Source organism: Ananas comosus, linkage group 7, assembly GCF_001540865.1.
Source record: "Ananas comosus cultivar F153 linkage group 7, ASM154086v1, whole genome shotgun sequence".
Taxonomy (NCBI): Eukaryota; Viridiplantae; Streptophyta; class Magnoliopsida; order Poales; family Bromeliaceae; genus Ananas; species Ananas comosus.
Window position 1 is genome coordinate 3,785,298 of NC_033627.1, and position 56,455 is coordinate 3,841,752.

At 32.0% G+C, this 56,455-nt stretch overlaps 3 protein-coding genes and 1 long non-coding RNA gene across 5 annotated transcripts; all 4 read right to left on the reverse strand.

Moving 5' to 3' along the window:
• LOC109712836 (protein NRT1/ PTR FAMILY 2.11-like) lies at nucleotides 1,029–7,315 on the reverse strand. Its single transcript, XM_020236609.1, has 3 exons — nucleotides 6,850–7,315; nucleotides 2,379–2,932; nucleotides 1,029–2,024 (listed from the first exon to the last, which is right to left on the reverse strand). Exons 1-3 carry the CDS (start codon nucleotides 7,213–7,215, stop codon nucleotides 1,178–1,180), a joined length of 1,767 nt encoding a protein of 588 aa, XP_020092198.1. The 5' UTR covers nucleotides 7,216–7,315; the 3' UTR covers nucleotides 1,029–1,177.
• On the reverse strand, nucleotides 14,375–25,848 carry LOC109713052 (protein NRT1/ PTR FAMILY 2.11-like). The gene is made up of 5 exons (XM_020237004.1): nucleotides 25,592–25,848; nucleotides 25,104–25,321; nucleotides 20,610–21,056; nucleotides 20,369–20,514; nucleotides 14,375–15,483 (listed from the first exon to the last, which is right to left on the reverse strand). Exons 1-5 carry the CDS (start codon nucleotides 25,695–25,697, stop codon nucleotides 14,586–14,588), a joined length of 1,815 nt encoding a protein of 604 aa, XP_020092593.1. The 5' UTR covers nucleotides 25,698–25,848; the 3' UTR covers nucleotides 14,375–14,585.
• On the reverse strand, nucleotides 41,665–46,677 carry LOC109713215. 2 transcript variants are annotated; one of them, XR_002217067.1, is made up of 4 exons: nucleotides 46,494–46,677; nucleotides 45,735–45,767; nucleotides 43,157–43,570; nucleotides 41,665–43,034 (listed from the first exon to the last, which is right to left on the reverse strand). It is a non-coding gene; the product is annotated as an uncharacterized LOC109713215 (long non-coding RNA). The 2 variants fall into 2 exon arrangements; XR_002217066.1 differs by lacking the exon at nucleotides 46,494–46,677 and having other exon boundaries at nucleotides 45,735–45,965.
• Nucleotides 47,686–52,774, reverse strand: LOC109713222. Its single transcript, XM_020237219.1, has 3 exons — nucleotides 51,464–52,774; nucleotides 50,247–50,299; nucleotides 47,686–48,331 (listed from the first exon to the last, which is right to left on the reverse strand). The coding sequence occupies exons 1-3, from the start codon at nucleotides 52,623–52,625 to the stop codon at nucleotides 48,098–48,100; spliced, it is 1,449 nt and encodes a 482-aa protein (XP_020092808.1). The 5' UTR covers nucleotides 52,626–52,774; the 3' UTR covers nucleotides 47,686–48,097.

The window sequence follows — 56,455 nt, forward strand, 5'->3', positions numbered from 1 at the left end:
AAGATAAAGAGCCGACAAGGGAGAGAAACTCAAGATATCTTTTTGGAACAAATATGATCACTCCAAAAAGTATACATCAATAGAATCAAGATTGAAATGATTTGTTATCTTGGAGCATTGTGGTGTCACCATCTGGTAATTTGTGTAAATCTTTTTGATGGTATATATAGTTTTTATTTTTAATGAGAGAAAAATAATATGTTACTTATTTTGTTCAGGCTTTTTAGAAATGAACTTTGATAGAGATATGAAGAAATTAGACTATATCAACCACTAAGTTTTTAGCCAACTAGCTTGATTGGGAGTGAAAAAAGTCGTGCTTTCAAATAGCATCAATTTTACTACTATCTACACTTGAGAGCGAGCATATCGCAGTTACAAATTTTTTTAAATCCTTCACTCTCTTCTTAAGTCTTTGCTCTAAACCATTCATTCGAGCACATACTCAGACGGATAAAATAACTATATCTACTTAAATTCATACGATCCAAAAGCTTAAATCAGTAAATTTAAAAATAAAATAATGTACTTAACTCTTTTCGTTTTGTAATAATTATTCATGTCTATTTGTTTGTAATAAGAGAACAACTACCATTGACCTTTATAAACAAAATTTACCCATCAAAACTAAGGACCTTTACAAAACAAGTGGTGGGTCATGTGAATTATAAGGAACGTTGTTATTTTTAAGTTGACTAATAATGACTCCCTGTTAGCTGTCAACTCGATTAGACATTTGATGCTTCGGTGTGAGAAGAATATATAGCTTGTTTCAACAAGCGTATCTTAGCCCTTAAATTTAATTTTTTTTTTTTTGGGTCTGGCTTGGAAGTTCATCACCTCACTTCTATAGCTTAATTTATTTCTTTAATGAATGAAACAGATAGCATGCTATATTTTTTCTTTTTTTTTTAAAAAAAGTTACCCATATGAGAGAGAGAGAGAGAGAGAGAGAGAGAGAGATAGAGAATGTAAGATCTCTCCTTTTTTTTTTTTTCTTATTCATTTCATGTGCAAATTCCAACATTAAAAAAAAAAAAAAAAACAATACTAATAACTGCCAATCAAAATACACCCCTTCCTTTTCACTATAAAGGTGCTTCTTTAAGCAACTACATAACCTTAATAACAGCATCAGAAATTTGCTAGACAAGCTCAGATCCCACAGTCAGGTCATCTAACTAGCCCCTTTGTATCTGTACCACTTTGCGCAGATCACAAAATAAACCAAGTTTAAGACCCCGATCGCCGCGATTAACAAGTAAAAGAAGTCCAATCTCCCCTCATTAAGATCCTGGGCCAACCAATTCCTCCCCCCCTTCACTCCTGTGGTCTTGTGAACAATTGTCACCAGAAACCCACTCAAGTAGTTCCCCCCTGCCAGGTTCAAAAAGGCCAGAGACCCAGCCACACTCCTCATGTGCTCAGGGAACTCCTTGTAGTAGAACTCTATCTGGCTGATCAAGTTAAATGCCTCAGACACCCCCAGAATCATCAATTGTGGCACCATCCAAAGGCTGTGCATTGAGGAGATTGCTCCCCCGCCGGCCGACAGGCCGAGAGTCGGGTGGTGCAGCGCCACGCTCCTCCGCTTCGCCTCGATCGCCGCCGACATGATCATCGCGATGATCGAGAGGAATATCCCGATCCCCATCCGGTGGAGGAGCGAGATTCCGTCCTCTCTCTTCGTCATCCTCCGGAGCCAGGGCACCAGCAGGCGGTCGTAGATCGGTATCCATATCGTCTGCGCCAGCATGGAGAACACGGTGAACGAGGCGGCGGGGATCTCGAAGTGGTCGTCGCCGAGGTGCCTGTCGGACTGGAGGGCCGACAGGACGACGTAGGTCGACTGCTGCACGACCGCGACGTAGTAGATTATGCCGGTCGACCAGACGGGGATGATTCGGAGCAAGCATTTCACCTCTTCGACTTGCTGCAAGCTGCATAGCTTCCACGGGTTCGCGGCGAAGCCGTTCGGTTTTATTTCGTCGGCGGGAGTTATGATCGCAGCTTTGTCGAGAAATCTGGATCAATTAAAGCGTAGCAGAAGAGATATAATCAGATGTTTAATAGAACAAAAATAGAAACGTATTCTGCCAATGACAATTTAAGCCGGTTGGCTTAATTTGAAAATGATGTGTGTACGTAAAACCCTTGAATTAGGGCTTAGAGCATATCCGGGCCAATTTAAAAGCCCATTTCTAAATACGTTGCCGCGTTTTATATTACTCCATTGCATCCCCCTCTGCGTTTGAGTGGTGGGCAACGAAATCTTGTAGTTTAAGAGGTACAATTTTCAAGGGGGTAAATTGAAAATATTGATAACTTGAGGGGGTTTCGTGCAATTTAGCCCGCAAAAACTGGTTTGCATTCTGTACCTGAACTGGTCAGTGTGTTGAAGCTTGGTCACTAGTAAGCTAAGATGTGGTGGATCAAAGAGGGCCTGTTTTGGATCCTTGGGCTGCTTCAGTTTTCGCTTGCTAATGCACGCCGCGACTACCTGCACGATGCTCGTGAACGGGCTCCCCTCAGGCCGGACCTTCACGTAGATCCTCGAGCCCATGAAGAAGATCACGCAGGCAATGAACATGAGGATGGTGGGGATGCCGAGGCCGATGGACCAGCTGACGGCGCTCTGAACGTAGATGATCACGGTCGCGGAGATCATTATCGCGAAGGTGAACGTGAAGTAGTACCAGTTGAAGAAGCTGTTGATGCCCCGCTTGCCCGACTCCGTGTGCGGGTCGAACTGGTCTGCACCGAACGGCATGCTGCAGGGCCGGATGCCGCCCGCGCCCACCACCAAGAAGGCGAAGGCCGCGAAGAGGACCGACGTTTGATACGGAGTTGCACGAAGGCACGTCGCACCTGGGGCGCAGCTCGGGGGATGCAAGCCGGCAACGGCGGCCGTGAGGGTGAGTATGAACATGCCCTGCAACAACATAGAGTCTTTTCTTGTAAGAACCAAATTTATAACTCTCAATTGCGACTCAAACTTACAATAATACCCTAAATGCTTCTGCCCAGTTATTAATTCTAATGTGTTCATCGTTTATAAATCTCTCACATTTCATATACTTTCTCTATTTTAGATTCGAATATTCTCGTCAATTTGATCATACACATAGCCTAATATTATCGGACAATATGACGCGTAGCTCACATTTTCGATTGGTGAATCTCTTTTGATACTAATTATAATGACCTAGCCCATTAGTGCTAATAACTCGTTGGGTATAAACTACTATTCCAAACTATGTTAAATTCAGTTATTAATTCTGATGTGTCCGTCATATATGTAAGCTCCTTGCACTCCATATTTTAGTGCTAGTCATTAAACATGATTACTAACATGCATTTATATTAGGTTAAACTTAAATTTATATTGCTATTCTCTTTTTCCCTTTTGAAATTTATATAGATATTCCTTTTTTTTATTTCTCTTTTATTTGTCACAAGAATTAGCTCTTAAGCTCTAGAACTCAAATTTTTACTGATCTTAGTATAAGTACATTTCATAGAACGTTTTTGGAAACATTTATTATAGTAATCTGCAAATTAAAATCTAATTTGTTAAATATATTTTATGATACTCAAAATATCTATATATTAAAAAATTATAAATATTAAAGAACGATTCTTAGATATCAAACAATGATTTTTTTTATAACGTTAATTTTGACAACTACAGGCATTACTTGATGCCAAGGTAATAAATTTTTATTTTTTTTTTGTTTATATATATATATATATATCTTATAAAATGAACCGCTGAAAATAAAAATTTTATAAAAAATGGAAGGCTAAAAACAAAAATTTTATAAAAAATGGACGGCTAAAATATGGACGAGTAGCCTCAAAATGAATGGCTAAAAATAAAAACTTTATAAACCATAATGATAAAAGACTTAAATTTTAAATCAGAAATATTGATTTTACTATTGGTGTTAAGTAAAATTTTCTATTAGAGTTTCATGTAATTTATATTATTTTACATCACTGAACTTAAAAATGTGCCATTTTGATCGTTAAAATAGTTATTTTTAAGATCTCTTGATCACTTGGTAAATAATATCGAAAAATTATAAAATTTGGTTTTTAGATAGCTTCTACAGCGTAGATTATGGCTAATAGAGCAGATTGTCGAATTGGATATTCGATCATCAAAAATAAATTACAAGTATGGAGACCTCCGTGCTTTCGGAAGCACAGGAGACATACTTTCTCTCTCTCTCTCTCTATATATATATATAAACTTTTCAAATATTGTACATTATATTTATGCAATTAAATTTTAATTTGAAATATTAATCATCCATATTAAGTATAATAGTTTCCTAAAAGCCAGAAAGACAACAGGATTTATAATTCTTCACTGCAATCAGAATCTAACAGAGATTTACGGCTCTAAAATGAGATGTCTTTTTTGTCACAATTATTATATAAAAATAATAATATTTAATCAAATATTTTCACACTATATAAAAGCGTAACATAAAGTTGCTTAAAAATATAACTTTAGATTAAAATTATTATTATTATATCATCTCTAATTAGATTCTTTATTATATTATTTTCGCAAAAAATAGCCAAGGGAGGGATATACCCTTGGACAAAATCCTCCTCTTTTAAAGCCTTTTCCATTACAACCAAAACCCATTGAATTGTGGGTGTTCACTGTTAAAATCCCCAAATTGCCCTTGGGAATAATATATGTGGCCCATGTACCTTGGGTGCATGTGAGGTTGGTAGCAAAGTGAGGTTTTGATCCATCACTTTCTTAGCTGTCCTAGCACAAACTTCAATATCATAATGTTTCAATTATTATATATTCAAACATATGATTTTATCTAATAAGACAGTAGAACTTAATCCTACCCAATTATTTTCGATGATAAAGAGGAGTTCACATTAGCGATCGACACCGTCAAATATGATCTAACATTTTAAAGGATCTTAAAATCGAATTTCATAATCTTTAAAATTTTCTCTTTAAGACATCAAAAGATCATAGTATGGACGCTTAATGATAAAGAATATTGTAAAAACAAAGGTTCAAATTTCTCAATACAAAATTGAACCTGTCATGTATGTTTAAGATAGTGAAAATATTTTTTCTTTCAGAAATTCAAGGCGCGTCGATCATGAAATAAGTAACTTTTAAAATGAATCAAATTCGATTTTCAGACATTGCATATGCTGTAGATTATTTTTAACAGTATCGGTCGCTACTAAATGGACTTTTAAAAGGAATCAAATATTAGCTTAATAGGAATCAAATTCGACTTTTTTGTCACTACCAAATGGACAAACCACCAACCTTAGCTTAATAGGAAAACGTGGGCATTAGAATGAATTGCCACCAAATATTAACATTATATTAAGTAAAAATTGAAATTTTTATTTTTTATATAATATATAGAAGGTGTTTTTAACCCATCAACTTAAACTTTTGAGTTATTGTTTTTAGTTCTTTAATTCTTAATTAATTCTTTGTGTGTGGAGCTAGTCAAAGTTGAGGGCTTTTTTTTATTTATTTAATCACAAATTGCCACAAAACAACAAGCTACGACTAATAAACCAAAATCTCGTGTACTACACTTCACTGAGTGGGAGAAAAATATATTATTTTATTACATTAAATTAAAAGTGAAAAAATTAATAAATAAAAGAAAACGTAGAGCCGTGTATTGACACGATTGACTCAATCCACAAGCCACGTGCCACGTGCCACGTTGTAGGCTAAGTATTATCTTAAGACCCATTAATATTGCTTTTATCTTCTAATTAAAACCTAGATTATTTATTTATTTTCCTCTCTTTTTTGGGGACATCAATATATAGATATGCAAGATTTAGTAGCTTAATTATGAGCGTATAGATTTTGATGCATGAATATGTTAAAAGGCTCTAATCTAATCCAAAAGTTTAAGTTAGATGTTAATTCCCTACAAATTACATACACGTTAAAATTTCAAAAAAAATTAATGGGCTCTAATTAATTCGATCCAAAAAATTAACTTACTAAGCAAAACACTATCCACATTTTATATATATACATATATATGTTAAAATTTCATCTTATGTACACTCTATGACTCTATGAAACAGTGCAAATTAATCATGCATGTAACAACAATGATTCAATGATTAATGTGATTTTTATCTTTTTTTTTTTTTTAAAGGGAACGAATCCGATTAAAAATTTGTATCTGCGAGTCATAATACAAGCCTTAAATGGGTGACAAAAAATTAATTAATCAAAGACACGAAAAATAATGGCAAGAATTTAATTAATACATACCTATAAAAGGAATCAATAATTAAGGAGTACAATCAAACAAACGGCAATAAATCAGGTATTAAATGAAAAGAAATCATTTTAAAATTAATTTTGATTGTTTCCAAATTAATTAATAATGATTTGCTAATAATCAACCTGAGGTTCTTCTTTCTCTTTTTTTTTTCTTTTTTATTTTTTCCAATCAAAGAAGCTTTAATTAATAATTAGTTGTTCATCAACTTTAGTAGGTGTGAATTAAAAAAAGAGACAAGTACTGGTGATCCATTACCTCATTGTAGGCCACTCCAAGGATTCCCATCCCAAGATCTAAATTATTTACATACCTCATTAAAACTCTTTTTTATTTTTTTTTTCTGAGAAAAGGAATAGCATTAATAATGCTATGCTTACAAAAACAAATTTATAAAAAATTAATCTTATAAATTTATAATAAAATTGAGAAAGAATTAAAAATATATATATATAAATTTTAAAAATTAAATAATAGAACACACATTAGCAGGTGGAGAGATAGGGGGGACGGACGGAGGGACGGAGGGACATACCAGGAGGGAGGCGATGGAGGCGAAGGCGAGGGTGGAGTAGCGGCCGAGGAAGGCGTCGGAGAGGAAGGCGCCGGCGATGGGGGCGAGGCTGGTGGTGCCGTTGAAGGCGTTGAGGAGTGCGGCGGCGTCGACGCTGGGCATGTGGAAGACTGCCGTCAGGTAGACCAGCAGGTTCGACGACGTCCCCAGCGTCCCCAGCTTCTCGAACGTCTCGTTCCCGATGATATACGGCATCGCCCCCCACCCCCTGTACTTCACCCCACCTCCTGCCGCCGCCACTGCCGCAGTCGCATCCCCCACATCGGCTGCGGCACCGCCGCTCTCCAGCTTCTCGACCGCCTTTCCCTCGTCCCCTGCCGCAGCCATCGACGTAATTTGGTGTCTAGGATGATGCCTCTCTGGGGCCGAGAGGAGTAATTTAATTTATAAGAGCAATGCTAGATATACATCTCAAAAAAAGTATATAAGAGGGGGGTGTCACATGCAGTATATAGCCGTACTACGCGCCCACCTCTGAGTTAGTTAGTTGATGCCCATCGATTTGACTTTGCAGGTGGAGAAAGAGAGGAAAAGGATTGGAGTAGTCGTAGGTTAATTTTAGCACGTAAATTCCCTGCGAATGTGTGAAATTTGTATTAATATTTTAAGCAGTGTTACATGATTACATATATAGGCCTAAAAGGGTTTATTTGGTTCATCTATTATATACGCTGAAATAAAAGTGTGATTTACTAATAATTTTGATGGATAAAATATATATAAAAAAAGATTCTGTGAATAATTGTTTTTACTCTTTTTTTTTTCTTATTTTTAGAAACTTATATTTCTGTCCAAATTTCAGAAATATAGAACGTTGATAAAGATGGCGAAATAACTAAATTTTCTTTACTTGTTCTATAAAATAAATTATTATACTTCTTTCAATTTATTTTAAAAATTCAATGTAAATTATTAGAAATTAATGAAATAGTGACGAAACCTTGACGGAGGAGACTAAATACATCGATTTGAAATTTTGGATGAGTAAAATATAGGTTTTGAAAGTCAGAAAAGAAAAAAAAAAAAAAAAGGTATTCGCCACGCCAGTTATGATAAAACATGCCCTAATTTGGATGTAAAGTTTACATCCTATTCTTCTTGTGATTTATATTTGCTCACTTGTGTTATTAACTTCTTTTTTTTTTTCCCTTCTACTATTACTAAAATTCAAACGGAAAGAAATTTTGTGAATCCTTGAATCTAAGGCGTAAAATTTACGCTCTATATGGAGTCTTTATATAGCAATTTTCGACCTTTTCCAAAATCTTACTTATTTTATGCATGTGTTGGTAAAAAGCCCGAGTTAAAATCAAATTTGATAAAAAATTTTGCGCATATTTTAACCCTAACGCAGGCACAAAAAGATCTAGATTAGACTCTGATTTAATTACTATAAAATTTTAAATTTGGAACAACAACTTAGGCTGAATTACATTTATGGGATTGGATCAGACAGAATTGAATAAAAAATCGAACAGAATCGACAAAGAAAGAAAAAAAATCAGTACATGTTTTTTTTCTCAATTCTTAAGTTTGGTAGCTAAATCCAACCTAACAAGCCAAACCAGCTAGTCAAAAAGCTGGCTCTTTTTAGAAGGACATACATACATGAATACTAAATTTACAAAAAAAAAAAAAAAAGAGTTTTAAAATAATTTTCATATTTTTTGATGGAATTAATGCCAAAAAAAAAAAAAACAAGACTCAATCATATTAAAACAAAAAAAAAAAGAAATCATTTTCAAAGAAATAAAGAGAGAAATGGACTTAAACCGCACTCAAGCGGAAAGGGTCAGCTTAAGTGGATCGATATCGCTTTCACGGACGTGTTATCCACTACCAATAACCTTTTCTTTTATTTATTTATTTATTTAATTATTTAATTTATTTAATCAAATCGGTGGTTATCCTAACTACATGCGACGGCGATTGATTGATTGATTGATTGGGTGATGGACGGTGGATGATCGTCCCTCTCGCACGCCACCTCGGTTGTTAGCATAGCCACATCTAATTTAATATATAATAATAATAAATATAAATATAATAATTGACTCATAATTAATGGCTATATTGCACTTTTAAACTTTGTATTGTAACCCATATTTTAATTGACCCTTCCCAGAGTTTGTAGGGTTTCAATTTTTTTAAAATTCAAATATGAAATTTAAATTTTAAATTTTAAATTTAATAAGAGGAGTAATATTATCATTTTTCATTTATTACTATCTATAATTCTTACCGACCGTCCCTAGCACAAGTGGCAAAAAGGCTTGATGGCTGGTACGCGAGATCTAAATTTGAATCCTAGTTGATTCATATTTCCAGCTACGTTTATTTCTAAATGAAATAAACAAAGCAGGTAGCCTGCTACCTTTCTCTCCCAAAAAAACAAAAAAAACTATCTATAATTCTTTTTATTCTATTTTATCTATTCAAACGCTATATTTTTTCCTATAAAAAATAATTCAATTTTTATCCAAACGTAAAATTAGTCTGCTTCTTGCTTATATCTGAACTTGCATCTAACTCTGAAATAAGTTATTTGTTACAGTTTACACCACAAATCCAATTAACCTTTTATACATTTCAAATTTTAAGTCCAGTACATAATTTAAAAGCTGCAACTCAATGAATAGCAAAATTATATAAACTGTTGATAAATGTTTAGTATGAGAATGTAGAAACAATTAAACCTGCTATAGCAATTATTTTTTCTCCCAGGTAAAATTAAAATAAAAATATGTTTAAAATTTAAAATATTAAATTTAAAAGTTTATTTATCAAAATGAGAGTTGGGCCAAAAGTTCAATCATTAATGATGACTCGACGAAGTCACATGCGCACACGCAAGTGATGTGGGGGCAGGAACGCAAACGGGCCGGTCAGACGCTGGAACCCGACCCGACCCGCTCCGCTTCCCGCCCCGCATCCGGCTACGTCACGGAATAAAATATAATTTTAATTTTTTTATTTAAATTTAAATTAAATGTAATTAGTTTTTTATTATTATTATAAAAGTAAGCATTTTTTTAAAATCACATTCATTTTGAAATAAAAAAAAATATTTAGAACTCAAATAACATTCTAAAGAAAATGAAAAATTATCTTATGATTTAAGTATTTATTGTGACGAATTTGAAACAAATCAATTTTTTCATCGATCACCTCCTGTTCCGTATCGATTTACGATCATCAAAATACTCCTATTTTCTGTTCTGAATTCGTTTATTATTTTTTACTGTTTGTAGGGATGTCAATGGGTACGGATACCAGAAATTTTATTCAAACCCGAATCCGAACGGAAAGGATTTATTCGATGCTAAACGGATATGATTTCATATATGGATATCAAAAATAAAACCCGACGAATATGAATTCGGATATGAATTTTGACTGCACCCGACCCGAACCCGACGCAAACCCGAATTTATTTTACATTATATATAATATGTATATATAAAAATTTGATATTATATTTGAATTTGTATTTTAAAATTTTCAATTTAATGTAATATATTTTGAAATAGTGAAAAGAGAAATAATTATTTCAGCTTCGGATTTTCGGGTTTCGGTTCGGATTTGAATTTCGGGTTTGTGTCGGGTTCGGATTTGAATATGAATTTTTAAGATCCGTTGGATTCGGATTCGGGTTTTAAAAAATGCGTCTCGAATCCGATCCGTTGACATTCCTAACTGGTTGTTCCATTTAGGACGGATCGGGGCACGAGCTCCGCCAACGGGGATCAATTTGCATCCCCTGTGTGGGGGTTGGTGTAACAACCCTTTCAATGTCATTGTTTTGTTTAAAGAAACATTTGCTCCCCCTTGGATCCAGGGTGTAGCCTTTGCATGGGAAAAAAATGGGGAATTAAATAAAGCTCCATCAACATGTGCATATCCTTATCCTTTGCCACTTTGCTACGGTTACCACAAACTCTCCCCCCACAGTAAACCCCAAAAAAAATATATATAATTTAGGATTGTTTGTGTTAAATAATGCAAAATAACTATTTGTTCTAAAAATTTAAGTTAGGAGAGAATGAGTGTTTTTATATTTTTATATTTAATATTTTTTTTTATGCTTGAACTCGAAACTTTTTCGTAGGTTTATAATGTGAATTTAAATTAAATAGAAAAAAAATTAATTATGGTAGAAATCTGGTGTGACTTAAACTCAGAATTTTCTGTTTTAATACCATACTAAATAATCGCTGTACTACAAAAACTTAAACAGGTAAATATAAAAATATGTATGTTTAGTTCAGTTAATGCAAAACTTTATTTTATGTGCAATAATTATTTCCCTCTAAAATAAATAATATTTTGATGTTTTATGTTCAATAGTATTCGATAAGACAAATTAACATTGGTATCTTTGAATTTTAAAGGGAGTAGTTTTCAAAGTCCCCTTGAACTTTAGCTTTTCTATTAAAAAGTGTCTGGAGTTAGACTTTCTAAAATTTGTCAAATAGCTCAATAAATCCACTCTATTTATTTAACATTATTAATTATATAATTATTTTGGTCATATGTATTGCAAATACTTTTATGAAACATCAAAACAGAAAATATTTATTTTCATATTCTAACACGTAAAGAGAAAAGAATAAAAATTAGAATTCAGTTATACCCATTCTTTAATTATCATGCTTAATTGTTAAAATTGGGAGAGAAAAAAATTATTTTTTTTATATTTTGAAGTCGTAGCGTGGCATCCACTCAAAATATCTGCGTAATTAGTAAGTTCACTTGAGGAGAAAAACCTATTGAACTGTTGATAAAGTTTAGGAGACGTAATTGCAAAACTAATCGCTCAAATGCCTCTTTGTAAGACATCTTTTTAAAGAGTAATATTACTGATATATCTTAAAATATGGTGCATATGTTACACCCACTCTATCCAATGACCATTAATTTTCTACTTATCATATTAATTTTTATTTATTTTTATTAAAAATTATTTAAATATTTAATGAGATGTAAAATGTATATTCTTTTTTAGAGTGTACAACTAGAATATCTCATTTTAAATGGACACTCAACAGTTATGGGGCCAAAACAGGCTACATTGTCCTCAACCATTAATAGCTGCTTCTTTGTTTGTTTTGTTTTGTTTTTGTTTTTATTTTTGTTGTTTTTCAACTGCTCATTTATTTGATTTGTACTTTAACTACGATAAAATCAAGTGATTAGAAAAAAAAAAAATCCCAAATGAAATAAAGGAATTCATATCCTCCGCACATATAACTCATAAAACGATTTGGCAATCTATCCCTTTAGCCCGCTCTGTCATTTCTCCTAACTCCAGAGTCACAAAAATATTTTATATTTATGTGACTCGTGAAATAAAGATTGGGTAAAAATTCACCTACGCTCTTTTTATTACATTTATAACTTTTAACATATTTTATAAATTCTCTAAGTTAAAATTAAACCAAAGGAGAGATGAAGCAAAATCTACTGATGAAATTCTAAAAGAAAATGAATAGTATCAACATATGGATTGTTTGTATTTAGTTGAAATGCATACTATTTAAGAGAATTTTCAAATGGTGTGTTGGATTTTTAAATTTGACCTGTAATTAGATATGGGCATGGCCCAAACATTAAAAAAGTGAGGGGCTTTCCAACTGTGTATTTGGGTGAGGTTTCTCTTTCTTAATTAGTTTCGTTACTTACCTGATTTTTTATCCTATTGACAGGGACTTTCCAACCAATTTCTTTTAGATTTTTAGAAAAATTTTTTTTTTAAAAGAAAACAAGCTCATAGGCCGGATAAAATCACACACTAGGTTTTCGGATTCGCCAACAGATCCGCTGCATATGCAGATAGCCCTATATATATAAAGCGATACAAATATCTGCATAAGAACAACTACTATAGAATAACAAAGCTATTGCAATAGAAATAGCTGGTCATATGTACATACATATAATTTAAGTTGTGCAAATGAACCAAAATCTTATCATCATCTTTCAACTCTAAAAAGATGAAATAAAGTACAATTGCATGTATATGAGTAACAAATTGAACTACGGGGCGTGAATTTAACGCTAACAATGTCTCGTTGGGGAGCCCCTAATCTGCCGCCGCCACGTATTAGTTTTACTTGCATCCAACGATTCGTCTGGTGTTTTTGAACACTAAAACTCAAAAAGAATTGATAAAATTCTACTGAATCTGAACTATAGACTATTTTAAATCTGCTATCCGAATTTTCAAAATTTTGATCTTACTATGCAACTTTTCAATTTATTAGATTTGAGCCGGTCAACGGCACCTTGACTTCTAAATTGAGTGCATTGCTTATCTTTATAAGTTTATTTATTATACTTTATATAATTCTCACAAATCACAGGTATAAATTTATTAAAATAAATAATTAACTTAAATTTTGAAATCAAAATTTTGTTGACTGACTCAAATAAAACAAATTCAAAAGTCGGATAGTAAAATTAAAATTTTGAAAGTTTGGATAGCAAATTCAAAAGAATTTTAGACATTAAAGGCAAAGACTATACTATATTGAATAGTGGCAAAACTGATACGTGATAATAGATCTATGCTTCTCAATGAGACGTCATTGGAGAGTTCATGACTAAATTTTTTTTTTTATTTTTTATTTTTTATTTTTCTCCACAGGGATTGTCTCAAAAATATCCTACTAAATTAGTCACATATTTATTTTCCAAAGAGGTCAGAGACTTAATTATTTTAAATATTAAACGGGCATGCAGAAAATCAAACTCGTGATCTCTCGACCTGGCAATTTAAAATATCAACTAACTGTGCTAGACAGTGATGTTTCGTAATTTTGAAAGCTATGTTTGGTCCAGAGACAAATCAAAGAAAGCGAGAAGGGAACTAATTATGTAGGTAGCTTTAAATAAAGTGTCATAATAATTAGAAGAACAACTTTAATTAATGTTGAATGACAAGTTAATTAATTCTTTGGTGGGAAAAAAAAAAAGGGAATAAAGTGTTTCTAATAAATTAAGTTGTTTGTGTACTGAAAATAGTTATATGCGGAATATTTATTAATAGTAAATAAATAGTATTTATTATTAATTGTTTAGCTGTTGAATATATAATAGTATTATCACCTAATGGTAAAGTCCTATAAATATTTAAGGACCGAAAAATTAATTGTAAATATTTTTTATTTTTTACTATAAAAAGCTTTTTAGGCTCAGTTGCTTTGTTTGATCATAATTTCTACACTGGTTTTCACATCGATCCTCACTTTTTAATTTTTGCAATTGCATTTTTAATCTTTACTAATACATTCTATTAAAAATTTACTAATATGGACGGAAAATAGTAATATTCATCTAAGTTCTACTGATTAAATTGACTTGATTAAAACAACTAATAAGTGTTAGCGAACCAAATACAACAAAATTGAAAAAATAATAAAAAGTCATATTTAACTTGCCCGGAATAGAAAAGTACTACGAATTAAGACTATCCTGCAATATATTATAGTAGAAGATTGTGAGTTCGAATCACTGAAACAGCATGTTTGGAAAATCGAGAAAAATAAAACTAATTTAATGTTGATTTATTTCTCATTTTCCCTATGTCATGAGAAAGTGGAAATTACATATTGCCAATACATTTTGATTAAAAAAAAAAAAAAGAAAAGAGAAAAAGTAACACTTCCATACAAATTTTTTATTTTACTACTTTAAGTTTAAACTAAAGGAACCTTTGAATCCTTTCCCTCCAAAGCAATTTCACCTGCACTGAGTGAGCCCTTGTATCTATACCACTTTGCGCAAACAAGAAAATAGAACATGTTAAACACCCCTAAAATCGCGATCATTAGGTAGAAATAATCTAACCTCCCCTTGTTCAGATCTTGCGCTAACCAATTGTTATCTTCGCCGTCGGTCCCGGTCGTTAGATGGACGATCGTCACCATTAAACTGCTCAGGTAGTTCGAAAGCGCGAACCCGAGGAACAGCAGAGCCCCTGCTACACTCCTCATGTGCTCCGGAAACTGCTTGTAGTTGAACTCTACCTGGCTTATCACCGTGAAAGCCTCGGCGAGGCCGAGGATCGTGAGCTGGAACGCGAGCCACAGGCTCGACATAGACGAAACGCCGCCCCCGCTCGACGTGACCCCGAGAAGCGGCCTGTGGACCGCGTAGCTCCGCCTCCGGTCTTCGACGAGCGCCGCGACGACCATCGCGACGACCGCGAGGACCATTCCGATCCCCATCCTTTGGAGCAGCGTAAGGCCCTCGTCCTTTCCGGTCAGTCTCCGGAGCAGGGGCACTAAAATGCGGTCGTAGATGGGGATCCATACCGTAAGTGCGAGCATAGAGAACACCACGAAAGAAGCAGCGGGGATCTCAAATTTGCCTATGAGGCGTCGGTCCGACTGGAGGGCCTGATACACGGTGTAGGTCGATTGCTGAACTGTCGCGATGTAGAAGACGATTGCGGTCGACCACACCGGGATGATTCGCGCGATGCACTTCACCTCCTCGACTTGCTGTAGTGTGCATAGTCTCCACCGGTTTGCGGCCTCGCCGGTCGGTTTTAGTTCGTCGGACGGAGTCACGATTGCAGCTTTGTCGAGAAACCTAATCATTTCATGAAAAAAGAAGAAACATAATTTGAATGTTGCACACAAAAATGCACCTTGCACAAGTATACTACTTAATTAGGCATATAATCAATAAGTCTATTACAAACCAAATAGAAGTTAATAAGCTATTTATCTTATTACCAGGATATTTAGACAACATTTAGACATATAATCAATAAGTTGAATTAAATCAGATGGAGGTGAGAAAATCTAAGAATTTAAAAATTCTTGTTGAATTTTTAGTAATAAAAATATTGATAAAACTAGTAAAAAAATAGTTGTTATTTGTATAAATAAGATACAAAATTTACATAATTTTGTTATTGATTGAAGCGAAAAAGTTTAGATAATTTTATTATTTATTGCAGTGGAATGCATTCGAGTAGCGTGAGCGATAGAATCGAATCACATGCAAAATTTTTAGTAAAAAACTTTTAGTGTTCCCAAATGGGGCTTAAGAGGAGAGTTATAACCCATCAGGGGATGAACTTGGAGAAGATCATATTAACATTCATTCTCAAAAAACAAAATAAAACAAAACAAAACCAAACCAAACCAAAAAGGTTAATCTAATATTGTGACTTCATCCTAGTATATAGTTGTAGGTTTGGTTAAAAAATCACGATATATTTAGAGATCTGACCCTTCTACGTGGCATGTTTGTTTCACCGAAAGTAAATTTTTGATTAAAATAGAATTCAAAAAAAAATTATTTTTTCTCCTGTTATTTATTTTCATTACTCTGGAAGTACAATTTCTCCAATTCTGTTATTTGTTTGGAAGAATATGAATGAAAAATAATAAATAACTTGATAAATAATAAATTATAACACAAAAAATAAAAAAAATAACATAATGGTATACTTATATAATTAAAATTATAATTTAAAATAACCAAATTAATTTTTTATATATAAATTACAAAAATACAATAATAGAATTACAGAGTAAAAGAATATTAATACTCAACTAACGAAATTTCAACATATGTTAAATGTGCAAACTAAATAAAAGTGATACTAAGGTTTTATTTTGAATTGCGGGGAGATTGTGCTACGTGCGGTGAGAAAGTATGATGGAAAAATACTGTACGTAATATTGTAGTCGGTTACGATACATTTTCTGGAGTCCTACCGAAGAACGCAGGAGCATATCCCAATATGCTTTTACCCAAACTCTATTTTATATAATAGCGTTAGATAAACCGCAATACCAAACTAAGCCTAAGTTTAACTATCCAATTTTCATCATATGTAAAATATGTAAACTAAATAAAAATAATAATTAGTACTATAATTAAATATAGTTAAATATAACTAGCATTATTTATTATATTATTTTATTATTTTTTTCAATTCGCTTTACAGTAATTGAATTCAGTTCAGGACGGGCCGAAATCAATTATACTATTATGCATTACTTTTTTTTCAATTCTCAAGTACAACATATTATGAAAAGTATTAATTAGTATGTTAATCATTGTACTATTCTAACTTCACCAAAATGTCTTCTTTAGATAATTTATTTTAAGTTACAAGTGAACATTTTCTCTTTGCTAAAAAAAAAGGGTTAAAAGCATAAGTTAATTCGTAAGATACGTGTACAAATCAATTTCTCCAAAAACTTTAGCTGTTTGGGAATAGTGGGGTTCGGGTCTCTGATGACATATAAAATAGGGAAAATTTTCTCTATACCCTTCTAAAAGCATCTAATTTCATAAATGCCCCTTTAAAAATTGAAATATCATATATACCCCCTCAAATTTAACAAACTTTCAAAAATACCCCTGCCATCAAATCTCCATCCATATTAAAATTAATAATATTTATATTCCAACTTTACCCCTCTTAATTATTCATTGGTCAATTAATAATTCTATTTCATAAATACCCTCTTTTATATTTCAAAATTAATTAAATTCTATCTAGACTAAAAATTTAGTAAAATTCAATTGATTTTAGTTTAAAAAATTATTCATTTTAATTAAATAAATATTTCTATTTGGAATAAATTATAGTTAAATTAAATTTCATTTTGCTTTATTGTCAGAATGAGAAATAGTTTATTTTAGTTATATCTTCTTTTTTACTACACCGATTGTAAAGTAATAATTTTTTTTTATTTGACTACTTAATATAGAGAAAATTTGTTATTATGAATACATTACAACTAAGAGCATTAGTATAAAATCCGACCTCAAATAAAAAAAATAGTTATATTATGAAAGGACAAACTAAATTCTTGTAATCAACGGACTTTACATAAACCAATAATTGTTTTGAATAATAAATTGAAAAAATTTTAGATAATGAAAATTTTTCACAAATTAAGATAATTATTCCATTAAATTTAATACCTTTGACTAATTTTCAGTTGAAACTAGCATAAATTTATTTAATAGTTAATTATTATTAGCTAATTAACCTATTAATTGAATTTCTCTATTAATTGATTATAATATTTGAAATCTGAATGGATAAAGAAAATTTTAAAAAAAATGGATCACGTACATTTATATGCCCCTTAACAGTTTAGAGGCAAAATGACCAATTTTATTCTTAACCTTTATTATATTATGGTATAACTAAAATTAAAATGAGTTGAGGGTATTTTTGAAACAAAGTAAATATTTGTAGGGGCAATTTTGATATTTCAAATTACGTAAGGGCATCTACGATAATTTTGAACTTTTCAGGGGTACGAATGAAATTGCCCCTATAAAATAACTATTTGTCTTTAAAAACTTAAACTACAAAATTATAGCATTTTACTTAATTATTTATATTTAACAACCTATTCCTTTATCTAATTAGATGTGTTCAATCCATATACAAATACTAAGTCAACCTAAGACCTTTTCAGATCCTAATGAATATGTTGAATCACTTCAGGGGTGTAACTAAACATGTGCTTAGATTCTTCTGAATCTCTAAGTACCAAATAGTTTTAAATTACTTAATGTAGTGGATTAACTCTTCTGTTATAAAACTAAAAATTAAACTAAATCTCCCTTTTAGCTAGGCCCTTTAAATTATGTTGGTAGTTATTAATAATAATGGTGCAATATAAAAATGACATTACAATTATATTAATAGCATTTTTCTAGGGTTGTTGGGATTAAGTAGTTGATTGATATCCTTCTCATAAGGTTATAAGACTTAGACTTGGTGTCGATGTCCACATTGTGGGAGAATGGATATGGGCTAAAACAAAAAAGAAAGATATAATATATTTTTTGAGAGAAAATAATGTTGATGTCTACTTAATAGTAGGGGTTGTTAACGAGCCGAACACAAACGAGCTGGGACGGCTCGTGTTCGGCTCATTTCATAAACGTACGAGCTGAGCATGAGCCGGATCGTTAAAGTATCGAGGCGAAAAATTTAGCTCGTGTTCGACTCGTTATGTCTCACAAACAACAAGATAGAAAATTAGAAAGGATAAATGTAGAAAATAAATTTATGAAATTATCCATTAGACTCTGACTTAATAGTGGAAACTTTATATATAAATGAATCTGTTTATAATTAAGTTGGGCTTTATGTTTAGGTTGGACTAAAAATCAAATAATAAAATATGTATTATATATATAATTATTTATTTATTTATACATATAAATATAAAATATATAAATTATAAATATAAAGTATATGTATTCGAGCTGTTATCGAGCAGAACATGAGCAAGCTGACCCCAGCTCGTGCTCGACTCATTTATTGAACGACCTCAAAAATTTTGCTCGTGTTTGGCTCGTTTACTAAACGAGCGATTCAGTCTCGAGCTCAATTTGAGCTGAATACAAGCTGGTTTGCGAACAGAGAGCTCGAATTCGATTGGCACCCCTTAGCATACTGTACATCACCAATTTGTTGATCATGTTTTGGACCTAAGGGTGCGTTTGGTTCGCATTATAAAAGATTACTAGGAATAAAAGATATCCGAGAATCTTATTACTATTCATCCTATTACTAAGAATGTGGAATTCCTGTGTTTGGTTCACACAGTAATATTAATTAGCCATGTTATTTAATAGTACAAAAATTATACAATTAATTAATTTATTTATTTAATTAATTTTAAATAATGTTACCAAAAGTTTCAATATCTTTTTAGAAAAAAGGGAGAGAAAGTATAAGTTAGAGAGAGAGAGAGTATAATTAAAAAAATAGAAAGAAAAATATAGTCGAAATTAGAGGGAGTGAGAGAGTTGAAATTTTAGAAAGAGAGAGAGAGAGAGAAAGCTTAGTTTAGAGAGAGAAAAAAAAGTTGAATTTTAGAGAGAAAAATAAGTTTAGAGAGAGATATAAGGTTAGAGTGTAAAGAAAAATAATATCAATTAGCCGGCGGGTAGGAAAAAAGAAAGAGATTAGACATATTATGATTACCCCAATCTATTAATATGAGGATACCCACCCTCCCTCAAGGGAATGAGATTAGTACTTTGGGATGAATCTTATTCCCAAGTGAATCCAATATTACCAATTAGATTACTTAGTACGTTTAGCCAAACACCGTCATATTTTTTTATTCCCATTGGATTACTAGGAATCTTTAAAAGATAGCGCGAACCAAACGCACCCTAAAAGTTTTGGGCTTTGTTGTTTAAGGCACAACAGGCCCATATTACTTAAACCATACCCCATGAAAAAATTTAAGGGACCGGTTAAGATTAATCTCGACGCCAATTCTAAGCACACTCCAGACTCAAAAGGTTGCGGATTCGATTCCCCATATTTATTTTTTATAATTAATAATTCTTTTCATCAGTTAGTTAATAGATCCTGTTTTTTTTGGATAACAAGTTGATCGAGACCCCTCAGCAAATTAATTACGCGAATAAATTTAAAAATTGTTTGGCGCGCAAATCAAATATTCCTCACCTGAACTGATCCGTGTAGGGGAGCTTGGTGACAAGGGCACTCCGGTGCGGCGGATCGAACAAATCCCGCCCGCCGGCCCCCTCCTCCTCTCCCTCCTTTGTCGGCGGCTTTTGCACCCTCCGCTTCCGTATCGCGGCCACCACAACCTATTGAATACAAGAAAATAAAAAAAAAAAAATATCAAAATATCGTTCTCTGATAGCTTAAGTTTTTAGAGTAATGATCGGCTGTTTCGCATGACCTGCGCGAAGCTGGTGAAGGGGCTCCCCTCGGGTGGGATGCGGACGTAGATCGGCGTCCCCACGAAAAAGAAGGCGCAGGACAGGAACATGAGCGCGGCCGGGATCGCGAGGCCGATGGACCAGCTGATGTTGCTCTGGACGTAGATGATGACCGTCGCGGACACCATCATCGCGACCGTAAAGGTGAAGTAGTACCAGTTGAAGAAGCTGTTGATGCCGCGCCGGCCCGATTCGGTCCGCGGGTCGAATTGGTCCGCCCCGAACGCCAAATTGCACGGCCGAATGCCCCCCGCGCCGACGACGAGGAAGAAAAAGCCCGAGAGGAGGACGAGTAATTGCAATGTTGTCGGGCCACGACAGTGGTGGTCGGAGGCGGTGTCGGAGCTGTCGCAGTGGGGTGGGTGCAGAGTCCGAATCGTGGCGGTGAGGGTGAGGATCAGCATTCCCTTTTGTGATAAAAAAAAAAAAGAACAAATCATTTTTTTTTCGAAAATAACAAATTGACATGAATGAACAGTAATATTGACAGAGCAGATCAAATTTAACTGTTGGTATTACATGCATTAAATTTAGTAATGCTAGATAAATAATGAGCTTTCCATACCAAATCAAACTTTATACTATGAGTCTTTCACGGTGAAACAGGAATCATTACTGTTGATGAATCCACTGACTTAGACTGTTAAAATAATACCGTTTGATTGTATATAATTATAATTGTATTGTAATTATTTCCGCATGCAGATTCAAATAAGATGCTTGGTTCGATGCTTTTGATATCAATTGCTGCAGTTGGAAGTGCGTGAGCAGTTCCAACTACAACAATTGGAATTATATCCAAATTAGCTACAGTTTCAACTGCAGCAGTTGGGAAGAGTAATTTTAAACAAAAGATAAATTTACGTCCTTCATCAATTGTTAAACATAATTTTTTTTTTCTATATTAAAGGTATTCTCACCCCTCCATATTTAAATTGGTAAGATTTTGAAGATGTGTTTTTCAATTATAAGCAACCAAATAAATTATTTATAATTACAGTATTTTATACTGTATTTAACCAAACAAGATATATGCAGTTATAGTTATTATGTTTTCAACTGCATACATTTCTATTTATACTAAATTTTTAATTACATCTAATTAAAACGACCCCTTATTTTTATTTTATTTTGTTCCCTCTCCAAGCTATAAATTAAGCTAGTGGGTGAAACTACAGCTTTAGTTGGTTTTTGTAATTTTAGGCAAAATATTTTCTGACATCCTAGTTATTACTAGTGCAAACAAAAAATTGCAGTTAATATTTTTTAATATTTTTAATCTCTGGAGTAAATGGCAAAGGGCTTAGTGGTTGGTACCTGAGGTCTCAAGTTCGAATCCTAGTTGATTCATATTTTTAGCTAAGTTTATTTTTAAATGAAATAAACGAAACAGATAGCGTGCTACCTATCTCTCAAAAAAATAATAATAATAATAACTAAATTTCTTTAGTTTCTTATAGTCTTTCTAGATCACTATGATCCATGACCTTTTTTTACCTCTTACACGCAAAGGTCCCATACATCACTAAATATTCCTTGCAGTTAAACCTAGTTTACCAAACTTAAATAAATTTCTCTCCCACACAATTAAACCTACTTTGCCCACTAACATCACTCACATATATACTTTTTTGTTTTGAACAAATTAGGTATAACCGATGTAGTAAAATTTAATCAATAAATAGTGATGAGTGTAAGTCCATGGACCTTCTTAAGAAAAAGAAATAGCAAATTGGTATTTATTGAGTAAAGTTAGAAAACTTCTAGAAATAAACAACTTACTCGTCGTTTCTAGCGGTGAGATATCCGAATTAATAATCATCAGCGTTAAACATAATACAGATTATTTGGACTTAGTAGAAACTAAATTGTATAAATTTTTCAACATTTTATATTTAGTATTCACAAGTTCCAAATTTGACAATTTTTAATGACAAATATATAGTGAATTTGAAACTACTCAATCACTAGGTAAATATTATTGTAAAACTGCAAAATGTGATTTATATGAGTTCAGATAACTTAGATAATATTTAATAATACCGATCGTCAATTCAGATCCTCCATCACCAAAAACGATGCGAAGAAAAATAACCTCTTTTTTTTTTTGCATTATTTTTACATTGAGAAAAGGATAATTTAGAAACAAAGGACTTGCCTAACTCAGTGACAAGTCCTTTGTTTGGGCTTCAATTTCTAGTCACATGTGGTGGAAAACTTAAAAAAGTGGTGTGTAGTTTGTGGGACACTGCTACAACTAAGGCTTTAATTATTGCCATAAGGGATGTTGTCATTTTGCTAAGAAATTCTACACATTTATGTCAATTATTACCACAAGTTCTATTAATGAAAGGTATATATTTGTAATAGTAAAGCTGGAATATTTTAGACGAAAAATAATCCTTTTAGTTATACCTCATTTCTCACAATGAGACATCTAAATTGATGATCAACACTGGTCTAGATTTTTTTTTTTTTTGAGAGAGAAATAGGTAGTATGCTACCCGTTTTGTTTATTTTATTTAGAAATAAACTTAGCTGGAAATGTGAATCAACTAGGATTCGAACTTGGGACCTCGGGTACCAACCTTCAAGCTCTTTGCCACTTGCGATAGGAATGGTCGGTAAATTTTTTTTATTAGTAATCAAATTTTTATAATTTTATGATATTATTTAATTCAGTGATCAAACAGTCTCAAATTTATCCTATATATATATATATATATATATAGAGTCCAACTATGGTGCTTGTAAAAGCACCAAGCATTTGGTGCTTGTAAGTTTTTTACCGTTAGATTTACTTCTCGGATCATTTTCAATCATTAGATTATACTATTCAACCAACCACCCACTCAATCCTTGAGGACCCACATCATCCTAACCGTATATTTCTTAATCCAATGGTTAAAATCTACAAGCACCAATAACTTAGGTACTTTTTAAAGCATAGAAGCTTAATTATATATATATATATATATATATATATATATATATATGGGGTTATTGAGGCCTCATTGGAGTAACTAGATAAATATACTCAAGATATTATAAAATTCAGTTGAGGTAAAAGTAAAGGAACTTGTAACTTCGAAGTTAAATAATATCATAATATAGACTCTTCTACGTGCTCCTCTCTCTCTCTCTCTCATATACAAACAAATTGAAAATCTAGCTGAGACACATCATGGGTAGTGTGCTGTACCCAGGAACAAGCTACAGAGGTCTTACAAATGAATTGAAATGCTGGATCAATGATTGGATCCATTTGATAAAGGGATCGATCCAAAAAAACCACAAACCTGTCAACTGCGCCCACAGTTCCATCGGAAAGTGCTTTGAATCTCCCAGAATATTGTCTTTAAATATTATTAATGTATTATCAATTGCTCTGTTGAGACTTTTAGGCTTCGTTTGATTCGGATATAAGTAAGAACTAGTTATATCGAGAATAGGTACAAGTATGAATTTTCGTAGGAACAAGGATATTTTTTTATTTGGATAAAAATGTGGGTATAAACTGAAACTAGAAAAATTATATTTTGATGAAAATGTGAGTATAAGGTGGAATAGTTGGTAGTTATAGATAGAAAATAATGATTTTAACCCTATAATTGAATTTAAAATTTTAAACTTATAATTTTAAATTAAAAATTTTAACTTTTAAATTTTAAAATTTGAAATTTATAATTTAAATTAAAAATCTCTCTCAAAATCTATCTCTCTCTCTAGATCTCTCTCTCTTTATATAAGGAGGGATCTGTACGTAGCAATACTCGAAATACAGAAGTAGAAATTATTATTATTATTATTGTTGTTGTTGTTACAAAAGTTTGTAGGTACATAGTTTTCTGTTCATCATTTTTTTTTTTTTTAGAGAAAGGTAGCATGCTACCAGATTCGTTTATTTTATTTAGAAATAAACTTAGCTGGAAATGTGAATCAACTAGGATTCGAACTTGGGTCTCAGGTATCAACCACCAAGCCCTTTTGCCACTTGCGTTAGGGACGGTCGGTCTGTTCATCATTTTTCTATCATTGAATGGATAAAATTATTTAACCAAACCAATTAAACCATGCATTTTGTATTGGAAGTGTTATATGTAGGTAGGTTTATCATGACAAATATCTTGAACCAACATAGCCCTACTTCCACTAAGAAATGCTAAAGAAAAACCTAGCACCTAACTTCGTTATTTTTGGTACAACTTCATTTCGTGTAATATATATACACTAAGCATTAAATAGCTTCTAGATATATACACACACAAGTAATTCTGATTGTTTGGTTGAGATTCTAAAATAACTTCTCTATTTAAAATTAAAATTATTTGGTACTTCAAAAATAAAATCTTCATGGTTCTACTATGTTAAAACGTTACAAAACTATTAATACTTCTTTAAATAACTCTACCAGATGTGCAGAAACTTCAACTAAGGAAGGAGGGACAAAGTACCACAAACGACGCGATCGAGGCGAAACCCAAGGTGGTGTACCGGCCCAAGTACGTGTCGCTGAGGAACGCACCGATGACAGGGGTGATGTTGGTCGTGCCCGAGAAGAGGTTGAGCATCGTCGCGGCGGTGACGCTCTTGACGTGGTAAATGGTGGTGAGGTAGATGAGCAGGTTGGCGACGGTGCCCAGAGTCCCCAGCTTCTCACACGTTTCGTTTCCTGCAGATTCATAGCAATATACGCATCAAATACTCATTGTCCTGCCGTAAGGTTTAGTGTTGTTTAAAAGAACTTTTATTTCTAAAAGCGGATTGAGAAGCTCTAAGTTGGTGCTTTTGATTGTTCGAAATAAGCGTACGTGGCTGAAACTCACGAAGAGATAGGCGCGATTCATGAAACTAAAGAAGATGCAAGAACCATTGAATTATATACGTAGTTTGTAAATTGTCGTAAAATTTGTTAAGGGAATTAGTAGTTAATGTTGCATACCTATAACATAAGGCATGGCTTTCCAACCACTGTACTTAATTAGCTGATCAGGCTCTTGCTTCTCCATTGTTGGTGTCTTGTGATTATCTTCTGTGGCTCCTGTCATTTTTTTTCTCTCTTTTCTTCAATTTTTCCTTTTTTTTTTGTTTATTTATGGTTCCTCTACTCTCTCTCCAACTCTATTTAAGATGCACAGCTAAGGGGGGAGAGAGAGAGATAGAGAGAGGGGGGTGTGAAATGGAATGTGGTACTTCCTCTCACACTTATAGTGATATTAATAGGGAACTGAGTTAGGAGCACTGTGGCTCGAATGTCACTATCTTAAATCATGTACACAGGGAATGGGAGAGAGAGATCTAGAGATCTAGAGATCTAGAGAGAGTCAAACACTTAACTTACGAGGTTCAATTTACCATGTACATACACAACAGTGTACGTACGTGTGGCACCAATTTGGTCTACTTAATTAGTAAATATGTTGTTCTCTTAGTTCAAGGAATAATCCGATAAACAGTAGTAACGCTTGTGTACATGCATGTGTCGCTTCTAAATAATTTTTGCCTAGTTATTACCTAAAATATTCAATTTTATATTTAAACACTTAAAAATCATAAAAATATTTTTAATCTTTATTCCTTTAATACTATATATATATTTTTTAGATATTCCAAGATATTCCAAGACATAAAAAGCAAGTGCTTTTAAAAACGTAATTCCAAACTAAACCTTACAATATTGTAAAATATGTTATCCAAAAGATATTAACACCAGTACTTACGTGTATGATGAATATGAAAGATACGTAAAATTGAACCACAGCGTTATAGGACAAAAAGGATTTAAAATTAGCTCTAATATCATGTTACCTAAAAGATCGATTTAGTAGGAAACACACCAGATTATATATCAACAAAATATAATGGTAAAATACAAACTATATATGTAATATTTTATTGGTTCATCACTATCACGTTAAGTTAAAGTCCAAACCCTATATGTACAAATGCGTAATGATCGGCGTGGATGTTTAGATGGATGAATCTATATACATATATAAATCGATCAATGAAAATATGTTTCTCCGATATAGTAATTAAGTATGTTACATATTCAAGATATTTATGAACAACATGTATAGAGAACATGAAGTAGACATAAAGAGCATCCCCACAAGGGACCTCCCCAAAGAGGATAACCCTAGCTAGTATGTAGATGTTGGGAAAGATGAGTGGAATACTAGGGTTGGTCTAGTTAAAGTCTATTAGTATTAGATAATAATAGGCAATAAATTAGAATAACTACCCTGGCACATCATCGCATGGACAAAGTCTTTTCTGTAACAATTATATATAACATATAAATAAATAGCAATAGGCAATAAAATATATAGAACAGTCTGAGCATATCGCATCGACACAAGTCGTTTTTGTAACAGTTATAACATAGATAAACTGTACTGCTGATCCCTAACCTTTAAGTTTCATGTTGCTCCTCAAAATTTTTTATTTTTGGGAGAGAAAAACAGTATGCTACCTGCTTTATTGAAAATATGCAGTTAAGCTTCTAAACTTAATGATTTCAATTTTGTTCCTGAAATTTCCATTATAGTATATTTTATTATTTACCTTAAAGTAAAAAAATATTAGTTGCACCTATTTTACCTATGAGCCCGTACACTTTGAATGCATTGAATTTTCCTCTATCTCGTACTCATTATTTAAATGTCTAATTTTATAAATAGAGGCTTTGAAATATCAGATAGAAAAAAAAAAAAAAGGTTAATGAATTCATGGTTTCTAGATGTATAGATGCACTAATTATAGAAAATATATAATTCATTCTCTCGTAGAAACTATAGATAATTAAGGACTAAAGTAAAATTTTTTAAAAGTTTAGGCAACTTCTAAGTTTGAGAATCAAAATAAAATTGAATAAAAGTTAGGAAACTAGCGGTGTAATATTATACCATATAAAATTGAAATTAATACTTTTTATTAAAGTAATCATATCGTTTCATATATAAAAAAAAAATGAAAGGTTAATTAATTAAAAATAATATGATAATTTTATGTTGAACTGATATTGAAAAATATTTTACTTTTATACAATTAAACAACCTAGAAAACTTTGATAAGTCACTACAACAAAAACGGTCTATAGTGACACTTTTAAATGTAGGTATATGTCAAAAAAGTGCTGCTAGCTAAAATTACCGACACTTTTAAAAAGTGTTGCTATATGTGGGGTCGCTAGGTATATAGTGACAGTTAAAGAGTGTCGCTATAACATAAAAGAGTGCTGCTAATTTACAAACACTTATTTAAGCATTTAGCAACCGCCGAAACTCTATCTCGTTGGCTGCGGTGGCGGAGGAGGACGACAAGAAAGGCTCTTCGTCTAGAAATTCAGTGAATTGAGTGAAGAGAGAAGAAAAGATGGTAATTGATTTTTCTTTTTTTTTTTTCTTTTCTGTTTGTAATCGGGCCAAATAGACTGAGTGTGGTGGGTTGAGTAGAGTAATCTTATATTTTTGGTTGGATTGGGCTTTATATTTAGGCATTAGTAGATATTTTTTTAAATTTTAGGATAAATGGGATACTTACTCAAAAGTGTCCCAAACATGTGTCCCTATAACCTAATTCTGTTGTAGTAAGTTATTTTTATTTATCAATAAAATAACCGTGAAAAAAAAAAATTTTCTCCATCTCACTGTAGGTACTGTTCTCATTAATTTTTAGCTAAATGACAAAAATCCCCCCATACTTTAGATCGTCGTGTCTCAATTAAGCCCTGCATTAAAAATTGCGTCAATTTAATTTCATTTTACACATCACACTATCAAATAGAATAATTATTGAATTTAGTTGTCAAATTGAATAATTATCTTAAATTTTAAACTTATTCAAATTAGAGGCAAAATATCGAGTAAAACTTGATGGAATTTTTAATATAAAAGGGCAATTGATACATGAAATAAAATGCAAGAGAGATTTTTGCAATTTGGCCTCAAATTTTTGTTCACAACACGTGGCAATTATGCATGTTAGCAATCTGTGGATATGAATAAATATCCAAAATAAATATTTTAATTTTTGGAAGAACCTATTACTTTAGGATACAGAGAAATAAAAAAAGAAATTTGTTTTCGGTTTGATATTTTCTTATTTCTTAGGATAAGCAAAATCTTATTTAGTAATTTTATTCAAAATAATAAAGAACAGTAATTAAAAGAGAAAAGGTTGATTATTTTTTTTTTTAAATCCCAAGATTGTGCTTATTTATATCTTTCAAATATAGAATATTTAATATATATGTACAATAATGCATAAAAAATAATATATTTTATAAAATATAAAATAATTATATATAATACTACTATAATAATCATATATATTATTATATAAAATACTTCAAATATATAACATACTTCAATAATAAAATGATAACATTTAAACAATCCCAAATTTTAAGAATTTGATGAACCTTCACCTATATATATATGTGAATGAATTACTTACCAAAGCATACTTATTGGGATATTGTAATAAACTATATATGCCCAAATTCTATATTTTCAAAATTCCTAAATATGTAATGTTTCATTTTTTCCAAGAGCAATGCTCCTATGCACCGAACAAATCTCAGCCATTAAAATTCTTTAAATGGACGGTAACGATAGACCTATTAAAAGAGGGTGACCGGCACTTGGGGGCATAGGTATCGATCACCACTTTAATAAGGGCAAAAATTTTTTTTATTACATGGAGTTTGCAATGAGAGTATTTTAGTAAATTTCCATCCTCATAACATGCCATTTTGTAAATTTAGAATATTCCACCTTCCTTCTTTTTATCCTTCAATATTTTATCTTTGTATTATTATCTTTCCTAAATTAAACCTCATGTCTTTAAACCATAGTTAGTTAATTCGAATACGATAAAAATTCGATACGGATAAAATACGAATAAAATTCGTATCTTAATTTTTAAGTTCGTTGAAATATACGGTTTAAAAAGTAGATTTGCCAATAATTCGTATACGTGATTTATACGAAAATTTTACGTTTATCATTTAAAAATTCGAAATAAAAATTCGTTTCTTTAATTAAATTTCTTTTAGATTTATGCTATAATCATGCATAAATAATTATAATTCTTATAAAATATAAAAATAAAATTGGATATATATATATATACACGCACACACAACACACACACGAAAAGGGTGAGTGGAGCGAGAGGTCCACCATGGACCTCTCACTCCACACAGTCCACGAGGCTGAGTGCAGCCTCGTGGACCGCGATATTTTTCTACACGTAGGCCGCGATTTCTTCTTCCTCGCCGCTTCTCTTTTCTTTTTTTGCTTTAGAATCATTTAGTTTAAATAGTTAACAAATTTTATTTTTTTAACTATAATATAAACTAAATCTAAATTTAAATTTAAATTTTAATCAATATTTGTAAACTTTAATGTTGTTTTTACTATCGAATGAACAATTTGAATTTAATTTTAAAAATAAAAGCCTTTAATTTAAATAAAAAATAAAAGTTATGTTTATAAATACTACATAATTTATAATTTAAATTAAATTAATATATTTGAAATATCGTGTCATTTTAATATATCAAATTAACAATTTGAATTGAAATATACTATTCATTTAAACATAATTTTTTTCATTCTGAAAATAAAAATAAAAATTAAATTTGAATTTAATGTACACAATTATAAAGTTTAAGCTCAAATTGAATTTAAAATTCAATTTATAAAGGTTTACTACTTATCAAATTAGCACTATCTAATTTGGTAAGTAACAAAATTAAACAAGGAAACAAATATTTGTATAAGATTAATCAAATTCGGTAATTAGTTTTTTTTTTTTTCCATATTATCCTTACGAATGGTAACCTGTTGAACAGGTAACCACTATGCAAAAGTCAATCTTGCCCTTAAAATATAAACGGTTAGATTTATTTTACCTGGTGTATTGAAGCATTCCTCTTTTTCCAATTCTAACACTACCATACTAGTCATTTTATTCTAATTTTATTCTAATTATTTAATATTTAATAAGAGCATGGAAAAAGTATCTAATTAGTGCACAGAAACGTACGCACTTATTTCCTCGTTTTCTTGACTTAATTATTTACCCTGTCTAAATCACTTGTCAATTTTGCTTAATTACGTGCATGACTAAAGCTTCCCAAAATACTATTATATANTGAGTTTAAAAAGATCGAATCAATAATAACATGATAAGTGTAAGTTGAAAAAACGCCGAAACATACAACTGCTTTTTACCCTAAACCCTAAACCCTAAACCCTAAAGCTATGTAATAATAAAAGGGAAAATTTCAAAAATCCCTCACGTGGATTTGTACTTTTTTATTTTAGTACATGCGATTTAAAGTGTATCAAGTTAGTACCATGTGGTTTCCTATTTTCTCACTTTAGTATCCTGTGGTCTAAAATGTATCAAATTTGTAATCTGTGATTTTATTTTTATATCAAGTTAGTACCATGTGGTTTTATTTTTGTATCAAATTAGTATCATGTGGTTTATTTTTCCCTTAATAAAATATTAAATCACAGAGTACTAAAGTGAGAAAGTACGAAACCACAGGATACCACTTGATACACTTTAAACCACAGGGTACTAAAGTGAGAAAGTGCGAAACCACATGGTACTAAAGTGAGAAAGAGTGAAATCACAATAGAGAAAAAATATTTGAAGTTTTTTCATAATAAAATAATAGTAAGAAAGGATATTCAATCTCAAATCCGTTATATATAAAACAATCTTTTTAACTCAAAAACTTATAACCTTCTTTTTAAAAATTAATATTTTAGTATCTAATATTTTATATTCAAATGGATTTTGGGAAATGGAATGTGTACCTGAACTAATTAATTAAAAAGTCGCCGCCAGGGTGTTTAGCTGCGTTCAGTTGTACATTCAACCGTGTAATTCCCGGCATCTACGTGCATGAGATTTTTCTCTGCACAAAAATCGAATAAGTAAATAAGCAAAAAAAAAAAAAAGAAAAAAAAAGAAAAAAAAAACCTTTGTATAAAAGATCATTAAACGATTTAAAAGAAATAAAAGCCCAAAATGTAATCTCCATATAAAAAAATGTTTTCAATGTCATCTAACTCCTCTGGTAGAGTTCAACAGATGTGGTGTATAAAATATACTAAATTAATACAACAGTCCAAGCGCAATAATCTCTCTTTTTCAATATTTATCATCATTTGTAGCTAGTAATATGTCAAATCCCAAATATCATTTCAATGGTGGATGATCAAGCCATGTGTGCATGATTGGTGTGTAGTAAGTAGGAAATCATATCATAATAAATGATAGCTAATAGACTCATTAATGCATGCATGATTGATGTGTCGTAACAGGAAACCTGCTGGAATAATAATTCAAATTTAATTAAACTATAATTAGAGATAATGTTATTTTTTTTTTTATTATGATAAGGATATGTAATTATCCAAAGTAAAATTGAATTTATCATCTGTTATGATTTGATGGTTACATATAATTAGGCATGGATTAATTAGAGGAATAAGTCTATTATTAATTAGAGGAATAAGTCATAATAGATATGATTGAATGGGTGTTGCCCACAATATAATTAATTGTTTTTTATTAGTAAGGGATAATTGCCTATATACTCCTCATATGTTTGAAAATATTCGATTTATTCCTTTTTTTATCTCTAAAATATCCCTCATATATTCCACCCTTATTGCAAAATACCTCCGCAGTTATCTCCTGTTAGGTTAACTTGGATTAAACGTGAGTTAAATATCTACCACAGTTAAAAAAATTAAAATATCAATTTTGCCCTTAACTTAAGGGCAAATAAGAAATGTTGGTGACGGTATAGGGGTATATTGGAAAAGACCAAAAAATAAAATACTTTTTGTGCACTTGACTTTAAGGGCAAATAAGAAAGTTAGTGATGGTGGAAGGGTATATTTGAAAAGGCAAAATAGTAATTTTACAAAGATACCAGAGTTAATTAACAGATTTTAACTCTAGGGGTATATTAGAAATAGGTTGGAACGTAGAAAGTGTATTTTCAATATTAGCCTTCTAAGAGTGGTAAATCGGAAACTCGAAAACTTTTTAGAGGTATATAAGCAATTGCTCCTATTAATAAAGTATTAGTTTTAATTATCTTCCTCCTTCAATATTTCTTCTCCATATTATTTTATTCTATTTTTTCTTCTCCATATTATTTTGTTCTATTTTAAATTTCGGGTTATATAGTCAGTATCAGCAAAAATACTAGTTCCAACAAGTGGTATAAGAACAAATCACGCTTCCAACAAAACCATATCATTATAGTGTCACAAGCATCATTTTACAACCTAGTGGAATTATAAGAGAATGATGGTGATATTAATAATTAATAATTAGGTAAAAAAGTGCGGTACTAATCTAAACTATAAATTATTTTAAATCAACTATTTTAATTATTAAAAAAATTAAATTTACTGTTATATCTTTCAATTTTTTGATTCGAGTCAATTATCAGTAAATTGACTTTAAATTTTCAGCTAGTTACCAAAATTGGATGAAATATTTATTAATTAAGTCTGTAAAGTTAAATGGCACATTAACATTTAAACTCAAAATATCGTTGACTGACTCAAATCGAACAAATTGAAATTTTGAAAGATAGAATAGCGAATTCAAAATGGTCCACAGTTCAGATAAGAATGTAACGAGACCCCCTCACATATTGGAACTTTTGAAATAGCGAATTCAACTTTTAATTTTTTTAGAATTAAGTAATTTCAGTTAAAAAAAAGTTAAGATTCTGCCAAATTTATTAGTGGTCTCACCAAATTCAATAACTTAATAGTTTTTTGATAGTTTTTACGCAAATAAAACTAGACCAGTTAATGATTAACCGACAGAGCCATTAAATTTGATAAAAGTTTTAATGTTTCTGAGTATAAAAAATTAAAAAATTATAAGTTAAAGAGGTCTCACTAAAAAATAAAAGTTGGCGGATCTATTTCAAAATGGCTATAGTTCAGGGGGTTTCTTACATTTTCACCTCAGCTTCCAAAATTTTAAATATTTTTAGTTTGACATTATTTATGTGCTGCCATGCTATTTAATTGTCCATATTGCTTTCACAAAATCTATGTGGTCACAAGCTTTACATCCCTTAATTATATATATGTGGTTACAAAAGCTTTACATCCCAATTTTGTTTTATATTTTTAATCTAACCAAAAATAAATAAATAAATAAATAAAAAGTTTAAATATATTCAATATAAAGATTTAGATATAAGAGGATACGATGCCAAAATAACTATATACGCAGAGCACAAAAGTACGAATAAAACTTCAGTGGGGATCAGCTTCCACGCATTAATTTTTCTTTCTATTCAATAGTTCATTTCGTATTTTTAATATTAAAATCTAAAAAAATTAAAAATTCTGAAGGAAAAGATTAATTATAATACTTGGATAGAGATAAAGGTGGTACGTGTCAGCGAATTGGGAGCTCCGATCCCCACTCAAGTTATTTCTAAGCTGTAGAAATTCGCAGTCTATAAAAAGAACAAATATTTCTTTCTAAGCTGTAGAAATTCACAGTCTATAAAAAGAACAAATATTTCTTTCATAGCATCTGCTTGGATGTTTGAATAAGTTATCGGATAATAACTCGTATATTTTAGATTTTTTTTTATTTTTTTCTTCTTTTTAGTCATTACAGCCAATTTTGCTTTCTAGTCAATTTGTATGGTCCCATTTATTAAATGATATAAAGTATACATTTATTCAATGATAAAGATTTAAATATTAGAGGATGATAGCAAAATAACTATGCAGAGCACAAAAGTATAAATAAAACTTAAGTGGGGACCTGCTGCCGCATATTAATTTTGCTTATATATATATATCCAATGATTCATTGAGTATTTTTAATACTAATGTTCAGAAAAGAGTTTTAAATCTTAAAGAGAAAAATATTATAATATTTGAATAGAGAAAAAGTGTCACGTGTCAACGAATTGGCACTCCCCAATGAGGCATCATTGAGGAGGTTGCGCATAGAGGGTGTAGGAATTCTTATTCTATAAGAAGAACAAATTATTTTTTTCAGTGTCTTTTTGGATGTTTGCATAATTAGTTATTGGAAAATAGCTTGTATATTGTGGATTTTTATTTTTTAATTTCTTTTTCTTCTTTGCAATCATTGCAACAAAACTTTGCTTTTTAGTCTATTTGTATGGTCCCAACATATATAGGATCATCTATCTTCTTCTAACTACATTAAAGGAGGGTTTGGGGGGACCACAGGGTGACACGTGTCCCCCCAAACCCCTCTTCTCTCTCCCTCTATATATATATATATATATATATAAAGTTTTAAATTTTTTATATCAAAATATAAAATTTTGATACTTCCAAATTTTAAAGTTTTAAATTTCTAATTTTATATTTTTTATTTAAATTTTAAATTTCAATTTTTACTTATAATATTTATTTCTAAATTTTAAGCTTTTTAAACTTCAAAATTTTAAAGTTTTAATTTTCTAATTTTATATTTTATATTTAAATTTTAAATTTTATTTTTTACTTATATTATTTATTTCTAAATTTTAAGCTTCAAAGTTTAAAATTTTAAATCTCTAAACTCTATGAAATTAATTAATTAATTAAATTTATTAATAATTAGTTTTATACAATATAATTAATTAATTTTATTAAAAATACACATAATAAATCGCATAATAAAATCTAATTTGATAGATGAAATTTAAATCACATAAAATTTCATTGTATAAAAAAAATACGGAATTTAAGTTTCAGGAGTAAAATTTTAAAAATATAGTGTATGTGTGTATATATAATTAATTTTATTAAACAATATCTTCTACAATTTTATTTTCCTTCTATTTATTGATTTTTTTAAAATTATTTTAATAGATTTATCTCAAATCCTTTTCATATAATTTTTTATAAAATAAACTATTGTATAAATTTACTTTGCGCATATACCAATTTTAATGACTTTTATTTAAATAGATTTAACTATTAAATTATTTTTATATAACTTTTATTTAATTAATAATTAGATTTATAAAACTATATAAAAATATTAAAAAAAACTAAAATTTATTATAAAAATATTTTTATATCCGCAGCATCGCGCGGGTATTTTACTAGTCATACATTAATTTGTAGAATAACTGGTGATTAATTTTTTCTGAGAAAATAATTTAAACGGTTGTTCTGTGTCGTTGTAGACATTAAATCATACGCTCCATTCCTTGATTTCTGACCTTGCGCGTGAATTGATGGGCAAAATTGATTTGTCAGTTAAGATGTACTTGTACACTGACGGGACCTAACCAGCCCATGATAGTTATTTGCTGCAAGGCAAAAAATAATTTTACAAAAATTGCCCCCCAAAAACAGTTTAATAACAACACGAAGATTGACGAATGTTTTCTAAATATTTTAATTATCTAGAGGGAAAAATATAAAATATAAAAAATAAAGATCTGTATTTCACCACTACCCCTCTTAAATATCTAAATATCGTAAATATTCCTATAAAATTGAAAATATCATATATACCCCTTCAAATGTAGAAAATTATCACGAATACCCTTTTTTCTAACGGACATTAAGATTAGGTTATAAAATGATTAATTTACCCTCGGTTGGGGTGTCTTTTGATAGCAACTAATAAAGAAATTAAATAATTTCATAAATACCCTTCAAATTTTAAAAATAATATTTTTAGTACTAATTATTGGTAGATAAAATATGTGGAAACATCATCTAACCGCACATCTCTTAATCCAATGGACACAAATCTACAACCACTTGATACTTTTANAGATCATGCTGAAGTGGACTAATAGGTGAGAGGGTCTTCATACAATGTTACTTTTTTTGTTGACAATAAATGTTCAATTAGAAAACTGTTGCTTGAGCAGATCATATGAAAAATACTCTAATATCAAGAATTTTGATATCAAAATATTTTTAATTTGACTTATGTGAGTTATTTAAATAAAATTCAAAAAAACATCTTGAAATAATTAATGTTAAATACTACAATGGATAATTGCATTACAACTATTATATAATTTAAAAGCGAAAATCATAACAATATTTAATTATTACACTTAATAGACTATAGATATTTAATTGTAAAATTTTAAAAAGAATGTTGAATTATTATGTGATTGAAAGGTTAAGAATTGATCTTGATCATGTAATTAATCTTAAATTATTACACTTAGTTAAATTAGTAATTAATAAGGGTAAAATGGGTATTTATAGAATATTAGATGACTTTTTAACGGAATGTTAATCTTAAGGGTATTTGTGAATATTTGTGTTTTATAGAGGGGTATTGCTGATATTTTGTAATTTATAGGGGCATTTATGAAATTTCTATCTTTTAGAAGGGTATTGATGAAATTATCCCTATATATATATATATATATATATATATATATATATATATAAAAGAACTAGAGGAACAAACTAGTCCTCTCAACTGAGAAAGTTGAAAATTACCATCCCATTCCTCTTGGAATTCACGTTCATTCGGTCTTAATTGATTCTTGGCCTTTTCTCATTTCTTTTCATTATTTTCCTTTATTTTTTTGCTTTTTTTTTATTTTTGCTTGTTTCTTTCGCTAAAAGCAATGAACCTATTCGAGACTAACCGTGTGAAACGCAGAAGCCAAACTGAACTAAGGTTTCATTTCGGATTGTGAAAAAATTATACTATGTGCCTTAAAAAAGTATGATAGAAAAATATTTTATTTGTTTATGTAATATTATATTCTGCATATCGCGATGATTTAGTTATGATGTATTTACTCCGGTTCCATCGGAGAACGTAAAAGCATATCTCTATATGCTTTTATCCCAATTTCATTTTATCTAATAGCGTCATATAGATCTTAATACTAAACTAAGCCTAAGGTTTCATTTGGGATTACGGAGAAAAAAAAAAGTACGATGAGAAAAATCATGTTTGTTTTCATATGTAATCCACATATTGCGATGAGTCGGTAATCCCGTTTGTTTCCATATGTAATCAGCATATCGCAATGAGTCGGTTATAATATATTTTCTGCGGTCTTACCGAAAAACGCAAAAGCATATATATATCTATATGTTTTTATCCTAACTTTATTTTATTTAATAGCATCAAATTAGCCTCAATACCAAACTAAGTCTAAAAGCTCTGGAGAGAGAAAATAAAAAAAAAAAACAAACATACGGTAAAGTTGAAAAGACTAAAATTACATTTAGATACATGAATATTTTGTTCAAACATTTTTTTTTTTAAATTCAGGTTTTACTTATATTTCTTTTATTTACTAAAAAAATATGCTATATTTGAAAGTTAAAGAATATAATCAAATGTCTAAAATAAATACTATATTCGACCTTCAAATCATCTCGAATGTGATTATCGAACATCTTATTTCTACGTGTGAACACGCCTACATTTCAATTTGAATGTGGTTTTTAAATACCCACCCATGATTCTCACGGAAGTAGTGGCGACAATAGTAACATGATGCGGCATTGCTTTCGTAGCGTATGTTATTTCGATTCTTATTATTTATTAGGATGTGTTCCCACATGACATAAGACCCTTTTAATTATGGGCATGGCGACAAGAAGAGCATTGCATGTCCTGATAAGGGCCGGGTTGGATTTGAGCCGAACTCTGATCCAAGATTTGATCCAAATACGACGCGGTTTCAATCAAACGGACCCACCAAAACTGGGGTTGCGATCTGTATAGCATGCTATCATATTCTGTCTGCAATCCCTAAGTTACACCGTTCGGGCTAAATTAAGTTAAAAATTTTATTAAATTGAGTAGCTCTATTTAGTTATTAGTTGATAGTTGTTAATAAAACGAAGTAGGAGATTTCTATATATACATATTTACCATGAATTTGACTTGCAACATTTGAGTTCATAACACTAGACATGCTACACATGGGTTGAGAGCCAAGAACCTAACAAACTACTAAACCACATGTTGAAATTTCTTTATCTTGTGGATCTTGTGTCCTTCATTTACTAGATATTGTATTTTGTATGACTATATATTACACATGAAGCTAAAACTAAGCTATCACATTTCCTTCTCAACCTCATGAATCTTAACCTTACTCTCGAATTCGTTAACCCTAATTCCACCCTCTAAACGAAAAAAAAGAAATGGGCAATGTAAACCCAAGAGACAACCCTTTTCCGGATAACGGCCACGAATGATAGATGGCAAAATAATCACGCGATAGCGATCAGAATGCCGACTGGAATAGAAAAGTAAAACGAACAGAAACCTGTGTTTATGAATGATTCATACCGTTCAAAAGAGGAGGAATAAGTTTGGAGGGAAGCGGATATAATATTTTTCTTTATTTTTGTTTGATATGAGCTTTGGAACAATTAGGTTGTGATTGGGCTGTAGCAAAATGGTGATGGATTCCGGCAAGAAGTTGTGGGCTTGATTAGTCTCCATCTTTGACTGGCTGCAGTTGCTGTTTCATCAGAGATCAATGATGGAGGTGTGCACTTTGATCTTTCTAGAGGGGCTGTTTTTGTCCAACCATTAGATGAGGGAAAGAGTGGCCATCTTGCAGAAAGGACGAGCTTTGGATACCACCATTTATGAGCGCATGCACCTCTTCTTTCGCCGATATCCAGCTCTGCTGTTGAGTCAATTGCACGTGTACGTTAACAATCTGGTACAACAAAGATCAATAAAAAGATAATTTAGTGTAGTTGAAAACACAAAGGTGGTGTTTGATTGTGATATAAGGGGGAAATAAGACCTTAATTATTCCCTCCCTTTGTATCCAAACAGAAAAAAACAGAAAAAAAAAAAAAAAAGTGAGAACAACAGTTCCCAACTCGGTTATTCCTAAGATAATCCGTTAAAAGGTGGAAACTATTATTCCTACCCTTAAGATAATTCGTCAAGAGGTGGAAACTGTTGTTTCCCCCCTTAGATGGGGCAAGCTTATTCTTGGCATAAGCTTGAGAGAACAGTTCCCACCACTTAATGGGTTACCTATTATCCATTAAGTAGTGGGAACTGTTGTTCCCACCCTTAAGTGCAACTGTTGTTCTCATGTTCCTGAAATAAGCTTGAGAGAGAGAGAGGAAAAGATTTTAAATTTATTGCAAACTTTATAATTTGTAATTTTAAAATTAAAATTTATACTTTTTTAATTTTTAATTTTTAATTTTTAATTTTTTTTCAAATTTAAAATTTTATATTTTATATTTTTTAAATTTAAATTTGATCTTAAATTTAAAATTTTGAGATTTTAAATTTTATATTTTACATTTAAAATTTGAAATTTAAAAATTTAAATATGAAAAATTAAAAATTCAAATTCAAATTTAATAAGAGAAGTAATATCACCATTTTTTATTTATAACTACTCACTATTCTTTTTATTTCATCTTATCTATACAAACACTATTTTTTTTTAATTCTGTAAACAATCCAATTCTCATTCAAATAGAAAATTTGTCTACTTCTTATTTATACCTAAACTTGTATTTATTTTCGAAATAAGCAGTTCTTACTTATACCTGAAACAAATAAAAAAAAAATTAAGAGAGAAAAGAAAAGTACATTAGCATTTATTTATTTATTTATAAATATACTAATTGGCAACCTTTTAGAGCCCTCCCCTTATTTTGGGGGGTGTGGGGCCCACCACATACAAATTTTTTAAAATTAATTGCACATTGGTCCCTAAGCTTTCTGCTAATTTTATTTTGGTCCCTAAATATACTAATTTGGCAACCTTTTAGAGCACTCTCCTTATACTTTTTTTTGGGGGTGGGGGGCGGACGTGGGGCCCACCACATACAATTTTTTTAAAATTAATTGCACATTGGTCCCTAAGCTTTCCGCTAATTTTATTTTGGTCACTAATTTTTTTTTACAATCAAATTTTTAAATCTCTTGATTTAATCTTTATTATTATAATATAAAGATCAATTGTGAATCGTAAAGAAGGACTCTCCTTATTTTGGGAGTTATGGGGCCCACAGCAATTGTTTTAAGAATTAATTGTACATTGGTCTCAAGTTTTCACTATTTTTTTTGTCCTTAATCTTTCTTTTGCAATCAAGTTTTTAAATCTCTTGATTTCATCGCAATAAAAATGAACCTAAAATTAATTGCACATTGGTCCTAAGCTTTCAGCTATTTTTATTTTGGTCCCTTATCTTTTTTTTTACAATCAAATTTTCAAATCTCTAGATTTAATCTTTATTATTATTATATAAAGATGAATTGTGAACCTTAAAAAAAGGCTTCTTCTTATTTTTGAGGGTTGTGGGGCCCACAGCAATTTTTTTAAAAATTAATCGCACATTGGTCCCAAGTTTTTCACTACTTTTTTTGGTCCTTAATCTTTCTTTTGCAATCAAATTTTTAAATCTCTTAATTTCATCGCAATAAAGAGGTTTTAGATTTTAACGATATTATCATGCCATCGCCTATTTAGATTTTTTTTGCGTGTCAATTTTGATCTCTAAACTTTATTTTTCACTTTAGTCCCCAAAATAAAATTTCAAAATTTTGAATTTAAATCAGAAATTTATTTTAAAATTAATTTGAAAATTTATGAGTAGAAAATGATCCATACTTATAAAAATACAGTACCTGAATTACATATTGTAATAATATGTTTCCGCCCCATCACGTGGACCCTTAACTAGTCTTACGTTTGTTTCGACAGGCCAAAATATTGGCCAGATTGAAAGTGGAGAGCAAAAAACAAAATATAGGCATCTCGAAGAAAAAACGAATCTTTGTTTAGAGGGTGCCTACTGAAGTCATTTGCAGCGATCTCAATTCGATTTGCTAACAGTATCATTTTGTCTTCTCCATGTTAAAACAATTCCTAGACAGTTTCTCAACAATTTGGTCTTTTGGATAATATGTTTAAACTATTCCTAACTAAGCTGATTCCTTTTAAATTACTCTTTTAAGTAGTAAGATATCAAAGCCAGTTCTAATACCCTTCCATTCCAAGTCGTTTTAAGTTCAATTCCTACATCCGCCATATAACTGTGTGATTTTTGTCTCTCTAGTCAGTGCACGTGACATAGTCCATTTGATTATGTAGTCATCACTATACAATATTGAGAGAAAGTGCACGTGACATACAATATTATGTAGTCATCACCTGTTTTCGGTTAAATCCCATTACCAGTTCATCACAGATGGGGGATGTAGAGATCGGTGAAATCAACATATCTGGACCTTGAAGATTCCAACCAAAATTAAGATCTTCATCTGGACGTTGCTTCGAAAGAGACTTCTCACTTCTGACAGGCTGCTCACCAGAGGCATGTCCGTAGATCCGCTTTGTGTGCTATGCGGGGTTCTCCCAGAAAGCTGTGATCATCTTTTCGCTAACTGCATCTTTGTTCGCTTCCTTCTACTCTCTACAGCGGACCTCGATGCATTTCTTGATACCACAGGAGCAGTGTGCAATCTTTGGGCAAAAGTATCAGAAACTCCAAACGACGTGTTGAAACTTAAAGGCTTAACTCATCTGGCGGCAACCTGGTGGGTCGTCTGGTCAGATAGAAACTCGGTCATCTTTCGGGACGCACCCCCAAACGCAGTCCACTCGGCGGGACGTATCAACAGTTTGATTCGAGACTAGAGTATACTGACCTGACCTAACTCTTGTACTAGCTTACTTTGTTTCTTTTCTCCTTTTTTCTTTATCTCTGTTTTCTCCTTTTGCCGTTTTCGGAGGCCATCGTTGCTTCCACCTTGTACGCTTAATTCATCCCACTTTATGAATGAAGCAGGTAGCTTGCTACCTTTTTCTCAAAAAAAAAATATTGAGAGAAAGTCACAGGGAGTGTCGTGCTAAGAATATAGGGTTCTTCTGTTTTTGGAGATCCAGGTTTCTAAACGAAACACAAAAATACATCTGATAAGAAACAATATAATATAGGTCTGAACAAACATTCCAAAAACTCTCATAGCATTTCTATTTCTCCAGCTAAACAAGTTGTTGTATTACATACTTCCAATCAGGTAAGTTGAATACTACTACTACAATATATGTATCCCTCCTAAATATGGTTTTGAATCCAAACATGATACTTTGGAACGTTGGCATATGGTTTCTCTGTTTCAGTTTGTCATCCCTTTTTTTTTCCTCCTCTTTTTTTTTGTCAGCTAAGTAGTTCAAAATTTCGTCTAATAATTGAAGTATTTCAACTATTCAAGTTCCAGGCACTGAATCAGATCCAAAATTTCCTCTCAATCCTTCACGGTCAAATCGCTTTACAATGTTGTTGTAGATGGAGGCGTAAGAGATCCTAACACCCACAAATTTGGAAGTCGAAAATTCCAGAGAACTGAAAGATCAATGTATGGTTAGTCCTAAGGAAAAAGAGGTCCTCACATTCCACAACTTACAAAAGAGGGGATGGGTGGGACAACAATGGTGCGTCTTATGCGGAGATAAAGCTGAGACTACCAGCCATTTGTTCTCAGGATGCGTCTACACTGGACCCCCTTCTACTTAGCTTGAGCTTCTAATCCGTTCCGAACCGGTTTCAGTATGTGTCTTATGGGAGTCCCTTCTACATAGAAATCAGATTAATGCATCAATTATTTGCCTCCTGATGGATAATTTGGCTTGAAAGGAACAATACTACTTTCCTGCATCAGAAGAGAACCTTAAACCAGCATACTATCTTTTCGCTCTCTTCTGTTTCTTTTGCTTTCTTTCCTTCTCCCAGATGTTGTTGCCTCATTCTCTCGAAGATTAGTTCATTTTTCTTAATGAATACAGTGGCAGCATACTATCTTTTCTTCCTAAAAAGAAATATTTCCACCCTACTCTCCTATTCTTGGAATACTGTTTTGGCTAGTTTGGTAATCTTCTGCTCTAGAAGAGAAAAGTAACAGAAATAATGGTACCATTAGAAATTAATCATTTTTTCCTGTGTCCAAATCGAAATCATTTTCACTATTACCATGATCAGTACATTTGACAATATCATGCATCCAGAATCAATTCAGGTGAAAATGACTATTAGCTAGATGCAAATAATGCAACTTAAAACCTCCTGTCTTTGAGAGGGCACACAATAGCTACTATGATGATAGATTGTCATAACATGGAAATGATAGCAACTTAAACTTTGTATCTAGAGTCACCAACTAGTTGCAGTAATTGCATAGTAATAATAATAGTAACCTGGGTTTTATATTCTTCCACTCCCATCTGTCACTACAGAAATTACCCTCATGCTAGTGTTAAATATATTTATGAACTCAATTACTATCAGATCGGTATTTTGGATAATACAGTATCAAAGCTAATTCTAACATCTTCGTCCTTGTAGTCGTGGTTTTGATTCCCACCTTCAATATTGACAGGGTTAAGATGCTACATTAATTTCGTATGCCTTTCATCATGCATATAAGTGGGAGGTGCTAGATAAATTCTACAGACCATTTTCTATCGTATCGATCTTTTTGTGCAACGACTGGTATTTAAGAAGAGGAACAAATATGAAACCCAATATATACTGAATCATAAGATGTTTTTCTAGGCTCTGGTAATTGCACCACTTTCTCTCTCACTGTGCTTCCAATCTTGATAGAAAAGAAGTGCTATAATAGCAATACTAATCTCTAAATTTTAGAATTTGTTTGGTTAATCTATTTTAGACTAAGAATCAGCATGAGATTTACCGATAGTTGTTGTTTGTTTTATAAGAATCGGATTTATATTCTCATTCCATTCTGGAATGAAAATAATCCAACCTAGTTATGGCTTAATCTACTTTGAGTCCCAGATTCGCCCATTCCAAATAAACCATTCAAAACTTTCCCTTACTAACACCTCTCTCTCTTCTCTCCCTTTATCATTCTCCCCTCTTTTAACCAAAGCGCTCTCTCAAAATCCCAAAATTTCATTCTGATTTTCATTCCAATAATACACCAAACATTTTTTAATAATTCGTCATTCTATTTTTCATTTCAATAGAATTTAATTTCACTTTGCATTTCTACTCTAATCATGAACCAAACATGCCCTTAATGTGATACTGAAAAAACACTAATTCCAAATTCTTCTACTCGGAAATTTTGATTTTGTTAAAAAAAAATCCCTTTTTTTTTTTTCTCTTTTTGACAGTTCATACAACCCGTCAGTCTATGATTCAATTTCTTTCATCGCATTTAATTGTCCTTTTCTATTTGACTATATAAAAGATTCTTGAGGCAACTAGGTTTTTTGATGGCTGTGGCTCCCTTAATTCCAAATCTCCGAAATAATTGTGCATTATTCCCACACTAAACTCCTATAGGAAGAGCCAGACCTATTATAGTCATTTGACCAGTTCAACTATGGCTGATGTGAACTTTATTATATTTAGAACTGACTTCACATAATCGACTTCCTTAAAAACCTCTCATGAATCTGTAACCAAGAGGTAAGAATCATGTCCTCCAACCATCCTATTCTCCTTGTCTATTTACTGCTTTGGACTTGTGTTTATAAATTTTCCCCTTGGCACAAGAAAAAGCTAGCAGTGATGGCGACAACTTATCCATTCATCAACAGAATAAAAGACAGCAAGATCAAACACAAAACATAGGCATGTTCAGGGATCCAATCTCAAACACTAATAAGTATCTGTCCAAGAATAGCAGGGTATGTTGGTCATCGTAAACTAAGTGAAAGTTAAATCAAAAAATGAAAGATAGCAATGTAAGTTCAAGCAGTAAATCTTCACTGGGAGGGTGCCTAAATGTTGTTTAAGTACGAATCACTGATGAAGATACTAGTGATCTAACTTTGCTTCGATAAATGCCACCGCTGCAAACGACACATTTGCGCTAGTGTTTTGTAGAGTGAGTTTATGATGGGAGCAGTAACCTAGGGAATTTCCATTCTCATCTGATCTTAAAGAAATTGCATTCATCACTAAAATGAAAAGAGTAAAAATTCACATTTTCAGACAAAGTGGCTACTAATGGTACTCTTAATCTATTATTTAATCAGAAAAGAGAATAAATATAGTGGTAAACATCCATATCACCTTTTTTTTGTCCCCTTTTTGTTGGATATGTCCCTATCATCAAAACAGTAGAAGAAAATGTTAGGAATCAATGGAATTTGCACTTAGAACAGAGCAGACTAAATATCCTTGTGGGCTACCCTAGCTCTAGTGACCAAATACCCTTCGAAATAATAATCCTCAATACCCTCCAGCAAGACATAACGGGGATAGCACCTTAAACAAGACATTATAAAAAGAAAAAAAAATTGCATTCCTTTACTTGTCTTCTTAGAATAGAAATACTACAACCCAGCATTACTTTTCGAGGCTACATCAACATCTAAAAGTCAATCAAAATCCTCAATCAAACAAGCTAAAAACTCTTACAACAGATTGCCGCGCCATGGCACAGCGGTATGCTGTTCCTGTACCTGCATAATACATGTGACAGTATGTACTATGCTGATATGCGACAAAGCCCAGTATGTCACTAGGACGCTCCCATGCTGAGACAATTCATTCGAATGCGTAGAAATGAATGATTCTTCTAATAGGTAAATCTAAACAAATTCATCTCATGTTTGTTACTAATTCCAATAAAACTCATAGCACAGTTTTCGGTTCAGCAGAACCGAAGGTTTCAGATTAGGAAAATCAACATTGTCCGTAGTTAACTCTCAATTTCATCCAATTGAATCATTCAACTACATAAATAGTAAATTGGAAGTATCCAGAGAGAAATTTCAAGCATTTTTACTGAAAAAAAAACGGTGAGCAAACAGGGTTCGAGGTCCATACCATCATCATGGGGGGCTTATTAGTCCGATACCTTGTCGACATGGCACATCCCTCCCCAAGCCAACTATTAGTAGTATTAACAAATCCATGTATCAAGGAATGACTAGCAACAACAAAGTAGAGGAGATACTCTAAACAATCTAGGACATCTATTAACTTCAAAATCAAATTCAGTCTCTGCTAGATGTTTTGAGCCCTGGTCATAAGTCAGCAAATTCAGTCAAAGACTTTCAAGAACATCCAAGTTTCAAAGAAGACTAGTAGCATATTATACAGCATATCAAGCATATTATACAGCATATCAAGCATTTAATATCATCTAGCAGAAATATATTTACTTAAATAGCAATTTAGAAGAAATGAACTACATGGTACCTGCAAATTCAGAAAAAAGCAAATGAAATGTTCATTCTTCAACAAGATCTAACTTTACAATCAGAAGAAATAACACGTATAACAAAAATTCTTGGAATTATAAGCAAAAAGGTGCTGCAGTTGTGCAGAACCAATCAGGACCTTTAAGTAGTCAGACCATACATGAAAGTTAGGAATTTAGACTTCATTGATGCGTCTCAATATATGTGCCTTCTGATAAACTATTTCACATCCAAGGTGGAGAAAGTAAATAATGAAAGACAGATAATGCAAATGCTTAAAAGCTTTCACATAAATTGCTTAGTTAAGGATGTTAACTACCATGTATTATTGGCTTAGAACCATTCACAAAAGGTTGTTGCGTCACTTAAACTTGTACTTCAGGAACAGGATAAAGCTGCTACACATTACGTATATGCCTTAAAAGACTTTCAATAAGCAAGATTCGAGATGAATATTACAAAGTAAGACAACATAATAGATAAATCAGAGGCGCATGAGAAAGAGTTCAAGCTCTTGGCTGTAAATCTGAGCAAGCATTTGAAAAACCTCATGAAGTGTAATTCTTAATTGCCAATCGACACAGAATTTATAAAAGAGCAAAGCTAGCGAGACTTTCAAGAAGATCAACTTCTCTAAAGCAAAAGAAAGTTACCAATACAGTACATTAAATTAACTGTGCATAGATGAACATGATGATTACACAATAACTTGATCTGAAATAGCAGTAAGATCAAATGTAATTCTTCATACTATATAGAAAGGGTTAACAGACAAATAGTCATGGACATAGAGACCTGATTTGAAAAATACTCGATAGAAAAAGATAGGGGCTTCAATAAAAAAAATATGGATTTAAATGTCAATTGTTACAACACAATACTATTAGTATCAATATCATGCTACAGGGGATTCGACAGATCAACTGACACATTAATAATTCATAAATACAACAATACCACAATTCTCCACTTCATTCCTTTCCAATCTATAGATTAAGAGCTATTACTGCTTACTGGTACTAATCATCTGCACACCAGAGGAAATGCTTCCTGAACAAGAATAGGCAAAGATATTTCAAGAGATGATTCATCTTGAGTTGAGATCTGCTCACCCTCATCATTCTAAGTAACGAGCTTCGGAATGCAACTCTCCAACAGTATCAGCTGTCTTCTCCTTTTTGTTTGGCCATCGGTATATCATGGATTCATGCTCCCTCCATATCTGCATCAACTCCCACCACCTAACTTTCTAGATTTTGATGGGAGAAAGTCATTTGTATTTGAATTCCTTTTCCTACCAAGATTGCTGGGTGAAGCAATGGATGGAGAGACAGAAGAAATTGTATTTGTCCTCCTAAATCTGCCCATGTTCCAAAAGGAAAAAGGTTCTTCAGGCTGATTCATGCAACTGGGTCTCTCAGTCTGGCGCCGTATCATAGGATAGTGTACCAAATGAGGGTCCTGCTAGCCACAGAAATGAAGACATTACAGCAGGAGAACATACTATAGCGTCATAAGCCAAAACATCTTCAGAAATTAGTTCTATAATGACACAATTCAAATGAAAAGGAACAAGATAAAGAACAGAAGTATAAAATTTCACAACTGACATAAAGGATAGTCTAACAAGAATCATCATGATTAGTGATAACCAATGTGAAATAATGCTCATATACTTAATGACCACGATAAATTTAATCTGCTTAAGCAATTAAAATCAAAGTTCACATGGTGACCTAGTTAGTATATATTTTTGACATAGCAGCTGTATATTAATTTTTAAGAGAAAAGAAAGATGTCAGCTTATTCATTAAGGTGATGACTTCATAGACCCCTCTGCTAAGCATGTGACAAGTGCATCGCATCAGTGTAAAAAATACCACCCAATTATTTGCATTCATCCTGCCTCAAACTGTCTATCCAACAATCCAAAAGTAAATAATTTTAAACTTAAGAAAAAGCTGCAAGTGATGGGGATTGATGTGGTGTACGCATGCACAACGCATTAGTTGGCAGTGAATGATGGAAACTTCATTCAATTCTATCTTTTGTTTTATTTCCTGGATTTGGATTTACACGCACAGATCAAAATTGATAATTACGATTCAAATGAGAATGAGAAAAAAAAAAAAGTATCGCAGTTTTGTTCTGAAGCAAAAATATCCATGCAATGGCCATCTAACAGTGGCCGACAACAAGTAGTCATCGGGGAAAGATAAAACAAATTAGGAGCTAAAAAAGATGTGCTCTAATTTGAAAGTCAGTCGAGGTAATTAATTTTGCCTATCTATTTCTCATAATTTTATGTTTCAGAGACTAGGAGCAGATTATTAATTTATCAGGCAAGGTTGTTTCATTATACCTAAGAAAATTGAAATCTGAGATAATCATGAGCATGAAAGAAATGGAGATAAAAAAGAAATAAGAATTAATTACAGTTGCATCTACTCCGAAAACAGTTTGGAAGCAATGTCATCGTTGGCAAAATAGACAACCTATATAATATAACAAAGCAACTTGTAGTCTGTCTCATGAGAAAAGAAGATAATATAATTTAGATATGTAAAGCATATCAATATTTGTCAACAGCTTTTTAACATGGCACTGTTGGCTTCAGGAAGCATTGGCATATACACATCTAAACCAATCAGTACAATTGCTTTGAAGGATATGGCTTCTATGTTATTTCTACGTGCATCAAATGTATCTCATAATACTGTTCGGTTCTCTAAAGACATGCATGGCAAAGCCAGGTTTTCTTATATTTCATAAAGGACATTAGAAATCAAGTTATTAATTAATATTTCTAGAATATTAGCTAAAACTGAGATTCAATAATAATTTTATAAAATCCCAAAAAAAAAGGTGAACCTATGAAGCACTTAACATGTCATTTTCTTTGGTTTGACAAATGTAGGAATCCAAAATGGTATGTTCACAATGATGATCGGTCAATCTTTCAACAATACGGGCATCAAATGAGCTTGACACCTTGCCAGAACTCTGCTTGTTAAAGGTCCACTTACATTCCAAAAGTAAACATTTCCAGAACTTGCGGTTACATAAAGCTAACATTTCTGAAAAACAATCTTATTGTAAGATGTGATTCAATTTTCATTTGTACTAAGCCGGTTTAAGGCCAATGTCCTATAGACAATCCTTACATTTTTGTAGAGAGGATGTTTGACTGGACAAGAAAAACAAGTGCTATTGCAACTAGCATTCAAGTTGCAAAGTATAAACACAAAATAAGATTTCAGAAGTGAATGAACTTGATATCTCACAAAATATACTAAGTCAATCTACTTTGTCAAATCGAAAAATATAAAGAACAAATAAAATTCATCAAATAAAGAGGAAGGTAAAGTAACCTTACATGAAATGGTTGACTTGAAGCATTATTAACACCATCAGAATGGTAAGGAGCACCTAAAAGAGAAATCACATGGTAAAAATTTTAAATTTGACTATGCACAAGTGAAGCACCACGAGAGTATAATTTGACTACCAAAAGGACATATATATATATATATAGAGTAGGGCTAGAATACTTTTACAAGCATCACCCAAGTGATACTTGTGTGTTTTTAACCCTTGGATGGAGAGATGTGAGGTTGAGATGATGGTGATAGGTGGTGGTAGGTGGAATAGTGTTTGATCCAAGGGCTATCTGTAATCAAAAAGTAGATCCAATGGCTAAAAACGTGATAGCAACATGGAGATGATACTTGTAAAAGTATCCTAGATCAACTCTCTCTCTCTCTCTCTCTCTCTCTCTCTATATATATATATATAGAGAGAGAAAGAGAGAGAGAGAGAGAGAGTCCGGCTATAATGCTATCGATAGCACCAAGCACTTGGTGCTACCAAGTTTTTCTGCCGTTAGATCTACCCCTCTGATCATTTCTACCCATTAGATCATACTATTCAACAAATATTTTTCACCCTAAGGGACCACTATCATCCTAACCGCACATCGCTTTATCCAAAGGTTGAAAACTTAATAGCACCAATAACTTGGTGCTATTAATAGTATTCTAGCCTAATTCTATATATATATATATATATGACTGCAAAATTTGAAACATGTATTTGTCCCTGTAAAGTTGACATCAGCATTTTTATCATTCCAATCTTAACCCTCCTTTCAAGTAAGCATTAGCTGGAAGGAGGTTGAAAGTAAACGATGCAGACTTGATAGAGCAAGGTATTTTAAGGAAGCTTGGAGAAAAAAAAAGGGACAAAATCAAGAGGAGGTCATGCATTCAATTAAAGGGTGAATGGAAGTTTTCTTTTGGGCCATGATCATCCAATTCCTTCTCTCGCTCTCTTTTTTCTCTTCTCCTTAATTTCTCCAGTTCCAAGTCATCTTATCACCAAGATCTAGATCATAGGCGGGACAGATGAAAGGTGGTATCGTCATTTTAAGTAGCAAAATGTCTTTTTTAACCACAATTTAAAGCCTTTCAAACAGGAGGGATAAATTTTTATCTATTTTTTAAATCAGAAGGATAATATGCTAATATCAACTTTCGAGCTATAAATATGCAAAAAATGTGAATTTTAAACATAACATCAACTTAGGGGTTTCACCTATGCTTTGTGATGCAGGTTGAGCAGAGGTACTAGCATGCCAGTGATCACCAAGAGGAAGTTGCTCCTGCGGCCTCCGCGATGGTGGCAGGTCATCAACATCAATCAACCTCCTCTGAGAGAAAGATGGCAACAACAACGGCGGACCGTTAACTCCATTACTTGAAACCCTAACACGACCAGCGAAGTCTACATTCTCCTCTCTCGCAGGGACAATTAGACCATTTTCCCTCGATAGGTGAAGCGAATCCTCAACTCTGCCATGAACCACACAGCTAGGGTTTAGAGGAGGCCGGAATTGAAAGAAGGGCGAGAGCTGAAACCCACTTTGCCCATCGATCGGCTTCTTCTCCGATTCCCACTTCTCCTTATATCGCAAGTAGTTGATCGGCTCCCCTCCTCCTCCTCCTCCGCTGCCGCCGCTGCCGCCGCTGCTGCCGCTGCCGCCGAGATGAGAACTCCTCTTAGACAGGGGAAAAATCACCCTTCTCCCACCGCCGCCGCCGCCGCCGCCGCCGTCATATGTCTTCCTCGTCGTAACGCGAAAGGGGCCGAACCCGGCGACCATCTCCACCTCCCTCGCCCGATCCGCTCGGAAGGCGGCCAACAATGGGGGCCTCCGGCCGCCGAAGGAGCCGAGGTAGCGCAGGTTGGGCGCCAAGGTCGGAGTGCGCGACTCGTCGGTGGAGACGCTGTGCCTGCGGCGGCCGATCGCGAGCGCGGCGGCGCCGGAGCCGCCGCCCGGGGTGGTGCACGCGGACGAGTTCACGGCCCTGGGGCGAGACGGGGACGACGACGACGACGAGGGGAGCGAGAGTGTATCCAGGTGGAGGCGGCTGATCCACGACGAGCGGAGCGCGCTCGACCTCTCCTCCCCCCCGCCGCCGCCGCCGCCTCCGCCGTCGCCGCCGTCGGGGGGAGGGAGGTGGAGGGCGGCGCTCTTGCTTCCGACGGAGCTACGGAGGGAGGGGATGCGGTAGAGGGACATGGGCGGCGTCGGCGGCGGCGGTGGAGGGAGAAGGGGTGGGGGATCAGGGTTGGGGTTCGGAATGGTGGGGTTTGCTTCCAGAGAAAGAGAGGGTTCGGGGGAATCTTGGAAAGCTCGTTGAGTTTGGTAATGGCGGAGGCCATTGATGGGGACGGAGAGGAGACCCGGATGCATATTTGCATACCGACTGACACTTCAGTGATTACCCGAGAACCGAGGCATTGCTCGGAATTCTCGTCTAACATAAAAATAAAAAATTAAAAAAATTATAATAATATATTTTTTAAAAATTGTATAATCTATATCTATCTATACTACTTACGGAAGATATAAAATCTTTTCCTTTCCCAAAATGTCGGTTCTATTAATATAATTCTAATCACATGCTAACAATATTATTCATTCAAATTTAATGAAATAAATAAATTACAATAAATAATTTATTTTATACAAATATTTATATAAATATTGTATTATTATAAGAGAATATTGTACCATTTAAATTAATATATTGCACTCATTTTTTTTAAAATAAAATTATATTATATATTAAATAAAATATTAAATTTTTTAAAAAGACAATTGCTAAGTCATATTTATATGTACTTTTCTCGAAAGACAAGTATCCTCATTTAAGATAAAATAAAAAATAAAGTATAATTAATAAAATAAAGAAGTGCAATTTTTTTTTCAAAATAGTGTAATATTTCCTTCCAAATAATACAATATTTATACAAATAACGTAATATTTACATAACTTTTACATTAAATTATAAATAATATAATATATCACGTACAAATAGTATAATATATTATAAAATTATGTAATATGTATATAAACGGCTCAAATATTGTACTATTTGTAAAAATATTTACACTATTTATATAAATGTAGCACTATTATAAGAGAATGTTGTACAATTTTGATGGATATGTTACACACTTTTTAAAAAAAAAAGAAAATTGCATTGTATATTAAATAAAATATAAAATTTTTTGAAAAGAATATATGCTAAATTGTAGTTACATGTATCTTTCTTGAGAGAAAAAAAAAACTCATTTATAACAAAAAAAATAATAAAATATAATTAATAAGATGAAAAAGTATAATATTCTTTCAAAATAGTACAACAATCCCTTCCAAAATAGTGTAATATTTGCGAATTTATATAACGTTGTATAATTTTTACACTATATAATGAATATTATAGAATATTACATACAAATAGTATAATGTATTATATATATTATAAAAATCATAAAATATGTGTATAAATAATGCATATATTGCACTATTTATATAAATATTTATACTATTTATGTAAACGTTGCACTATTATAAGAGAATATTGAACCATTTAGATAGGTATATTGCACTCTTTCTTTTTAAAAATCAGATTGTTTTGTATATTAACTAAAATGTCAAATTTCTCACAAATAACAACTCTTAAGTTAAAATTACATATATCTTTCTCGACTGACGAGAATCAGCATTTAAGACAAAATAAAAAACGAAATATAATTAATAAAATAAAATAGTGCGATATCTTCTCAAAGAGTTCAACTTCTTTTCAAATAGTGCAACATTCTCTTACAAATAGTACAATATTTATACAAATAGTGCAACATATATATCATTTATACACATATTACAAAATTTTTATAATATATTGTAACATATTATATTATTTGTACATAATCTATTATATTATTCATAATGTAGTACAAAAATTATACAACATTATATAAATTGTGCAAATATTGTATTGTTTGTATAAATATTATATTATTTAGAAGGGAGTGTTGCACGATTTTGAAGGGATATTATACTTTTTCTTCTTTTCTTATTATTTGAATTTTTTATTTATATGTTAGATGAGAATTTTGTTTCTCAAGAAAAGAGTAGTTGTAATAATGATTTATCAATTATATTTTTCAAGTCATTTAATGCATATGCTTTTTATATATTTTAGAAAATGAGTAGTTTGATCATCTTTTTAAAAAATTGGATCGAATCTATAAAATCCTAAAAAATAGATTAGATTTGTAAGAATTAAAAATTAATAAAATTTTGCATACAAAAAGGCCAAAAAAAAATCTAGGCTGCAAAATGAGTAACGCTATCGCGGAGGACCTCACTCAAAAACATGTCTCTAATTTGCTTCATATTAAAATAACAATACCTTCGCACTTTAACTAGACCTATAACCGACTGTCTCTAGCGCAAGCAAGGCTTGGTGATTAATACCCGATGCCCCAAATTCAAATTTCAATTGATTTATATTTTCAACTAAGTTTATTTTAAAAATAAATAAATAAAACGAATAACATACTATCTTTTTCTAAAAATAAAAAATAAATAAAATAGGCCTATAGCCAACATATATCCACTGTACAACCCCTCCACTGTTCCTCACTCCAACCCCTTTTCCAATTCTTTCCTTGTTAGGAAAAAGTATACAGGAAAACAAACAAAAAAAAAAAACCAGGGTCCTTCTCTTCCTCTTTGCTGTTTCCTTGTGTCCCCATGGCCATGCTTCTTTGTCTACAAACTTAACTATGAGCCCACTTGGGTATTTGAGGGCAAAAATTGTATGGACAGGTGTCCGAATTAGCATTTTTGGAAACACTACAAATGAGCGCCACATGGCTCGCAGGCGCCCATCTCACCGTCTCTTTCTCTTCCTCGATTTTTTTTTTAGGGAGAGAGAAAAAAGTAGAGGAAGAAAAAAGGACGGTGAGATGGACACCTGCGAGCTAGACGACGCCCATCCGAAGTGTCTCCAAAAATACTAATTTGGACACCTTGTCCATATAATTTTTGCCTGTAGTTTGACCACACCTAGTAACTCAATAATGGCAATAAGATCCAACTCTATTTGGACAAGCACACAGGTACCCAAATGAATAAAAAGAAAAAGTAAACATCATCTAATTAGTTTGCTCTTCTTTGCTTCAAATCCAAATGTTTATTTGGAAAAAACTATCTTTTTTGAGGTTGGCAAGAGTATTGCATGCTGTAGATATGCTCTTTTAATTTCATCTCTAATGTTTGAATGGTACTCTAATATTGTTTTCCCCTCTCTACCAGATCAGCAGAAAACTATTTAGATCAACTTCAATACTCTTAAATGAAGATTGATACATATTAGGTTAATAAAACTAGGGTTGGAAGCGAGCCAAAGTGAGCTTATATCGGCTCAAATTCGACTTGAAATTAATTTCGACCCTAAATTTAGGCTCAAGCTCGGCTTGAAATTAATTTAAGTTGAGCTCGAGAGAGCTTAATTTCGAGTCAAGCTAGCTCGAGTCCTAAACGAGCAGCTTAAAATTCTCCACATCGTACGATCAATAATTTAATTTGTATAGAACATTATTTACAATTTAATACAAAAATATTTCTAATAGTTCAAAATACAAAATAATTATATGAAATACGGTATTATAATAGGAAGAAAAATAACTTATGAGTTGAATATCTAATCTTTTCAAATTTACATGTCTTCTCTTCCGCCTTCAATCTCTATATTATTCGTTTTTATCTATACGGTAAAAAATGAATAAATTATATAGGCAAATATTGGATTAAATTATCCAATTATATATAACTAAAATCAAAATTTTATATAAACAATAGTTTTTTACCTTAAAAATATTATATATATTTTCTCAAGCGCACAACTAATGATAAGGTAGGAAACAAGGGGCGCGTTTTGTTACTTGGTAACTTGAGAGGCTTCAGGATTGGCCGCTTGGGGTGAGAGAGAGAGAAAAGAGAGAGAGAAAGAGAGAGAGAGAGAGAGAGAGAGAGATTACGAATTTAGAGCTCTATGAAAGAAAAAGAGGGAGAGTATGTATATTTAGTAGAATTTTGCTATTTTATTTGCCTATTGAGTTTGTTTTTATGGACCAGTAATATTGACCCAATTTTAATTAAATTCAGATCACTCACTCAGCCTATATATATATATATATATATATATATATATATATATATATATATA

Bases quoted from the DNA above. Each gene is read 5' to 3' on its own strand.
- LOC109712836 (XM_020236609.1), bottom strand. From the start codon at position 7,215: ATGGCTGCGGCAGGGGACGAGGGAAAGGCGGTCGAGAAGCTGGAGAGC. The intron at 2,933-6,849 runs GTATGTCCCTCC...ATGTTGTTGCAG, and splicing joins CCTCCATCGCCTCCCTCCTG to GGCATGTTCATACTCACCCT. The intron at 2,025-2,378 runs GTACAGAATGCA...TAATTGATCCAG, and splicing joins CAACACACTGACCAGTTCAG to ATTTCTCGACAAAGCTGCGA.
- LOC109713052 (XM_020237004.1), bottom strand. From the start codon at position 25,697: ATGACAGGAGCCACAGAAGATAATCACAAGACACCAACAATGGAGAAG. The intron at 25,322-25,591 runs GTATGCAACATT...ATGAATCTGCAG, and splicing joins AGCCATGCCTTATGTTATAG to GAAACGAAACGTGTGAGAAG. The intron at 15,484-20,368 runs GTGAGGAATATT...TGAAATGATTAG, and splicing joins CCCTACACGGATCAGTTCAG to GTTTCTCGACAAAGCTGCAA.
- LOC109713222 (XM_020237219.1), bottom strand. From the start codon at position 52,625: ATGCATCCGGGTCTCCTCTCCGTCCCCATCAATGGCCTCCGCCATTAC. The intron at 50,300-51,463 runs GTGAAACCCCTA...TTTCTCTTTTAG, and splicing joins ACCTGCATCACAAAGCATAG to GTGCTCCTTACCATTCTGAT. The intron at 48,332-50,246 runs GTAAGGTTACTT...TGTGGCTAGCAG, and splicing joins CTTCAAGTCAACCATTTCAT to GACCCTCATTTGGTACACTA.